This window comes from Mesoplodon bidens, assembly GCF_964165515.1.
Source record: "Mesoplodon bidens genome assembly, chromosome: 15".
NCBI classification, from domain to species: Eukaryota; Metazoa; Chordata; class Mammalia; order Artiodactyla; family Ziphiidae; genus Mesoplodon; species Mesoplodon bidens.
In genome coordinates this window covers 83718405-83788514 of record NC_138171.1, presented here as the reverse complement: position 1 = coordinate 83788514, position 70110 = coordinate 83718405, and the positions used below count along the sequence as shown (strand labels likewise).

The 70110-nt window shown below is 48.7% G+C and overlaps 3 protein-coding genes across 11 annotated transcripts; all 3 read right to left on the bottom strand.

Moving 5' to 3' along the window:
* Positions 1–9032: 9032 nt before the first annotated feature.
* ZNF853 (zinc finger protein 853) lies at positions 9033–15337 on the bottom strand. 3 transcript variants are annotated; one of them, XM_081256153.1, is made up of 3 exons: positions 14657–15337; positions 13749–13871; positions 9033–11254 (listed from the first exon to the last, which is right to left on the bottom strand). In XM_081256153.1, exons 2-3 carry the CDS (start codon positions 13831–13833, stop codon positions 9162–9164), a joined length of 2178 nt encoding a protein of 725 aa, XP_081112279.1. In that variant the 5' UTR covers positions 13834–13871; positions 14657–15337; the 3' UTR covers positions 9033–9161. The 3 variants fall into 3 exon arrangements, with proteins under 3 accessions (XP_081112279.1, XP_081112278.1, XP_081112280.1); XM_081256152.1 differs by having other exon boundaries at positions 13749–13866; XM_081256154.1 differs by lacking the exon at positions 14657–15337 and adding an exon at positions 13971–14126 and having other exon boundaries at positions 13749–13866.
* Positions 15338–30535: 15198 nt separating this feature from the next.
* INTS15 (integrator complex subunit 15) lies at positions 30536–44605 on the bottom strand. Of its 5 annotated transcripts, none has more exons than XM_081256405.1 (6): positions 44107–44605; positions 43437–43658; positions 41212–41377; positions 36085–36609; positions 35255–35294; positions 30536–31351 (listed from the first exon to the last, which is right to left on the bottom strand). In XM_081256405.1, exons 1-6 carry the CDS (start codon positions 44296–44298, stop codon positions 31150–31152), a joined length of 1347 nt encoding a protein of 448 aa, XP_081112531.1. In that variant the 5' UTR covers positions 44299–44605; the 3' UTR covers positions 30536–31149. The 5 variants fall into 5 exon arrangements, with proteins under 5 accessions (XP_081112531.1, XP_081112528.1, XP_081112529.1 ...); XM_081256402.1 differs by having other exon boundaries at positions 30536–31162; positions 44107–44431; XM_081256403.1 differs by having other exon boundaries at positions 30536–30836; positions 44107–44431.
* Positions 44606–46022: 1417 nt separating this feature from the next.
* ZDHHC4 (zDHHC palmitoyltransferase 4) lies at positions 46023–59864 on the bottom strand. Of its 3 annotated transcripts, XM_081257715.1 has the most exons (9): positions 59803–59864; positions 59151–59318; positions 58383–58506; positions 58110–58142; positions 57135–57208; positions 56460–56638; positions 54220–54345; positions 52451–52695; positions 46023–46363 (listed from the first exon to the last, which is right to left on the bottom strand). In XM_081257715.1, the coding sequence occupies exons 2-9, from the start codon at positions 59207–59209 to the stop codon at positions 46073–46075; spliced, it is 1131 nt and encodes a 376-aa protein (XP_081113841.1). In that variant the 5' UTR covers positions 59210–59318; positions 59803–59864; the 3' UTR covers positions 46023–46072. The 3 variants fall into 3 exon arrangements, with proteins under 3 accessions (XP_081113841.1, XP_081113842.1, XP_081113843.1); XM_081257716.1 differs by lacking the exon at positions 58110–58142; XM_081257717.1 differs by lacking the exon at positions 59803–59864 and having other exon boundaries at positions 59125–59313.
* Between the last annotated feature and the right edge of the window lie 10246 nt (positions 59865–70110).

Here is a 70110-nt window from a genome sequence, read left to right as displayed (position 1 = left end):
ACTGGAGCCGGTGCTGGTGCAGCAAGACTTAAACTGTAACAGACAAACTGTTAGGGCCTCAGTGCGGTGAGTCTGAGACTAAAAAATTCCGGGGGTTCCAGTCTTAGGAAGGCCTTGCACTTGTGTGAGTTTGACCTCCAGGAGGACCAAATGGAGAAGTGACATGAATGACTGGGATGTTATAAGGGAGAAGAAGTAGGAACTGGGAACACCTGTTATAAATATATATATATATATATACCCATATATATATATGTCCCATGATATAGTATAGTGCACGGCCCCGCTGAGCTCACAGCTGAACGCCAGTATCAACTACAAGTCTCGTGATGAACCCTTTTGGATGTCTCAGCCCCACGGAGCCCTCAGGTGATACAGCCCCGGCCAATATCACATGGAACAGAAGGACCACCCAGCTGAGCTGTAAGTAGCTGTAAATGTATACTGTAAACTCAGGACAATCACTAAAAAAAAAAGAAAAAATTAATTCTCTGACACCAGAGAACGAAGAAAAAGATTCAAAGAACAAAGGCAAAAAATAGAAAACAGTAACAAGTATGGTAGCTATTAATCCAACTAGATCAATAATCGCCTTAAAATAAATTAACCTCAGCTGAAAAGTGATCGGATTTAAAGAACGTTGCTAAGTAAATGATAGTACAAGTGGTAGGTCCACATGGCAAAAATGAGTGAAGTCACAAACATTGGTCCAGGGAAAAGAGGGCCACAGAAGGAGTTTAGCCAGAGGAGGGAACATCGGTGGATTGGTGTTTTGGAATTCACCATCGTGATAAATGCTGGGGAGGCTGGATTAAAAGGGGCCGGAAACTGAAGGCAGGTATTTCTGATTAAACATGGAGAGCTGACCTCATCCGTTTACAACATTTCCCTCCCAAAACATCACTAAAAGTACAGTAAAGGAGGAAAAGGACGTATAAGTCCACATGGACAAAGAGAACAGGAAGGGATCATCAGTGGTTGAGAAATTCAACACATGTTTAAATTTAGGGCAGAGATGGGAAGGAGTGTGGCCTGACCTAAAGGAGTAGCAGTGGGATGGAGACCTGGGGTTATTGCTTTTAGCAGAACTACCAGAGTGATTTTTTTTTTTTTACGATTTAATTTTACTTTAAATATTGCGTTATTTTGGAAAATGCGGCCTGCACATTTTCAACCTTACGTATTTATTGAGATTGTCTTTAGTGCCTAATAGCGATCAACGTCCCCAGAGTGATTCTTGAATATTGAAGAAATAACAATACAGAAGGGAGTTGGGATGAAACTTTTGTGCTTAATTTCAAGGCAAAACTTGGTGCACGTGAATGGGGCATGTGGTAGATAAAAGAAGCCTGAAAATTGTTTGCAACTCCTCCCATCAAGAAGTAGACTCTGTTTCCCTCCCCTTTTTCTGGGCTGGACCGGTGACTGACTTCGGTAAATAGTATGTGGCATCAGTGACACCTCACAACTTCTAAGGCTGGATCCGAAGAAGTCTTGCAGATTCCAAGCCCAGGTCCCTTGAGACCCAGCCACCCTGCTGAGAGATGGCCAGGTCACATGGAAAGGTTACGTGTAGGTGCCCCAGGGCACAGCCCCACTGAGCTTCCAGCTGAACGCCAGTATCGACTACAAGTCTCGTGATGAACCCTTTTGGATGTCTCAGCCCCACGGAGCCCTCAGGTGATACAGCCCCAGCCAATATCACATGGAACAGAAGGACCACCCAGCTGAGCCCAGGAAGCCTGCAGAACCATGAGAAATAATACAGTATCTGGTTTTGTTTGTTTGTTTGTTTGATTTTTGTGGTACGCGGGCCTCTCACTGTTGTGGCCTCTCCCGTTGCGGAGCACAGGCTCCGGACGCGCAGGCTCAGCGGCCATGGCTCACGGGCCCAGCCGCTCTGCGGCATGTGGGATCCTCCCGGACCGGGGCACGAACCCGTGTCCCCTGAGTCGGCAGGCGGACTCTCAACCACTGCGCCACCAGGGAAGCCCTACAGTGTCTAAACTTTTAAATCTTGGAATAGTAGAAAGCCTTATCTCACAGAAAATCCAACCAGAGGAAAGAGCATGTGTTGGTCTCTTGCTTTCAATGTAACAAACATATTCCAACTGTCTACTGTATGCCAGGTTCATCCGCACATATTATTTTCCCTGTTTGACACACAATAACCCAGAACAATAGACCCTCTTCCTCACATTTTAAAGGCAAGGAAAGTTGTCACAGAGTAACTAGTGGCTAGAATTCCAATCCCCAAGTCCTCACTGGAGGACCATCGCTAGTTTCTGAAAGATGGCAGGCTGACTCAAAGTCTGACTTGATCTTATTCCCTGGAGATTCTCTGTTTTACCAGAGACTTCTGGGCTTAGCCAGCCAGCCCCTTATATGGCACAAACACAGCCCAAGGCTCAGCCCAGAGAGATATTTACCTGATTGCTAAGAAGCAGAATGACACCCTGCCCTACTGTCCTTATTGCGACTAACACAACCCAGAGAGACAGGGAGGACTTCTTACCTGGTCCCTCTGTTTCACATTAGTGCTTAAAATAGGTAGAACCTTGAGTCCTAGCCTGACCCCTTAATAGAAACAACCTTCTCCCTACCTTTTGCAAACCCTTGCAGATACGATCATTATATGAAAAACTGAGGCTAATTATAGTCAGTAATTTTGGGGGTTAAACAATTTTTCCCACCGTATTTTTTTCACTTGATGAGCCAGCCTTGTAAGGTCTGGACTCCTTTACAAAATTCCCCAAGACTCCTTTTCTGAATGTTCTTGTCTCTATGTTTTCCTTTGACGTCTCCCAACACATATGAATTAGTCAGGTCTAGCTGGCTGCCAGCACAGAATGGCCAAGATGTGATATAAACCCAGAAAAGCAGAGCTCCTCCGTGACTTAGGGTTAGGGTCAGGGTTAGGGTTAGGGCTCAGGAGGGAAACTGGCAAAAGCAAGGTAGGGGAGGGTCAGGAGAGGGGAAGGCGGGGATCAGTGTTGAGCAGGAAGCCCAGGGGCAGGGCCTGGCTCATGGGCCTTCCAGGGTCCACACTTGGCTGGCTTCAGGACTCAGGAGTCATCCTGGGGACAGCAGGCACAAAGGGCAGGCCTAGGTAGTCTAAGATGCTATTGGAATGGAGAAGTCAAGTAGGGGTGGGAGAGATGCTGAGAAATTCTGGGGAGAAGTCAGAGCCTTATCGGGAGTCTGGGGCAAAGGGATGGTAATTAAGGCAGGGGGCTAGGCGAGGCCACCTGGAGTAAGGTTGTGGACAGGGAAGGAGCAGACTCGGACAGACCCTGGAACCTGCCCACATTTAGCCGTGGAGTGGAGAACCCAGCATGGGAGTCGGAAGGAGAGTGTCCCCCGAGATTGTTCATGGCTGGGCTTCCTGGTGGAGTTTTGTCCATACAAGTAAGGAGGCCTTCAATCTCAATCCTGCAGTCACCTTCAAGGATGCTGCTGGAAACCCATGGGTTCTGGGAGAGAAGATGGGGAGAGGACACCTGTGCAAACTCCCAGGACTAGAGGAAGAGGCTCTGCCCGTGGACACTCAGGGGTCTCTGCAGGTGGCCTTCCAAGTGAGCCGGGATGCACTGCAGAACTTTTGTGAATTTCCCATCTCAGCATCACACATCTCCTCCCAGTGATAAATGGAAATGCCACGTCCTGAAGATGATTGCTTAGATGTGAGATATAGATACACACACACACACACACACACACACATATATGTTTCTAACTGTTGTGAATTATATTGTTATACTGTTGGGAATTAAAATCAGATGTGTGCTCTCTATTTTTAAGTGTGGCTGGTTGGTTTTTTCCTGTGAAGCCCATCAGAGATCCGTGGTTCAACAGGGAATTCTTACAGGGGGATGTGATGAAAATGCATCACAGCGCAATCACTAACATGGCCTCAGATGTATGTGAAACCAAAGCCACAAACCATACTTAACCAGCAAACACACCAGTCCACCTACAACGGTGCAACCACTCCCGTGCAACCAAAGCACACCAACTCTTTCCCCCAGAGGACACAGAGCCCCTTTGTCCATCTTTGGGTGCCGTCATTTCCCTTCTACCTTTAATTCTCTGTAACTTAAATACTGAGCTATAAAATTAACTACTATGACTGTGTTTTATGTGAGACGGTAGAGAAATGGAAGAAGGAAAGGAAGACAATGGTTAATATGTAAATGAACATTCACATCAAAATAAGGGCAGAACGCTGAGAACTATTACAGCCCTGGTTTCTGCAGCAGGTCACATGGTTGTAACTGTATTTAGAACTGCTTTCTTGCACACCCAGTGTGCCCCCAGCAGGCCCCTGAGTGTGGCCTCCTTAACCAGAGACAGAAAAGGGGATTCTGGGAAACGTGGTTGGCTCAGCCCAGCTGACACACAGAGCTGCCCCACTGGCCTTCCATCTGTACTGCTGAAACCCAGTTCACGTTTTACATACATCTGTTTAAGAACAAAATCAGCCATTTAAGACAAATATTAAGACAATGGTAGTATAGGTGAATATAATAGATACAATATGCCAGTGTGGGAAACACTGATCCATAGGATTAAATATAAGCTTCTCGGCTTGAAAATCACGTGATTCCACAAACTGTAGCCCCTGCCCAGCCCACCCCCTCAGCCCAACACCCGTCTCCCATAGCACCTTTGTCTGGCCCTCAGGAAACCCTTGGAGTTGCTAATTCCTAACCACATCCAGAGCTTCTCCGGCTCTGATCCTTCACACACAGCGTGACTTCCGTCTGGATGCTTCCCACCCCACAGCCAGCCCCGTCCCTCCAGTCCTCACCTTGCAAACACCTTCTGGACTTCCCTGGCGGCAGCAGTTAAGACTCCAAGCTTCCACTGCAGGGGGCGTGGAATTGGTCGGGGAACTAAGATCCCACATGCTGCATGGCCAAACAACAACAACAAAAAAAAAAAACAAAAAGACACCTTCTGAGCCAGGAAGACTTCTCCCGTGAGGCCACTTGGGTCCCCGTGGCAGAGCTCGTGGCTCTGTCCCCGCGGCCCATCCCATTGTGTCTCCCTCTCCCCCGGGTTCTGAGCTCTTCAGCGATGCCTCTCAACCCCTGCCGCGGGAACAACCTTCGCCCGCCCACCAGCTTCACCTCCCCTCCTGTCTTGGCACCTGTCTGAGGTTTCCCAGGACCAGACCATGGAAGACCATTTGCGCACCAGTGGTTACTCAAGGAAATGCAGCCAGCGGAAGCTGGTGAGAGAGGGGGACGCAGCACAGGAAAGGGGAGGGAGGGGGAGGGAGGGCTCAGGCACAGACACACAGAGGGAAGGAAGCTTCCACGGCATCCCAGGCCTCCTCAGGAGGAGATGTGGTGCTGCAGCCTTGTCCTCACCTGAGGAGGGAGCTGGGCTTTCACACTCCCACACCCCTCAGGGTTAGGAGCACCGTCCCCTTCCCCTGCGGGTGCTGCTGTGGGAAGCTAGGCAGGGCGGGTTGGGGGGACCATACGTCTGTAAGGACCCGTCCAAGGAGAGGTGGGCAGAGAATCAACATCTGTCCCGGGCCCTCCTTAACCCACACAGATCCACTCACGCGTCCCATATGAATTCCACTCTGGGTGGAGAACGCTGCCCGGAGAAGGGCTGGTGGGGTCACGTACAGCCCTTGAGGCCCCAGCTGACGCTTCTCATCTTCCCCATCCTTGCCTTCAGCATATCTGCTGGTCTAGGTGGCTTGTCTGATGGGGTTAGTCAGACCTTTACCCCCAAGGAGCCAGAGCCCCTGCTTGAAAGATCTGGATACTTGTCCCCTCAGTGAATGGTTGCTCAGGGAAACGGACCCAGATCTATTTGGGGGAAGGACCAAGGAAACACTACTCTGTACGAATACTGGGAACTGTTGCATCGTAAAGTCCTTCCCCAGGGGACCGGCTTCTCCTGCGATCACTGGGCTCTGGCTCAGAACTGGCTCAGATCTAGGAACTGGGAAAGAGATTGTGACTTTCCATTGGGGAAGCTGACGTTGGCCTTCAAGGTCACCACTTTTTTTTTTTTTTAATATAAGTCAAGCAATAGCCTAGTTGGCTGTTCACCCATCTTGTCCCTGGGGACACCACTGTCTGCAACCCGTCACCATGGATCCCTTCAGGCCTGGGCCTTCTGGTCGCCATCCCAAGCTTACTGCCCATTTCAGTAACTATGTCTGCCTTGTCCTGGTAGTTAAGCATTACATCTGGCCACTGCTACTCCAAGGATGCCGCCACCCTGTTGACACAAGAGAGTCCAGCTCCGTGAAGGCACTTCTAATGTCAGCCCAGGTCTACAGACAGCAGCTCCTGCTTAGCTCCTGAGTGAAGCCAGTGCCTTCTCACCTGCACGCTGCTTATCTCCTCGGGGAGGGAAGGTCCTCTGGGCTCTCCCAGAACATAACTGAACTCAACACTCTCCCCAGGCCGTCCTGGCAACCCCAGCTCACTTAATGTGGACCATCATCACGTCCAAGCTTCCAGTGGTCGTCTCGGCAGAGCAGCAGGACCAGCTCCAGGTGCCCTTGCCAGGGCACTACCCAGGGGGCCACAGAGGTGTGTCTCAATCTCCAGGCTAATATGCCACCCACTCCCAGCCCCTCAACCTCCAGATCCACTCCTAGGTGTGCTCCCCTTGTTCCCGCTGGTAGGTATTAGCCAGGACTTGCAGGTCCTTTGGTGAATAATCCCTTCCCTCTCTTGGCAGAGCCAGCGCTGCCCCAGCCAGGCCGTGCCGGGCCTAGAACCTCATTATAGGAGGGCAAGTATTGTCTTGAAAGACATCTGCCTCAACCAGACCTCTGCATGGTCTCTGGACAAGGTAAGAGGCACAGCTGGTGTTTCCAGCAAGGGAAATCGGGTCACACCCGCTGCTCAGAGTTGAGGGGAATGGGGGGGCTTGGTGTTCTCAAGGACGTTGCCCAGACACCCCGATCCAAGCCAGAAGTTTCGCTACTCTTACATTACGCCTTGTGCCTAGTCCTTGGTAGTCGACGCTTGGTAGAAAGAACTGAGTCCCTTTACATACTGCATGGAGGACTTCTGACGGTCTCTCTGTGCCTTCAGCTGATAACTGTGGTCCCGAGCCTCTCTTTTGTGGTATGCGGGCCTCCCACTGTTGTGGCCTCTCCCATCGCGGAGCACAGGCTCCGGACACGCAGGCTCAGCGGCCATGGCTCACGGGCCCAGCCGCTCCGCGGCATGTGGGATCCTCTCAGACCAGGGCTCAAACCCGTGTCCCCTGCACCGGCAGGCGGACTCTCAACCACTGCGCCACCAGGGAAGCCCCCGAGCCTCTCTTTTACCCTCATCGTGGCTTTAATGGTGCTCAGCAAAACCAACCAGTTCCACAGTACCTATAATAACCATTTCTCACATCTCTGAAGTGCTCAAGATACCGCACGAGCTGGGGCATCCCCTCTCACCTGGTATCCTGTCCTGTCCATCAGTATAGCGGCCAGGGGTCACCACCCACAAGGGGGCCCCTGTTGCTACAATGGGCGAGTGGTCCAAGCCCAGGGTCCCCACTTTAGACTCCACTTGCTAAGACCGCCGTCAACACCGTCAGTCTTAAGGTGGGCTCCCCAGGAGCAGACCTTGAAACAAGGGTCTATGTGCGCGTGATTTATTAAGGCCATGGAGACGCCCAAACTGGCTTCCTTCGGCATCCACTCTCTGGTCCTCATCCCTCCCAGGAGGGTTTTACTGAATGAGCCCATCCCCCACCAAGGGTCTCGGGCTAGAAGGCAGGCTCTAGGGTGAGAAGCACTGGGCACGGGCCTGAATACTAAGTCCCTTGTTTCTAGAGCGCCCAGGAAAATGTGCCAGAGAAATGAAGCCCCATAAAACCCAGAGGTGAAAACACAGGCAGGACAATGTCTTTCCTCACTTTATTTTTCGTTGTTTGTTTCTCACTTACCAACACATCTGTGAAACGTAGCAGGCTCTGTTAGTGAAGGAGAAGCAGGGAGGACAGCAGGGCCACATCTAAGGAGCCACACTGGGGAGTCGAGAGCAGGAAGGGCTTGGGGGCCTGAGGTGGCAGGCGCCCCCCGCCCCTGGCATCATCCTGCCTTCCCACAAGGCATCACAATCGCTGCTGCTTTGACTGAGCCCCAGATGTTTACAAAATTGTCATAAAGAGCATTTCTGTTGCCTCCAATCCCTGTCCCTGACATTCTCCCCGACTCCTGGCGATGAGGCAGGGTCTACTCGGGCCAGCCCTCTGCACAGCCTGGCCCGGGAGAACCTGCCCCTGCGTCTCAAGGCCCCGACCCCATAGCCTCAGTCCCTGGACGGGCATCTGAGAAGGGAGGCCAGGGTGGCGCTACCCGGAGCTCTTTGGGAAGGATGGAGGGACCACCCCTTAGGACCTTGGACAGCACTCCCAGCATGCCCTGTGCTTCAGCCCCGGGCTTCTATTCAAGAGGCATTAGGGAGCGGCTGTGGGCATGGGAACACGGCAGCAAAGAGGCCTAGAGCCGGCCTGAGGCTTGCCTGGGTGGCCCTGGAGGAAAGGTTTCACCTTCGCCCAGAGTGGACTTCCTGGCATTTGCACATTGACCCAGCGGACACTCGGACCCTGTGTTTATGAACACAAACATTTTAATCAGGATTTTATCCACCCTGATGAATTTTCATTCTAGGAAGTATTTTCAAGGCAAATGCCATTGAGGACAATTTAGTGCCTTGATCAGTTTTCTACGTAGTGCAGATACATTTCCTTTTTTCCCATGAAATAATTTTCACCAGGACCAAATCCTTTTCATGTGCGTTGTACCACGTATATCGGACTCCCTGGTTAGTGTTCGAGCTCTGTCGAATGTCACCCACTATCTCGTCTTGTCATTGGAAGTTTTCCCCTGCGGCTCTCATCTCCAGTAAGTCCGATTTTCCCAGGGAGGCTTCCCCGTTTGTACTGATGTGCAACATCCGTGCTGTTTTAGCCTCGTCCACATCCTCCTGTGGAGTGTTTCTGAGGGTGAACCCGTCCGACCACTCAGTTGACCCGGGAGGATGGCAGCCTTTTCCCGGCGATATTCCAGGACGCCCCGAGACCCCGGAACTGGGTCAAGACGTCCTAGCGGGCGCGGCGCTTCCCGGGTTGGGGGCAGGGAGAGCGGCGCCCTCCCCGACCTCGGCCCCCGCCCGGGGTCACGGCGCCTTGTCCGCAGCCTGCTCGGCGCGCGGGGCCCCGCCGGCGGCCGCGCGCGCGCCGCGGAGCAGGCCCAGGCCCCGGGAGCGGCCGGCGCCGTGCAGCTGGCGCTCGTGGCGGCGGATCTGCACCTTGTGGCGGAAGCGCTCGCCGCAGTCCTCGCACACGTAAGGCCGCTCGCCCGAGTGCGTGCGGCGGTGGCGCAGCAGGTTGGACGAGACGCTGAAGCGCTTGCCGCAGTCGCCGCAGGCGTAGGGCCGCTCGCCCGTGTGCGTGCGCTGGTGCTGCACGAGCGCCGAGCTCTCGCTGAAGCGCTTGGCGCAGTACGGGCACGCGTAGGGCTTCTCGCCCGTGTGGATGCGCTGGTGCGTCACCAGATTCGAGTGCTGCGAGAAGCTCTTGCCGCACTCGCCGCAGCGGTGGGGCCGCTCGCCCGTGTGCGTGGCCTGGTGCCGCACCAGGTCCGTGCTGCGGCTGAAGCCCTTGCCGCACTCCCCGCAGATGGTCGGCCGGTCCCGGGCGCGCCGCCGCCGCCGCTGCCGGGCCGGCGTCAGGGCCGCGCTGCCCGCCGGGCCCGGGATGGCCACCACCGAGGGCGCCGACACGGCCGGCAGCACCATGAGCTCCTGCAGCACCAGGTAGCCCGGGGGCGCCACCACGACCGCGGCGGGCGTCCCCGGGCCGGCGGCACCACCGCCCCCCGCGGCGGGCACCAGCTCCAGCTGCAGCTCCGGCGGCACGGGGGTCAGCTCCAGCTGCAGCTCGGGCGGCTGGGCTCCCAGCTCCACCGGGGTCAGCTCCAGCTGCACCTCCTGCTGCTCCTCCAGCTGCTGCTGCTGCTCCAGCTGCTTCTCCAGCTGCTGCAGTTGCTCCTGCAGTTTGAGCTGCAGCTGCCGCTGTTCCTGCTGCCGCTCCAGCTCCTGCCGCTGCCGCTCCAGCTCCTGCTCCGACCCCAAGTCCACCGGCATGAGCTCCAGCTCCACCTCTTCCTCCTCCTCCTCTGGCTCCAGTGGCCGGGGCTGCAGCTGCTGCTGTTGCAACTGTTCTTGCTGCTGCTGCAGCAGCTGCTGCTGCTGTAACTGTTGCTGCTGCAGCAGCTGCTGCTGTAACTGTTCTTGCTGCTGCTGCAATAGCTGCAACTGCTCTTGCTGCTGCTGCAGCAGCTGCTGCTGTAACTGTTCTTGCTGCTGCTGCAACAGCCGCTGCTGCTGCAGCTGCTGCTGCTGCAGCTGCTGCAACTGCTCCTGCTGCTGCAGCTGTAACTGTTGCTGCTGCAGCTGCTGCTGCTGCTGTAACTGTTGCTGCTGCAGCTGTAACTGTTGCTGCTGCTGCAGCTGTAACTGTTCCTGCTGCGGTTGTAACTGTTTCTGCTGTTGCTGTAACTGTTCCTGCTGCAGTTGTAACTGTTCCTGCTGCTGCAGCTGTGACTGTTCCTGCTGTAACTGCTGTTGCAACTGCTGCTGTTGTGGTGGCAGCTGCTGTGACTGTAACTGTTCCCGCTGCTGCTGCGACACCCGCTGTTCTTGCACTTGCTGCTCCTGTGATTGTTCCTGCTGTTGCAGCCGCTGCGGCTGTGGTTTCCGCTGCTCATGTCGCACAGACTGGGGATCTTCCTGTAGTTCTTGCTGCTGTCGAGGCAGCGGCTGTTGCCCATCTTGCTGCTGCTGGAACTGTTCCTGCTGTTGCTGTGACAGCTGGTGCTCTCGCATGTGCTGCTCTTGTAACTGTTCCTGCTGTTGCATCAGCTGCAGCTGTGGTTGCAGTGGCTCCTGTTGCACAGATTGGGGTTCTTCCGGCTGTGGTCGAGGCAGCTGCTCTTGCCCGCCTTGCTGCTGCTGTTGCTGCTGCGAGTTTGGCTGATGTCCTGACACTTGGTCTCGTGGCTGCAGCTGTTGCAGCTGCTCCTGCTGTGCCTGCCACTGCAGCTCTGGCTGCTGTTCTAACTGTTGGGGTTGCAACTCCTGCTGTTCTAGCGGGGCTCCCTCAGCGGTTGCACCGGCCCCCGTCGGGGCTGAGACTGCTGGCCGTGGTGGGCTACTGCTCCTCTCCTGAGCCTCTTCCTCCTCCTGACTCTCACTCCCACCGCTGCCACCTGTAGTGGAAATGGCAGGAAGCCAGGAGAGAAAGATCTACAGGCAGCTCTCCGATCCAGACTCCCAGGATCTCCCCCCTTATCCTGCCCCATGTACAGTCACTCTACCATACACTCCTGAGCCCTCAGCAGGGACCCCAAAACACTGGACCAAGTGACAATGGCGGTATGGTAGAAACGGAAACGCCCAGAGGTGTGGAGTTGGTTTGGAAATGTGCCTCAGGGACAGATGGTCACATCACTCTGGACCCCAGCCCCCTGACCTCTCCTCTGGGCCTTCTGCCACACAGTCTCCATGCCTTAGACCTTGGCAGTGACACCGTGGGTGCCTGCGGCTCCCTAGCACCACTCCCTGAGAAGTCCTTTGGGCTTAACTGCCATCCAGTAGGAAACAGTGAACCAGCCATTCCCACGGCTAAGCCACAAGCCCATGCTGAACTCAGACCTCAGTTAAGGTCACATCTTAAATGAATGGAACTCACCTTCTCTGTACATAATAAAGAATTTCTGTAAGGCTGCCTGGAAGTGTTTCCGTGGCAGTTTCTAAAAGTCACCAAAGTGTCAGAGAGAACACGAGGTTTCCAGGTCGGAAGTCCTCAGTTCAGAAAAACTCTACCAGTTAGCAGCTGTCTAACTTCCTGCAGGTTCAGGGCCCTCCTTGTCTGTAACATAGCTTAGTGACACCCACCCCAACAGCTTAATGAGTGAAGCAGGAAGAGCCCTGACATTACCCCTAGCAGGTGCTTGAAAAATCCCTCTCCCTGTGGGTTTGGAATGGGTTTGAAAACTAACAAACAGTTTGGAAATACTGAGGATATAACTAGCTCCATCTGAAACAGTCCTTAGGCTGGAAGTGCTTCAGATTGTTATTCTGGGATGGAAAGGACCAACTCACAGCCCCAAGTCAACATGGCAACTAGCCAATTATTTAACCTCTGGGAACCTAAATTTCCCCATCTGCTAAAGCAGACAAATCCCTTTCAGGGAAATCATGAGAATTAGAGGGGATAAATGTGCAGCCCCAGCACGCTACAGGACGTAGTGTAAGCTCAGCTAAACGGGACTCATTCCATTGCTGTTTCACAAAACCCACACGCAATTTCTCACTTTGAGCATTCCTGCTGTGTTATCAGAAAATCCGAAGAGGCTTTCTCCATTCCCAAGTCTGATTTCAACATCCGTTCTTCATACAATATCATCAAAAGGAATATATTGAATTAATAAAGCCAAGGGATATCTACATGTAAATAATTCCCTTTTAGGAAACTACTTCCAATAACCTTTGCTTAGACTAATGGATCAGTGACTGCATTTTCCCTAAACACTCACATCAGGTGGGAGTACGCGGGAAGGGAGCGAAGACAGCCATGAAAACCTGTTTTCTCGGCAAATCGAAGGTCACATGGACACTCCCTTTTCCCACCACCTCTGGGGGCAGCAGGGACACATCACGCCTCTGTGTGGGTCCTCTCATATCTAGGACAGTGCTTGGCCATATGGCCACTCCCGACTTCTTATGGCATTTTAAACATTGTTAACAACAATGCTGTAGTAAATGTATACTTAAGTGTCACCCGATATGTCTGCTCTCGCGAGATTTTTGTCAGTTAAATATTTAAGCCAAGAGAGTCCTGGGAATTCCCTGGCGATACAGAGGTTAGGACTCGGAGCTTTCACTGCTGAGGGTGCGGGTTCAATCCCTGGCCAGGGAACTAAGATCTTGCAAGCTGCGCAGCACGGGCAAAAAAAAAAAAAAAAAAAAAAGCCAAAAGAGTCCTAGTTAAGTCCACACATCCCCATCCAACCCCTCCAGTTCCCTTGGTCCTTTTCATGCTCTGTTCAACCCTGCCCCAGCCCCTCACTCAGCACCCTCGAAGCCCAGAGTGGGGAGTTGAGTCCCACGAGCGTGGCCACCATGGAAAGATTCGCCCAGAGCAGGTCCCAGAGAGAGACGGGGTCTTGGAAGGTTCTGCAGGGCCACAGTTGCCTCTGAGCAAGAGGGGAGAAAGCTGGATGGAAGCAGAGGTCAAGGAAAAGTGGACGAGGTCAGAGGCCAAAGAAAAGACAAGCGGCCAATGACAAGAGGGCCCCCCTGCCGCTGAATTCAATCTGGGACCTTGAGTCTGGAGCCAGGGACAAGTGGGAGGAAAATGGAGGCTGTGTGAGTCCTGGGGAAACAGCAGAGGGTCCCAGCCAGCACTTATCCAGGTCCGGGGCAGGGACTGAGAACGTCTGCACTGCCAGGCAGCCCTCACCAGCAAGACTGCAGCCTGAGAGAGCCACCTGCTCTCAACCTGCCGATGTGTGTGGGTGCAGCCTGCCCTCCACACCCCGAAACTGCCAGGCGGGTGCCCCTCCAGACAGCAGGCTGCACACCGCCATTCAGGGCTCCCTCCCAGCTGTGGCAGGCCTGGGTTCTGTCAAAGGATCCTTGCTGGGGACCTGAGGACCACCTCCTGGTTTAGGAGGTCAGAGGCCCCCCCCCGCCACTTACCTGAGAGGGTGTCAGGCCTTGAGCCCCCATCTTCAAGACATCGAAGCTCCAGCACGAAGGTCTTGGTTGCCGGCCCTACCTCCATCCTGGCAGTCAGACGGAGATCCCAGGGAGCCAGCTGTGCTGAGGAAGGAAGGAAGCTGTTCAGATGCGTGGGAATGCTGTGAGCCCCACGCCCAGGGGCACCAACTCCTTTGACACCCCCCAGAGCTGGCAGCTCACCCCTGCTGGAAAGGAGAACCGTGTGGTCCACAGCCGGGAAAGGGATGAGCAGGGGTGGCCTAGAGGCTTGGATCCCCAGCCCGTTCGCCTGCACTTGGAGTCCTGCCTCTCCAGACTCTGTGCAGGGCCCGCATTCAGCCCCACACCCAGGGCAGTCCATGCAGCTGTGCGTCACTGAGGGACGACACTAAGGTGGCTAGGTGCACTCCCAGAAGGGACATTTGGGGAAGTCTGCAGAAAAAAGAGAGACTTGTCCATCTCACACTCCCCTAGCCCCCTTCCAAGCACTGACAAGTCTGTTCAATTCCCTGGCCTCCTGCCTCCCAGGCTGCTCTGGGGGTTCACCCCACCTTCCCAGGCCGCCAGCAGACCAGCGGTTCCAGGCCATGTGGGTCAGTCCAGGTGCCACCTCAGCTCCCAGGAAGGCAGGTTTCCAGGGTACCACGACCCACGGAACTGGCGGGCTGCCTGTCTGGCCCTGTGCCCAGGCAGTCCTGAGGTCTGGAGGGCTCCCCGCCTCTCTCCTGCATCCACCTTGGCCCCTGCAGAGGTGTGCCCATGTCCCGTCCTCCCTGCCCACCTAACAGGGTGACTCCAGGTCTCCCTAGCCCTGCAGAATCCAGTCCAAAGCCTCTTAAGAGAAGCGTCCCTAGGTTCACCCAGCTGTCCTACCCACTGGGCCTCACCTGGTACAGCATTTCCTGCTCCTCACGCAGCCTCTGCACTAGGGGAGGTGTGGTCAGCAGGGGCTGGAAGGTGAAGGCCAAAGCGTTCAGCCAGCACCTTCCTGAGGAGCCTCCATCCAGAAAGAGCCGGGAAGGCGCCAGGCCACCCGGGGGCCTTTCTGGGGACTCAGGAGGGTCTGCCGCGGTCTGGGTTGCCGAGGTCGCGCGGGGCCAAAAGAAGGGGGCAGAGCGGAGTTCAAAAGCAGAAGTTGGTGTCGGCTCCCTGGAGGGGGGGGGCTGGAGGAGGCCGAGTCCCCAGCCAGCGCGGGGCTCAGGGCCGGCCGTGCGGGACCATCGCGGGAGCCGAGGGCTACGGGTTGGCCCCGAGGGCGGCCCCGGTGGACGACCCAGCCCGAGGTCGGCGGGGCCGGGTGCTACCGGTGTCTTTTCAGCCCGGGGCAGCGCGGGCCAGGCCAGGGTCCGCCGGCGACCACAGGTGCCGGGAGCCCGCGGGCGGGCAGCCTGGGCCGGGCCCCGCGGGCGGCGGGCGCCGCGGCCGGGCCGGGGTCCCCGTTCGCTCGCCCGCCCGCCCGAGCGTGCGACCCGCCGGCCGTGCGTCCGTGCGGGCAGCGGCCGGGCCCGGGGCGGGGGCGGCGGGGGCCGGCACAGGAAGTCCCCCCGGCATCCGCATCCTGTCCCCCGCCCGCCGCCCGCGCGGCCCCGCGCCCCGGCCCCCGCTGCCGCCGCTGCCGCCGCCGCCGCCGCCGCCGCTCTAGGCAGCCGCAAGCTCGGTGGGCTTAACCCTTCCCCGCCCGGCCACTCGCCCGGCCGCATCCCTGGGTGCGCGCGTCCGCGCCGGGGTTGGCGACTGTCGCCGGGAGCCTGTGGTAGGAAGGGTGGGAGGCTCTCAGCTGGGGCCCTGCCGCCCCGTGAAGGGCAGGCACAGCCTCAGGGCGCCCCTGGCCAGGGTACAAATTGGGCATAATTAGCACTCAATTAGATGACACTCAGTTACTGAAGCCCCATCCTGGGCCACCTGAAGAGGCCTCCCCCTCCTCACCTTGGACCCCCGGTCCTGGACCCTGGAGTGGCGAGGACAGGCCTGAGGGGGCGGGGAGTGTTGCAGCCAGGACGGTGGGCGTGGGTCCCAAAGGACCAGATGGCGTCGTAGGGGCCACCCTCGGGCCACCCTGGTCAGCTCGTCCCTCTCTGCGCCCCCTGCTCGCTTCCTCTGTGCACAAGGCCCCCCCGCCCCACCCCCGCCCTCTGCCCTCCCCAGTCCCCACCCCAGCAGCACCTGGCAACGGCCTCCCTGGACGTGCCTAGCCACTTCCCGGCTGGTCAGGGGTCCCTCCATCTCAATATCCCATCCCTTTACTGCACTGTCTCTCTGATCTGGAGATGAGTTCACCCTGAAATCGGGATACTCCAGTTCTCTGAAAACCCAAAGAGCTGGCCATAGGGAGCTGCTCCTGGGTGGACTATGGGAATACCCCGCTGGAGGGGGACACGAGCCCTCATGTGGTCACAGCCCCCTCCCCTCCTTACTGTCTCCATGCTCACATAGCTGCCACACGTGTGGCCCCCTTGTTCCATTTCTGGATTCGTCCTGGCCCTTCAGGCAATGGAGTTTGGGGCTTCCCCTCTGGCCCTTGCCTGAACTGCCTGTACTCTGTCTGGCAGCTTCACCTCAGACTAGGAGCTCCAGAGGGCAGGGCCACATCTTCCTCCTCCGCAGAACAAGTGCAGTAAGAGCGTAGCTTTGGAGACAGAAAAATCTGGGTTCCCAGGGGCTTCTTCCAGCCATGGAATGAGGCCAATTACTGCCTTCCATCTGTGGGGTGGGGACTGCACCCCAGTAGCCGGGTGTCTGAGGATAAGTGAGCATCTCCCTCCTGCACAGGGCATCTGTGCACCTTCCGCTCCCCTGGGAGGGCCGAGGGCACAGCTGTCTCTGCCTTCTCCTGCCTCTTGGGAGACCTCATACCCAGAGGATCCACTCACCCCTTGAATGTTTAACCTCCCCCTCGGCTGGCTGCTTTCCAACAGCATTTACTCACTCTCATGGCTCTCTCGTCTTAAAAACATACAATCCCCTCTCTCTCCTGCCCTGGGTGCCCAAACTTCCCGGAAAGATGACCCATAGTAGTTCCATCCACATCCCCATTAGCCTGTCCCTCCTTCCCTCTCTGCAGCCTCGCCTCCACCCCATCACTCCACCCAGATAACTCCCTCATGTCACCAGGGACCTCCATGCCACTGGATCTCTCATCTCATTCCACCTCTAGGCAGCTTTGGACATCTCTCTGGTGGCTGCTGGGAGAACACCCTTGGTTCCCCCTTCCTCCCGATCTGCTGCCTTTTCAGGCTCTGCTTCCTACCACAGGCTTCTTGCTCACCTTTACATCCTGCAAACCTGCAGTAAGGTGTCTTCCCAGGTCAGCAGTTCTCTCCCTAAGAGCATCATTTCTCTGGTCCATACCTGAGCACTGGCTCAACCACAGCCATGCTTTCCCTTTCTTCCTCATTTTCCCTTTAATTTTTTTTTTTTTTTTTTGCCGCACCTTAGGGCATGCAGGATCCCCAATCAGGGATCGAACCTGTGCCCCTGAAGTGGAAGCATGGAGTCCTAACCACTGGACTGCCAGGGAATTCCCTCCCTTTGATTTTTTTTTAAATCAAGGTAACACACATACCGAGCTGTGTAAGTCAAATAGTTCTACGAAATCTGTAGCAACAAGGAAAGTATCTCCTCACTTCTGAGTCCACTCCCATTTCTTCTAGTATCTCTTGCCATATTTCTAAATAACATGCTTCTAATGCTATTACTTGATTTTTCCAGTTTAGATGGTATCTATGGACATCCCACTTTGCAAGGTGCAGATTTAACTCTTTAAACCACACAGACACATGCATACTTTCCCTCTCATCCTCCTGTTGTCCAGTCATTTGTCTGGTCTTTATCCCATTTTCCGGGATACAGCTTCAAACCCTAGTCATTTCCTCGGTGATAGGAATGCCTTTGTTATTCCTGCTGGACCCCTGGATAGCTTCAGGGTGGGTGCTAGTCATACCCCGAAGACCAACTATGTGATTCTGTAACTGGGGTTTGAGCCAGTGATATCAACCCAACCTCTGGGGAGAAGGTGGGGAGCTGGAGACTGAAATCAGTCTCATGGCCAATGATTCAGTCAATCATGCCTAAGTAATGAAACCCCAATAAAATCTCTGGACACCAGGCTCAGCTGAGCTTCCTGGTTGGTGATAATCAGAGGAGGGGGATGCATTCTGATTCCACAGAGAGAGGATACAGAGCGCTCCATATTCAAGACTCTCCCAGACCTTGGGTCCCTTCATGGCCCATGGCTGGTCCTGATTTGTATCCTTTATAATAAAACTGTAATCATAAGTATAGTGCTTTCCTGAATTCTGTGAGTTGACCTAGTGCATTATCGAACCCGAGTGGGTCATAGGAACCCCTGAATTTGCAGCCAGTTGGTCAGAAGTGTAGGTGGCCTGGGAAACTCCAAACTTGCAGTGGATATCTGAGGTCAGGGCAGTCTTGTTGGGGATCATGTCCTTAACTTGTGGAGTCTGTGCCAACTCTGGTGGTCAGTATCAGAATTGCAGTGCTTGGCTTCCCTGGTGGCGCAGTGGTTGAGAGTCCGCCTGCCGATGCAGGGGACACGGGTTCGTGCCCCGGTCTGGGAAGATCCCACATGCCGCGGAGCAGCTGGGCCCGTGAGCCATGGCTGTTGAGCCTGCGCATCCGGAGCCTGTGCTCCGCAACGGGAGAGGCCACAACAGTGAGAGGCCCATGTAACGCAAAAAAAAAAAAAAAAAGAATTGCAGTGCAGTACCACACCTCTCAACAGAATTTTATCAGTTTTGGTAAATCCATGTTTACTGTTTCCATAATTATATCTATGCAAATGTTGTTCACTGCTCAGCCTAGTGAATTATTTTTCTTAGTTTCCTTCTTATACAACTCTTGGTTCTTCCTGGAATTAATCACTCCTTCTCTCTTTCTCTCTTAAATTTCTTTGATTCATTCTTAGAATCAACAGTTAGGTCTCCTCACATCTTCCTTCAGCTCTATACATGCCTCTCAACACAACTTTCCACCTGGTGAAACTGGTCAGAAAATCTATTTGTTTCATTTTGTTTCCAGAGACATCCCTTCTGGAGCCTCCTTCCTTGGGATCCAAATTGGGCAGGTTGCCCTCAGGGATGCTGCCATCAGCCTGGGACTTTCCTTTGCCTCTCTCTCTCTCTCTCTCTCTCTCTCTCTCTCTCTCTCTCTCTCTCTCTCTCGCATCATTCTGTTTCCTCATACCACGTCTTTATCTTTCTCATTGTAGTAGAGACACTTCGTGCTCAACAACTATTCCAAGAGCTCCCCTATATTTCCAAGCCTTCCATGCAGTTAAATTGGGGTTAAATGAATAATTTGGCCAAGGGACTATGAAAGGAAGTGACATATGCTACTTCTAAGACAAAGCTCTTACGAGCTGGTGTGCTTCCTCCATCTCACTCCTCTGCTGCCGTGTGGCCTTGGAGGAGATGTGTTCCAGATGGTACAACTACAAGAGTGGAATCTCAGTCAGCCCAAGGCCCAGAAAATCCATTCAGGAAAACAGCAGAATTCTCAAGTAATTAAACATAACATTTAATACAGGAAAATGGTACAAACATGTTAAAAGGGCTTCAGTATTACAAAGAGGGAAGATGAGACCACTCAGAAATTAGTGCCCTCGGGGCTGGAGGAGCAAAGGGGAAAAACAATATTTCAGGGAGTTCTGTCATCAAGCCTGTTGTACCCACTGTTGGAACTGTGAGTCCAAAGCAATCTCATGAGCCCAGACCCACCAGCCACCGGTGAAGGCACCACCAGAAACAGGAAATGTCTTCTCTTCCATCTCTCATTAGTGCATCTCACTAGTGTAATAGAATCTAGCCCGAGGCCAAGACAAGGGAGTCTGGGAAATGTAGTTTGAAGTCTTGCAGCAGAAAAAGTATATGGCAAGTAAATTTTGGGGAACCCTCATGTGCAAAAACCTTCATTCTCATGTGACTGAATATGGATTACAGATTGGCAATTGTTTCTCAGAATTTGAAAGACACTGCTTCATTGCCTTTTGGCTTCCAGTATTGCTACTGTGGATGTCCAGGGCCATTTTGATACCTGATCCTTTGCACGTGACTGGTATTTTCCCTTTGGAACCTTGTAAATCTTTTTTTTTTTTTTAACCTGTATCCTGAAATTCCATAATGGACACTCAAGCAGCTATTTCAATCTGGAAACTCATGTTTTTTTGTTCTGAGAAATGAATTTGAGTTATTTATTTGATAGTGTCCCCCTTCTGCTTTCTTTTCTCCTTTTCCAGAATTTTGATTATTCAGATATTGGACCTTCTGGACTTCCCTGGTGGCACAGTGCTTAAGAATCCACCTACCAATGCAGGGGACATAGGTTTGAGCCCTGGTCGGGGAAGTTCCCACATGCTGCGGAGCAACTAAGCCCGTGTGCAACAGCTACTGAGCCTGCGCTTTAGAGCCCACGAGCCCCAACTACTGAGCCCATGTGCCACAACTACTGAAGCCCACGCGCCTAGAACCTGTGCTCCACAACCAGAGAAGCCACTGCAATGAGAAGCCCATGCACCATAACAAAGAGTAGCCCCCGCTGGCCGCAACTAGAGAAAGCCTGTATGCAGCAACAAAGACCCAACACAGCCAAATAAATAAATTAAATAAATAAATTTATATATAAAAAAAGATATTGGACCTTCTGTTCTAATCCTCTCAAGTCATTTTAACTCCTCTTCCATTTTTCATCACTTAAAATCAGTGCACTTTCGGGCTTCCCTGGTGGCGCAGTGGTTGAGAGTCCGCCTGCCGATGCAGGGGACACGGGTTCGTGCCCCGATCCGGGAGGATCCCACATGCCGCGGAGCGCCTGGGTCCGTGAGCCATGGCTGCTGAGCCTGCGCGTCTGGAGCCTGTACTCCGCAACGGGAGAGGCCACAGCAGTGAGAGGCCCGCGTACCGCAAAAAAAAAAAAAAAAAATCAGTGCACTTTCTAGAACCCAGATCTAGAGGATGTTCTCTTCATTTTCTTCTAAGCATTTTGTTGAATGTTTTTATTTCTGCTATCCTGTCTTCAATTTCCCAGTGCTTTCTTATTCTCAAGCTGTTGCTTTTCTCATACTTGCTGTTCTTGTTTCATGATTACAATACTTGCTCTCATCTCTCTGAGGACAGTTAACTTTGTTCCTGCTCCCTCTGTCATCTTTGTTTGCTGCAGTTCCTTTTGTTGTTTGTTTGTTTGTTTTTAATGTGTTTGTTTTGTTTCTCCTGTTGGAGGGTTTCCGGGCATGCCAGGTGACCCTGGATTGTTCAGTCATATGCGTGGAGTGAGTCACTCTGCATACAAGAGAGGGAATTGAACAACTGGAGAACTTCACCAGGGGGAGGGGTGTCCTCGAACACCTGTCAGTACTTTCTCTTAGGCCACTCAGTTTTTCTAGAAAGGACTCATTTAAGCTCTAGCCTGGAGAAGTAACTTGATCATGAGCATTCTAGGAGCCTAACAGGGAAAAGAGGATTCTCATATTACAGAAAGCAGATTTCATCAAATCCCCCTGCTTTCAAGATGAACTCTCCCTGCCTTTGGCTCTGCCTGGTGTTCCCCAAATCAGAGCCTATTTGGTCTCAGGCTTCTGCCAGGGTGGAGGAGGAGGGGTCTCTTAGCTGGATACAAAGTGGGAGGGGAGGTCTGGGGGCCCACTGGCTCCTTTTAATACTTTGTACCAATCTTCCTGATTTTAGGAAGTCTTGGATTCTGCAGGCTTTCTGGGGGTCTGGGGAGCTCAGGTGGCTGCTGCTTGGCTTCTGCCTCTGACAGCTTAGCTTTCAGCTTTCTCTACTCTGCTAAGTCAGGTCCACTAGGTCATCTGTGTTCCAGTTTCTAAAATCTGGTGGATGGGTGCTTTTGGTTTTCTCTTTCCTGAGAGAGGCAGAGACCGTGTGCAAAAGAAACAGAGAGAAGGAGAGACAGAAAGAGGAAGTTACACAGGCCTGGAGGGGGAGTGGAATGTGACAGACTTGCATCCAGATGGCAACTCTGGGGCTGCAGAAAGTTGCATCCAGCTGGGGATGATGGAGAAGGTCCAGAATATGCTCTGGGGAAGAGTGACCGATGAACGGGCAGCACTGACTGCCCAGGGTGTGTGTAAAGCGTGCATGGTGGTGACCAGTGGGCAAACATCAGGCATCGCTTCCCCAGGTCCAAACCCCCACCCTCCCATCCCCCGATGTTCACTCTCAGAGAACTGGAACTGAGGTGCTTGCCTGGTTCTGAGTTTAAAATCTGATTGGGGCTGTAGGTCAGCTGTGCTCCCACAGCAAGAGACCTGGGAGGCACATGTTCTTGGCCGCCACATCTAAACTCCGAGGAAAGACTCTGAATGGCTCAGCTCAGTTTGGCTGTCCAATCTACATTGCCCGAGGCACAGGGATCACGTGCCAGGGAGGCAGAGGGGAAAAGGAATCTAGTGGTGTGTTCAGCTACCACCTAATTTTGGTGGAAGGAGAAAATGGATTTGGTGGACAGCCAGCAATCTCAGCTCCACAAAGTTAGGAGGGAAACTGCACCTTAGGGCTTGGTAGCTCAAGCCCAGGGAACAAAGGGGCACAAGTTCTCCTTTCAAACGCCTTTGTCAAGCTACACCTATGGAGGAAAGCGTGTTTCGCCCCATTCTGTGGCTGAAAACACCAGGGCTCAGAGGATTAAATGAACTCCTCCAAGGCCACAAAGGGCGAGCTGGGGTCAGATCCTGGTCTGTGGAATTCTAAAGCCCATGCTCTTGATTACTCCACCAACTAATTCCTAGTCCAGCAGGTGACGCAAAATCCCAGGGGCTGAGGTGCAATTGGGGTCACCACGCAAATATCAGCAACTGCGTTAAACATTTCTCGACTTCATTTTCTTGATCTGATCACAGAGTTAATACTGCATGTTGCAAACACTTTAAACGTGATATTCATTCAGCGAAGATTTACAGGTTGGCTTTCATGTGCTCTCTTTACCAGCCCTAACAGAAGTGTGATGCCAAATGCAAACCATAAAAGTCATTGAAAAAAAATTTGTAGCCACATTGAGAGGAGTAAAAAGAAACAGGTGAAATTAATTTTAGTAATATGTTTTATTTAACCCAATCTATCCAAAATAGTATCATTTCAATGGGTAATTGATTTTTTTAATTATGAATGAGAACTTTTACATTCTTTTTATATATGTCTTCTGCACACACAGTGCATCTCCATTTGGGCACATTTCAAGGGCTCCTCAACTGCCACGTTGGCTACAGGTTTCCATGTTGGACAGCAAAGCCATAATTTAGAAAGTTTAGGGAATTCCCTGGCAGTCCAGTGGTTAGGACTCGGTGCTCTCACTACCAGGGCCTGGGTTGGATACCTGGTCCGGGAACTCGGATCCCACATGCTGCGTGGCACGGCCAGAAAAAAAGTTTAACTCTCCTAAAATCCCAACCTCCAGAGACAACCCCTCTTAACAGCTAAGAACACAGTTTTCCAGATGTTTCTTATAAAAATCCATAGGTATATGTATTTGTGAATTCATCAGGAATCTCTCGGTTGCTGGTAAAAGAAAATCACCCTGAACTGATTTGAGGAAAAAAAAGTTGGGAAGCATCTATTGATTCATAATTTAGAAGCCCAGGGTATAGAAACCATGTTTAGGCGTGTCAAGATCCAGGGCACAAGCGTCATCATAAGGACTTCGGGTCTCTTCATTTCTCAGCTCTGTGTTCCTCTGTGTGGTCACCCTCCATCCACGTGATTGCCCCCCTGCCTCTCCCACCCCAGCTGTGGACTTACACCCTCCCAGCTTCAAGTGAAAAGACAGATTCTCTTTCCAGTAGTTCTGGCTCAAGTCATTTTTTTTTTTAATAAAGTTATTTATTTATTTTTGGCTGTGTTGGGTCTTTGTTGCTGTGTGTGGACTTTCTCTAGTTGTGGCGAGTGGGGGCTACTCTTCGTTGTGGTGTGCGGGCTTCTCATTGTGGTGGCTTCTCTGGTTACGGAACACAGGACCTAGGCCCACAGGCTTCAGTAGTTGTGACACGTGGGCTCAGTAGTTGTGGCGCACAGGCTTAGTTGCTCTGCGGCATGTGGGATCTTCCCAGACCAGGGCTTGAACCTGTGTCCCCTGCATTGGCAGGTGGATTCTTAACCACTGCGCCACCAGGGAAATCCCTGGCTCAAGTCTTAGAATTGGGTTTCATTAAGGTTCATTGGGTTCATGGGTTCATTTTCAGGCAACCACCATGGGGGCTGCAGAGCTCAGCTAGGCCAGGCCTGGGCCAGGGATGGAGCCAGGGCCTCAGGGGTGAAGTCAGGATGCTCTCACTAGCAGGAAAAAGGGGGCAGAGTTTTGAATGGGCAGAAACAACAGAGATACATCATAACTAGAATATATTGTTATTTATTTATAAGGTGTTTACACAGTAGAGATCATAATATACATATTGACTTGCAACAACTTTTTTTTTTTTTGTGGCTTGCAGGATGTTAGTTCCCCGACCAGGTATTGAACCCCGGTCCACGACAGTGAAAGCGCCAAGTCTTAACCACTGGACCACCAGGGAACTCCCAACTTGCTCTTTAAACTAAATATACTTTGGACATCTTCCCATGTAGGACAAATACCTACCTAATTAGAAAAACTCCCTCTTAGAATCCAATTGCAAGAATATCCCTTAATTTACTTAACCGGGCCCATACTGATGACTATCTAAGCTGTTTCTCATCTTTTGCTACTGCAAACATGCTTGTACATGAAACTTAATTTAACTGTGAGAGTTCCTCTGTGAGATACAGCCCTACTTGTGGAATTGCTGGCCAAAGATATTTTATTTACTTTATTTTTTTTGGCCACACTGCACAGCATGAGGGATCTTAGTTCCCCGACCAGGGATTGAATCTGCACCTCCTGCAGTTGGAAGGGTCGAGTCTTAACCACCAGACCACCAGGGAATTCCCAAAAACAGATATATTAAATTTTGATAGATATTGCCCTGACAAAGTTGTACCAATTTAAACCATCACCAGCCAAGAATAAAAGTGCCTGTTTCCCAACCACTCTGCCACATCAAGGATACTTCCGGTTCCAAATTTCAGGAACAGTTAAAACTGGCTTAGAGAGGAAGACGCTATTATCTCATGTAACAAGAAGTGCAATGGAGGGGGTTCTAGGGTTGGTCAATTTAGTGGCCCAAGGACACCTCAGTGACCAAGAGGAGTCCCAAGAGGACTGCAAGATGCCGATGTCCTAAGAATAGAGGTGCCATACCCTCGACGACAGTGTCCAACCAACACCAAAACGGCTGTGTCCCCATTTCTGGTCCCTTTGGGCTAGAGAACTTTCCAGAAAGCCATTCTCTCAGACCTGCCCCCACCCTGGCCAGAAACACATCCCCTGCCCATGACATAACCAAATTCCGAGCAGAGGTGTGGAAGGACATGCTGGTTTAGACCAACCACAATTCATTCCAAGGGAGGGGCCCAGCTTCCACAGAGCAGGTGCCTGTCAAGTATTTGCCCCAACTGAGGTCCTTTAGGAGACAGATGGCTGGTAGATGGCTAACAACTCTGCCACATACACTTGCTAACCACACATTTTTTTTTAACAGCTGGCAATGTGATAGGCAAAAATGATCTCGCTTTAATTTGCATCTTAAAAAATTCTCAGTGATGTTGAACAGGATTTCGTAAATTGAAGAAGGCATAGGTATAATTAAAATACTGTATTTTAAAGAAACTGGAAATTTTCTTTTCTGTGTGGTTTTGCTACCGATTCGAATACCAAGTTAATTTCACCTGCTTCAGTTTGCTTTGTGTTTCTGTCTGATTTAATGACGTTAAACATTTACATGGTCCCAAAGTCAAAACTACAAAACAAGGTACATTCAGCAGCCTCGTTTCCATTCCTATCACTTCACTCTGCTGCTCCCCCTTCCCCTAAGCTACGATGTTATTAGTTTTTCCTTTATCCTTCCTTTATTTCAATTTATATTTCCCCGCCTCCTTCCTTTTGCAAAAGGTAGCATACTATACACACTTTTCTGGGCCTTGCTTTTTTCTTTTAACTTAATAAATCCTAGCAGTCACTCCCTGGCAGAATATTTTAAAAACAAAAACCAAAAAACAGTAGCATAATACACTTCCATGTGGATAAAAAAACATGTTGATAGACTCACAGGAAGTTTTTGGTCTTTTGCTATTACACGTAATGCTGCAATGAAACGACCTGTATATGTATTATTTCCTAATTCTGCCATTGGAACTAAAAGGAGGTTCCTGGGTCAAAGGGAAAACACATATATAATTTTGCTAAATATTGCCAGATTTCTTTCCAAAGGGGTTATACCATTTTGCATCCCCACCAGCTCCACTGAATTTAGTAGGTGATTCTACTTTTCATTTCTTGAAGTTCTAGCCAGCTTTTTTTTTTTTAATCTGCTAGGTAATTCACAATTTCTTTTTCCCTGGAGATAGTGTCACATTCGTCTTTCATTCCTTTAAACATGACTGTTTTAGTCCGACTCTGACAACTGTGACACTGGAAGACTTTCTGCTGGTTCCCACTCTTGGCACCGTGTTCACTTCTCATTGGTTATCAGTCGTTCTCCTTGGACAGTCATTTGCGGGCTGAGCCTAGGATGAATGACTTTCCTCCAGAGGATGTGTGTTTGCTCCTGCCAGGCACCTGGGAGGACTGCAAGTCTAGGACCCCCACGGACTGAGGTCACTGTGGGAGGTGCCCTGGGGTAACCAGTGCTGTCAACCAGGGTGAGGACCCACCCCTGTCCCTCACTTCTCAGGAACCAGACTTTCCTTTGGTTTTTCTCAGGCTCTGCTCAGCACCAGGGAAACCTTCCATGCTGTCTTCTGTTCTTACTGAAGGTACAGCCCTGGGGGTTCCAGCAAAATGGAGAGAGGGTCTCCTAGTAGACGGCCACTTTGAGCCCTTAACCCTTGAGGCCCTCAGGGCAAAAGTGTCTTAGTGCACCTTACCTGCTTTCCCTTGGCACCCGACCTGGACGTTCCTTACAACCTGCTGGCTCATCAATAGATTTTTGTATTTTATCCAGCATTTTAATTTAAAGTAAAAGCGTTGGTCTGAAAAATCTAGCCCATCACTACCAGAAATAGAAGTCTTAAAATTCCCTTAAAAATTATCTTTTAATTAGACAAGTAACATGTGAATTCATCATCCTTATAAAAACGTAAAATATGTGCAGTACTGGCTAGGACATATGCCAGACACAGGCTTCTCTTACTTATAGTAGTCAGGGGCTGATTCAAGTCTTGTCTTTCATTATGACTCAGAGTATTTTGTTTGTTTGTTTTTTATGGCTACGTTGGGTCTTCGTTGCTCTGCGCGGGCTTTCTCTAGTTGTGGTGAGCGGGGGCTACTCTTCCTTGTGGTGTGCAGGCTTCTCATTGCGGTGGCTTCCCTTGTTGTGGAGCACAGGCTCTAGGCGTGTGGGCTTCAGTAGTTTTGGCTCACGGGCTCTAGAGCGCAGGCTCAGTAGTTGTGGCGCACGGGCTTAGTTGCTCTGCGGCATGTGGGATCTTCCTGGACCAGGGCTCGAACCTGTGTCCCCTGCATTGGCAGGCAGATTCTTAACCACTGCGCCACCATGGAAGTCCCCAGACTATTTTTTTAAATTAAGAATTAAAAAAATAAAATCGAAACTTTAAAACTGTACAGAGAAGCAAAGGTCTCCTTTGGCCGTCACCCCATTTCTAGTACCCCCCCCCAGAGGTTTCCACTGTTTTCAGTTTGGTGTATACCATTTTTAAACACATTTACATACACATCCATGTATACCTGTGGGAAAGCTGTAGTATCACCTTGTCTTTTTATTTTTTACATACATGACTTTAGGCATTACACTCTTCATAATGCTATCCAAGCTTTCACTTGGCAAATATTTCTGGAGGAACTTTCCTTATCAGGAGCCCAAGGGGCAGAAACAGGAAACCTCTGGGTCAAATCTGGTTAAAGACTACGTCAAGGTCAGCCCACTTTGTATTGTGGGGTTTTGGGGGGAGGCACTTGTTATTAAAGTATAACGACATACGGAAAAGTGCACAAACCTGTGTAACCAGCCTCAACTAGTCACGACCCATCCTCCACCACCATCTTGACTTCTAACAGCAGAGACTGGTTTCCAAATGTGGTTTTTAAATTAAGAAAACGCAACATGAAAAATCGTATTTCCATCTTCCGTGAAAACTCAGAAGTCCTGGCAACATTCACTTGGCCCAAGCGACCAGGTCTGGCAACGACCAGCTCTGGGTGTTCTCTAGTTTAGCATGGAACCCAGTCCCCGCTGGGGTCTAATTCTGGAAGCTTCATCCCTTGACATCACCTGTCTGGTCCCTAGAGACGTCCAAGTTTACAGCACCTCGTCGGACAGTCCTCTATTGATGCCTATTTGAGGTGTGTCTGGATCTTCCTTATTAAAGAAATACTGCACCCAGCATTTCCATATACATGTGTATGTGTATATATACGTATATCTTTCTCTCCGAAGGAATCAAAAACATGTTCACAGAAAACCTTGTACACAAATGTTCATAGCAGCAATATTCATAAGAGCCAAAGGGTTCAAATGTCCATCAACTAATAAATGGATAAACAAAATGTGGTCCATCCATACAATGGAATATTATTTGGCCATAAAAAGTAATCAAGAACTGACACTTTACAGTATGGATGAACCCTGAACACATTATGTTAATTGAAATATGCCAGTCACAAAAGAACATATACTGTATGATTCCATTTATATGAAATGTCCAGAAAAGGCAAATCTACGAAGACAGAAAGTAGACTAGTTGTTGCCAAGTGCTACTTTCTGTAGGGGGTCAGTGACTGGTAATCATTGCAGGGCTTCTTTTTGGGATGGTGAAATGTCCTAAGACAGATAGTGGTGATGGTTGCACAACTCTGTAAATAAACTGAAAACCGCTGAATTGTACCCTTTAGTGAACTGGGTATGTGAATTATCTGCCCATAAAACCGTTACTTAGAAAACAAACAACACAGCCCTGAACACCCTTGTACATCTCTTTCTAGTATTGCTGGACCACAGAATCACCTTATCTTCTAATTTCTCCAGAGCAGCTAAACTGATTCTCTACCACAAACCGCGATCCTTCTCTCCCCACACCTTTAGCGACACTTTCTATTTTGTTGATCTGATGGGTAAGTAAAAAAATGGCATTTCACTTTTATATTTCCCTGGTTACCAGTTTTAGGATCTTTTCTTATTTATTGGTCATTTGTATTTTCTTTTCTATGAATTTTCTGTTCATGTCCTTCAGTTTTAAAATTGGAATGTCTTTGGATTAATGTGTAGTTTCTTTATACACTCTGCGTGGATACACTTTATTTCATATGTTGCCTAATATTTTCTCACATGTCAGTTTTTAATGGATGTAAAACCCTTAGCAAGTGCCTGCACATAACAACAGGAGGTCCATCGTTTTTAATTTGCTGACTTAATTGCCCACATACTGCTAAAAATACCACAAAGGAAGTCTGTGGCTCTAGTGGCTTTATTTCCTACATTTTACCCTTCTTATTTTTATTTTGGCAAAAACCACCTTGGGTCTGAGAGGAGGTAAGACTATCTAGCCCTGGACACAGATGGTGACAACCACCTTCCAAGACAGAGCCAGGTTTAGAGATCCTCTCCAACCAGGAAGCAGTGTGAGAGCTCGTTTCCCACCCTTTTCAGAAACACTTGGTACCAGAGTTGAACACGAAGAACCAGCAAGTGCTAAGTTCCACGGATGAGTCCCACCAAGAGAGATGGAAGCAGAGACTTGACTTTGCTTCCTGCCCCGACATCCGCAGATTTATACAGGCAACAGGAAACACAGGGATAATGAAATCAAACTCAAAGAAAAGGTAATTTCCTCTCTAGTTCACGGCTCTCAAAAGCAACTTAAAAGCAGGGTCCTGATAGGCTTCACTTGCAGGCTGGTTCCTACACACCGGCTGGGGCAACGGGAGCCTGGCTGAGCACTCCTGGGGCCCACGGAAGACCACGAGCTCGTGGCCCTAGGAAAGCACCCATGGTCACGGACCCCGGAGGCCACGTATGGCCGTCACAGCAAAACTGCACTACCTTGAGAGATGCCTTAAACTCCAGACACACACACACACACACACACACACACACACACACACACACACACACACACACACACACACACACACACACACACACACACACACACACACACACACACACACACACACACACACACACACACACACACACACACACACACACACACACACACACACCCCACCCCCCACCCCCCCGTTTGGTCTGGTCTTCCAGGGCACGGACTACAGCAACAGCGGGGTAACCAACAGCAAGGGTAAATTTTACCCCTTCGAGTTAATCTTGATCCTCCATGCTCACTGTTTGCTGTAACCCGCCTCTCATTCCTCACGTTCAGCCTAGGGGAGCCCAGCAATGGGGTTACTGGTTATCCTTCCTTCCTCCCCAAACCAGTAAGTGAGAACTCCGAGCAGATACCTTCCAACCACGTGCTGGAGAAAACTCCTGAGGCCTGAGTTTTGTTCCTGAAGGAAGAAAGGAGCCGTAACTGAAGCAGACAGACCCTGGGTGCCCTGCACAGGGTGGGGGGAGCGTCTGCAGCGTTTCTGCCAAAAGGAGCGCCTACAATTGTATCCAATCTTCTCACCAGGATCGCTGCGGACTGGGGAGGACATCTCCGAGGCTCACAGCTACTAAGTTTTAAAAATACAGTCCATAAAGTCTATGAAACTGTTTAGAAAAAATTTATTTGAACATATGGAAGGAAAACTTAGAGACCCCAATAAAACAGAGACGTTCCTTTCCCTACTGATGGGGGCCAGGCTCACAGGTTCCCCTGACCCGTGGGGACCAAGTGCTGGGGGAGAGCTTGCCATGCCGACGGCTCAGCCTTGCGCTCCCGGAGCCATGGGAGTGCCTTGTGTTCCTGGTGGGACACAGCCCGTCCACAAGGAGGGAAGCCAGACACGTGGACTCGCGGACGCTCCTCCTCCACCAGTGCTCCAACGGCACAGGCTCAGGGCGTGTGTCTGCAATGACACCCCAGACCACAGGCTCACGGCCCTGGCAGCTTTTAAAGATGCCCGCATCGCTCCGCAGAGGGCTGGACGTCTCCTTTCATCGATCCTATCTGGACTTTTACGAATGAGACAGGTAGGAGGCGCCTGGACGGCGACATCGCAGAACTTCCACACCGACCTGCTTCTGTGGTTCTGCAGCGAGGAAGGGCCGCCCGGCTGCCCCCCGAGCCCTCTCCTATGGATCGGTCGTCCTTTCCTGGGAAGGCTTCCTCCAACCAGGCATGGAAGGCACGGTGCCACTCAGCGGTTCGCGGGGGCCAGCCTAGCGGATGGGCCTGAACGGGAAGGTCATGCCTGAGATGAAGGTGTGCCCGGGGTGCGTGGGCAGGGCAGGGTGGGTGGCAGGGTGGGCCGGCACAGCCCCGTAGCCCAGCGGGGGTGTGTGGATGTGAGGGTAGAACCCGGGAGGGAGCGCCGCGTGTGGCGACTGTGGCACGGGGCCCGAGATCACCAGCTGGAGAAGGCTGCAAACACAAGGAGAAGGGTTAGGATGCGCTGGTGCCAACGGTGGCGTCCGCCCGACCCGTGGCGCTATGGGTGGGGGGCAGGCTAGGCTGCCGTGGTGGTCCTTGCTCCTGTGCCGGGACAGACACCAAGTTTCCAGGAAGGACGGAGGGTGGCTCGTGCCTGGGTAGCAGCAGGAGGGGGTGACCTGGAGGCAGCGGGATGTATTGACAGACTGGGGCCCGGAGAGGTGAGGGGCCGCAGTGGGAAAAGCCGGGATCCTTCCGGCAGCGACGGGGAGGGAGGGAGGGAGCCTGTAGTCCACAGAAGCTCCGGACACAGCTTGGCATCTGTGGCTTGGGGACCATGCAGGTGGGCACTGGTGTCAGCCTCACGTGTCCACACCTTCGGGGGTTGTGACGGAGGAGCCACAGCAAAAAGGACAGAGGGCCACGCTTCTCCAAGCCACTCCTAATGACCGAGTCCTAACTGAATTCCGAGCAAAGCCGCACAGAAGGTGGCTTTTCACATGACCCTGACGTCCGGAGTCCTCAGGAATGGCCCCGGCCTGGACCCAGCCCTCACCCACTTTCAGGGCCCCTTCCCGCCCCACGCCCACCCCCAGGAGCCTTAGTCCTCCCCCCACCCAACCCCCTCCCACCCTGGCCTGTGCTCTGCTCTCTGTGGCTCAGCACATCAACAGCCTCCGCCTCCAGGAAGTCTTCCCGCTCCTGAATTCAACGTCGCCTCCTATGCTAGTGCCTTCTGAGACCCCTTGAAGAGCTTCCTCTCGTCAGTCTCATCCTATCTAACGCCACCCTCCCCTCTCAGCACGATCGGCAGAGCGTCCTAACTTTCTCTCCACCTCTGGCTTGTCCGGACTCAGCCTGAAATAACCAACTCCCCCAGTTACGCCCCTTCAGGACAGAGGGCCCCTCCCCAGCCCTGCCCTCCTCCCGGATCCCCTGGCCTCTGTGCTTTGCTCTCCCAGCCTCACCCAGGGCCGTGGCTCCGGCTGGGTCCTGTCTCTCGAGTGTCTACACTGTCCCTCCACATCACCAAACCCCGTCTGCCAGGTCCCGTTCATGCCCACCACTTGCTCCTCAGCTTCCCGGTCCCACGAGGCCGCACCTTCCCTGCATGCTGTCCTGCTTGGCCCAGTGAAAGCCCACCCCGCTGGACCACTTCACCCTTGGGCGACTGACTACGGTCGGCTGCTTCCTGGAGCTCTGAGATGAAGCGGGGGGCGGGCCTAGGTCTTTGGCAGAGTGACCCTCACGCTCTCCCACCCACCAAGTACAAAGTCTGCTACCCTGGGCCCCCAGGAGGGGCCCAGGCAGTAAACCCAGGTGTGAAGAAAGCTGGTGCCTTTCAGTGGCTTGAAGCTCTTCTGACTCTTTTCACTACGTTTTAATAACTACTACGGTTTAATAACTCTGGGTAAGAAATTCAAGGAAAATAAGCAAACAAATAAGTAAGTCTGGGCTTTCCTGGTGGCGCAGTGGTTGGGAGTCCACCTGCCGGTGCAGGGGACACGGGTTCGTGCCCTGGTCTGGGAAGATCCCACATGCCGCGGAGCAGCTGGGCCCGTGAGCCATGGCCGCTGAGCCTGTGCGTCCGGAGCCTGTGCTCCGCAACGGGAGAGGCCACAACAGTGAGAGGCCCGCTACCGCAAAAAAAAAAAAAAAAAAAAAAGTAAGTCTAAGGAGGGAATACTGTGGAGGCAAAATGTAGGTCATATGCTCATTTGAACCTGCACACCCTGCCAGAGGGAGAAGGGGTTTCAGGAAGTTTCTGGTCTAGTCCAGAAGACAATTAACACAAAAGGAACAATCAGAAATCAAAGAGGTAGTCCAAGCGACTGTGGGCCACTCTTTCCCCATGTCAGTGTCAGGCTGCCCCCGGGGGACTGGGGCCCAGGGCTGTACCTCGAGGTAGCAGCTACAGGCCCCGGTGGGGGGTGTCCCTCCGGGCTGTTAGAAGTTCCAGAGGATTCCCACGGGGACCCCTAGTTATAACACTGGGATGATAAACGATTCATACCCTATCACGATTTTAATGCCCTGAAAACATTAAACGTTAAATAAAAGCTGTGCGCAAAGAAGGAAAAGGTTACAAAGGGATTAGTGCAAGGAGCTGAAGAGGTGCCACTTGCACTGACGATGTCCTCAGACGCAGGAGACCTTCTTGGAGGGAAGAAAGGAAAGAAGGAAGGGACGGAGACAGGGAGACAAAGGCGCAGTGTGGGCTCCCGAGGGCGAGGTGGCCTCTGGACAAGCGGTCCACCCTGCTGATGTCACGTCTCAAGGTGGACCATTCGGTTGCTCCAGAAACCCCCGTTTAACCACCCAGAGGCCTGCCTGGAGCTGCCTGCCGCTTGGAGCCCGACGCCAAGCTCCCGGCCCTCTGGCTGCAGCTCCCCTCCTGTCAGCCCAGGAAGTAGCATCTGGCCCATCTTCTGGCCTCAGATTAAGCCTCTGCTCAGCCTGCCACACCTGCCCCACTCCCGGGCCCCGGCAGGGCTGGTGGGTCAGGCCCTGGGCGGCTGGGAGCACACACAGTGCCGAGGGGCCCGGTGGGCTTGCTCACCCTCTGTCCGCACTGCCCGCCAGCGCCGGCCCTGGAGCCCCACTATCCACCTTAGAAACCAGTGCGACCCTCTGCAGAAAGAACTCGGCTCTCTTCATTCCTGTAAACCCTGCCCAGGTGCACACAGCAGGGAGCAGGGCAGTTCTGCCTTCAACTATAAACTATAGTTTCAACTATAAAATCTCCTCGCACGGTGGCCACAATGACTGTTTTTAGTGGACACATAATGTTCCATCCTTCTGATGTATCACTACTAACTTACTAAGTATCCCCATGCTGTGGGATGGTTAGCTTGTTTCTGACTTTTGCTACTGAGAAGACTGCCTTTGCATGAAACATTTTTGTGCACATAGCTTTTTGCTTCTTAGCTTCAGTGAAATTAATTCGATTAAGAGAAACTCGTTACACAAATAACAGTAAAAGTTACAGCAGCTAACACTTCTTAGGTTATTTACATATCAAGTACCATTCTACGTGTTTTCTATGTTTTTACTCAATTAATCCTCACAAAACTCCTATGACGGGAGCAGGGCGGGGGAGGCAGGGGGACCCGAGGCAGGTACTATTGTTTTCTTGATTTTATAGAGAAAACAGAGGTAGTGGGCACTTGCCCAGGGTCTTACAGATAGGAAGTAGTAGGGGTGGAATTCTCACCAGAAGCTGCTATGACCACACAGTTCCTGCTTTTCACCATTACCACTGCTTCCCTCAAATTAGGACAATAACCACCACTTACGGAGAGACGCCCGTGTGCCGTGGACAAAGAACTTTGCAAACACCACCTCATTTAAACCTCACTACGAGCCTGTGAGGCAGGTGAATTACAGTCCCCATTTTACAAGGGGGGAAACCAAGGCAAAAGAGTCAGCCCCGGCGTCACAGCAAAGCACAGACACAACCCCGCTCAGGACCCCGTCTGTGCCACCCGAGACCACGGCGCTGGCCTAACCGACACAGTATTTCCCTAAGGGCTGTGCAATCGATGTCGCCAACAGTGTGCCACATCACCACGACCCACACGCACGCTGACGTGGTGAGCAGTACAGGCCCCCCGAGTTTGCTCCGCTTCTTCCGTGACACCCAGAGGGACGGCCGCGTTTCCTACCTCGTTGACGGACCCCCTGCTTGAGCCTCCTCTCCGGTGCCAATGCTATCACATGCACGCCCCCGCGGACTGTCCGGTTCTGGGGGGCCCCTCACTCACGGACGCTCTAGACCCTGCAGACCAGCTCTCCCCAGGAAGCCAGGACAAGGGGTCTGCCCTGCTTTGCACCCCACCACTCCCGCACCCACCCCCGCACCCACCCAGCTAGAAGTCTTGGGAGGGTACCTACTTATTATGGGGCAGCCGGGAGCACAGGGTTCTCAGGTCATCTGAAATGAAGGAGACACAGAATTAAGGGACGGCCTGAAGATGACGAGGTGAGAGGTTTGCTTTTGTTCAAGGATGCTAGCAAGACAGTAACAGTCCCTCATGCTCAGCTTCCTAGCATCATTTAGAAGCGGGGCGTTTTCTTCAATTTTTGCCTTAACACACACCCTCAACAGAAGACGTCACTTTGGAAAGGGGGCAGCTCTACTGGCAATTTGTCAGATGGCTGGGAAAAGGCCCAGAGACAACAGATCAGACGCCCAAGGCTAAGAGCGAGATAAGAGGGAAACCCGTCTCCAGGGACTCCTGCATGGGCCTCAGGCAACGTCTGTGAGTCAGCAGTCAACAAGCAAACAGAAGGGTGTCATGAGCATCAGATCATTCTTCTGGGCGAGTTCGAGCACTGAAATGCAGAACTAAGGAGCCCTCTGAACAGGTGATGGGAATGCTTCCTGCACTTAAACAGGTGCATTTCATTGTATGTAAATTATGCCGCAATGGAAAAGAACTGCAGAAAAAGAAAAGATTCCCTAAGAGGAAGGAGATTAAGCCATTATTATCTGTGCTCTGGAGGCATCCCCAGGCCTGGGCAAAACAGCCAGGAGACACCCAGATGCCACGCCACAGGATTCTACCTGGGCGCATCCTGCAACTTCCGCTCACCTACCCTGCGTTCACTGAGAGGAAAGAAGTCCTAAAAGCGGAACACAGTCCTTGTCCAGGAGCCCCTATTTTCCTTCCGACGGGTGGTGGTGACCCGCCCCAGGGAGGCCTGGCCAGGCAATCACCCACCTCTCGTGCATAGCAGGGCTCCAGAGGCCATGGCCACCTGCAGAGCCTGTGCCAGCCGGTCCAGGGAGAGCTCAATCTCCTGAGAGGCGTTGAGGGGGTTCAGTTCATCCGCCAATCTGTTGATCTCCTCCACCAGCGGGACCATGTGGTCAAACAGGATGAGCCCCAGGCGGCCGTACAGGTTCTTCTCAGTCAAGTGCACCTGGAGCATCATGAGGACCTGCAGGACGCTGAGGTGGAGCTTTGAGTACAAGAGGTGGGAATCTCTGTCCATCCCCCCCGAGTCCTTGGTGACTTTGGCAGTGACGTGGCCATTAGCTAAGGGGGGCTTCTTCTTCCGTTTATAAGCCAGAGGGGCCTTCACACACCAGCGGATCAATCCAGTGAGCGGGGTGAGCTCTAAAAATCCTATGGGGAGATTGGCTGCGATTGGAGTATTTAAAAAAGTGATGAGAATCAACCTCGGGTCCTCAAAAATCCAGTTGACAATCATCTCAAGCAAGTCCAGCGGTGGGATGAGATCGTCTGCAACACAAAGTCAGAAGGGTCTTCAGCCCCACGGACAGGAGACAGGGAAAGACAGACCTTCAAGCTCACAGTACTCATCACCCCACATCCAGGCGACACACCTCTGTCCTCACCTACCCTCTGGCTCCTTTCCTGGAACGTCCCCTCCGAGAGGGCTGGGCTCTCATCCGACTTAGGAAAGCCTGGCCATGGTTGGACTCAACACATTAAGCCAACAATTCCCTAGAACTCCATTATGCCTTGTGATCCTATGTGTCAATTTAAATAAAAGTCCACTATCAATGTCCAGAACTACCTCCACCACACTTCATCCCTTCCCTTGTGAGTAGGTTTCATCCCTGTGTTTGGTGTCCCCTCAGTGGTACGGTGACAGCTACGGTGGCCTTCAGGGAGCAGCTCAGAGTCCAGACAATGATCTGTCAGCTGCCAGGAGCCATCCCAGCCTCAAACCTGGAACCTCTAAGCGAGGCCTGGCCTCCTCTGATTCCTGAGATCTAGTACATTCTATGGCAAGACAGAGAACAGTAACTTTAAAAACAAAAGTTGACATTTATTCTGAGTTTATGACGTGCCAGGCACCGGGCTAAGTCCTAACACAGATGAACTCACTTAATCCTCAAACAAACCAACTATTATATAGAGAATGAGGAAACTGAGGCACAGAGATGTTAAATCATTTTCTCCAGACTCATTAAAACTAGGTGGTGGGGGCTTCCCTGGTGGTGCAGTGGTTGAGAGTCCGCCTGCCGATGCAGGGGACATGGGTTCGTGCCCCAGTCCGGGAAGATCCCACATGCCACGGAGCGGCTGGGCCCGTGAGCCATGGCTGCTGAGCCTGCGCGTCCGGAGCCTGTGCTCCGCAACGGGAGAGGCCACAACAGTGAGAGGCCCGAGTATCGCAAAAAAAAAAACAAAAAAAAACTACGTGGTGGGCCCAGACCTGACCCCAGGGGGCCCAGCTCTTACCACTAGGCTACACCGCTCGTCCTGGGGTCAGCGGATACTGCCCTTAGGCTGTCTGTGTGCGTGGGAGCGGGTCCCCAGCCTCCCGCCTCTGGGGCTGTGCACACCTCAGCTCATGAAGAAGCTGGGGATGACGGAGCCCCTTCCAGGCTGCTGAGGTCCAGGGCCAAGCATGAGAAGAGAGAGTCAGGGGCAGAGGGAGCCCGGTGTTGGTGTGAAGCCTCCAACTGCTCTTCCTCGGGAGACACCGGCCTTTCCCCTGGGACTGTCTACTGCTTGGGGGCTGACCCACGCCCTTCCCTTCTGCTACGAAATGACGGTGACAAGAGGGAGTTGTCATCTATGACCTTTACTTGGCAAAATCAACAGTGGTGACCCTGTGTCTGGCCCCTTGACTCCCCGAAACGTTTCTGTCTGGGACACGCCAGTCTCAGGCCCACTCCTCCAGCAACCCAGCCCTTTCCCCGCCCCACACACGTCTAGCTGGGGCATCTCCGGAGCCTGAAGGCGGCATATGCACACATGCTGTGTACACGTGCGCTCGGTGAGTACACGTGAGCGTGTACTTGCGCGAATAATCTCCACAACCTTTGTGTGCAGAGACCCAAGTTCCCTGTGACACTGGGGCAAGAGGGTGTTCTGTTCAGTTAGGTGAGCCCCTTTCGTTTCTCAGCTTTGGAGGCACAGACGCCCGTGAGCCACAGCACCAAGAGCAGCGGCAAGCACCCTGCTGCCAGCGGACTCAGGCCCACCCTCTGGGTCACCACCATGGAGCCAGGGATTTCCGTATCTCCAACCTCATCCAATTGTACATATAAATGCATAGCTCTTTCTGTGTCAATCCTACCTCGACAGAGTGGTTTAAAGAAAAGACTGACATGTCAGACTGGCAAATTGACTTAAGAGAAAAATACCACGTCTCATGTCCATCCTAGAATGTTAGTGGTATTTTCTGAACGTTATTTCCTTCTCCACATGTTCACGAATCCATTCCCAACGTTAAGGCCAACTTCTGTCCTTGCTGCCCTGGAATAACCGATGACTTGAAAGAGAAACTACAATGCTGCAAATCTTTCCTATGGGAACACAAAAGACCTAAATACGTTCCTAGCTATTAAGGGCTCTTGAGAAGCCTCTTAAGAGAGCGCCAGGGAAGACTCCACTCCAGCAGCGGGGCGCCCACAAGCCCTGCCACCCACCCCAGCGAGCGGCATGCAGCGACGAAAGCAAAGTATGCAATTACACGCGGGTATGATACGCACTTAAACGTTCATGGTAGGTCCATGCGAACTTTCTCAAGAGAACTAAAAAGTCTAACGGCAAGGAAAAGAGTTACAAATAAAAGGAGAATCATATACAATCAGGGTGCTGGCAGGAGACCAATGCTGGACTGAACAAAAGTGGAGAATGCTGCTAAGGCTTTCCAGCAGCTGGGTTAGCTATTAAACCAGGAGAAGAAAGGTTACCTGCCAGCCCTCTGGGCGGCCAGAGCTGAGGGCAGAGGAGGAACCTGAACTAGAACAGAGGGCTTCGGGTCTGCCTCTGCAGAGAAAGCTGCTCACGAGGGCGAGGCCTGTACCTTCCCCAAATGCAAAGCGAGGGCAGCAGCCCTAGCCAGGGGCCGCAAGGGCTGTGGGGGTCATTCAAGGACACAGATGTAGAAGGACTCAGGGCTTGTCAATCCACGTTCCTTGGAACCCACTCCTGGGGGAGGAAAGTGGGCAGCAGGGCCCAGGGGGTGGGGTCTGAGACCCCTGCCACAATTCAACCAGAGCTGGTCGACTTCTCTTGGTTTTCTTTATTGGGGGTCCAGAGGGCTCTGCTGCTGGACAGGGACGACGGACGTGGGCTTCTCCCAGCTGAAGTCAAATGCCATCTAATGGCGTCCCTGAGGCCCTCTCCTAGTACCTTGCTAAGGAAGTCTCAGAACATCACCCACAGTCCAACAGACACGCTTGCCTCCCAGCACAGGAAGGACACATCACGGCCTGGGTAATATTGTTGCCACAAATGTTTAACTTGAACCTTTCATAAGGAAACAGACAAAACTAAATTGAGGGCTTCCCTGGTGGCACAGTGGTCGGGAGTCTGCCTGCCGATGCAGGGGACGCGGGTTCGTGCCCCGGTCTGGGGGGATCCCACATGCCGCAGAGCGCCTGGGCCCCTGAGCCATGGGTGAGCCATGGCCGCTGGGCCTGCGCGTCTGGAGCCTGTGCTCTGCGGTGGGAGAGGCCGCAGTGGTGAGAGGCCCGCGTACCGCAAAAAAAAAAAAAAAAAAAAAAAAAAAAACTAAATTGAGGGACATTTTGCAAAACAACAGGGCTGAGCTCTCAAAAAATGTCAGTATCAGAGATTTTTTTAAAGGCTGGGAACTGTTTTATTTTATTTTTTTTAAACATCTTTATTGGAGTATAATTGCTTTACAGTGGTGTGTTAGTTCCTGCTGTATAACAAAGTCAATCAGCTATACATGTACATATATCCCCATATCTCCTCACTCTTGCATCTCCCTCCCACCTTCCCTATCCCACCCCTCTAGGTGGTCACAAAGCACCGAGCTGATCTCCCTGTGCTATGCGGCTGCTTCCCACTAGCTCTCTATTTTACATTTGGTAGTGCCTATACGTCCGTGCCACTCTCTCACTTCGTCCCAGCTTACCCTTCCCCCTCCCTGTGTCCTCAATTCCATTCTCTACGTCTGTGTGGGAACTATTTTAAAAGGACCAAAGTGACATAACAACTATGTATGAGCCTTGACTGGATCCTGAATTCTCCTGGTCCCTCAAAAGGGGGGAAAAAGGCTATAAAAGACATTATTCAGATGATCAAGGAAATCTGAACAACAGCTATATATGAGATCAAAGTATTCTGTCAGTATTTAATTTCTTACATGTGATAATGATATCATGTTTGTGTAAGGGAATGTTCTTGTTCTTAGATACACATTTAAGTACTTGGTACCTGACACTGGCAACAAACTCAAGGGTTCAGGAAAAAAATACTTGTGAGTGTGTATGTGGAGAGAAGGGGAAAGAAAGAGAGAGCAAAAGGAAAAGAGAAAAAAAAGAATATATGGCAAATGTTAATAACTGGTGAACCTCGGTGAGAGATACACAAACCTTTGTTGTAATATTCTTGCAGCTTTCCTGAAGTTTTGCAATTTTTCAAAATAAAAAGTCGGGAATAAAAAAGCAAGTCATGGGGACTTCCCCGGTGGCCCACTGGTTAGGATGCTGTGCTTCCAATGCAGGGACCACGGGTTCAGTCCCTGCTTGGGGAACTAAGACCACACATGCTGAGTGGTGTGTTCCCCAACCGCCCCCCCCCCAAAAAAAAGCAGGTCATGTCTGGGGAGAAAGCTACATCTGTCCCAGACACCAGACCCTTGCTTATTAGCTGTCTGCCACCTGGACCATTCTGAGTCAGGCAAATGGGACTCGCTAAGGAAAGTTCCTTGTTAGCAAATTCCAGAGGTACAGGTGGCCCATCCCTTTAGCTTTCAGCCTGAAATAAAATACACATTTCAGAGAGAGAAAAAAAAGAAAAAAAGGCCATCCGCTGGCTGGGTGTTCAGTGCAAATACAACTAGCAATCGGCCGAAGCCTCTTTAATGGTAACCATCTGCTTAAAGTTTACCTGACGACAGGTCATACAGCGCGGTGACTGAGGTTATGAACTGGCAGCAGAAGCGAGGGCTGGCACTGAATATCTGCTTCAGCGTCTGAACGGATCCCGGCACCAGACAGCAATAGTCATCCACGAGGGCCCTGGCTAACCGCACACAGTAGACCACAGGCGTCCGCTGGAAAGAAGCCACAGTCCATGTAACTACAGGTGTCGTGAGCCAGGAGACTAGCAACTATGTACACATGGTGAAAATCAGAACTGGCAGAACCCCTTCCAAGAGGGGAAGACGACGTTAACAGCTTACTTTGAAGCAGAGGTTGGCAAATGAAAGCCCACAGACCAAATCCACCCTGCCACCTCTTTTTGTAAATAAAGTTTTATTGAAACACAGCCCTGCTCACGTGTTTGCTACTGTCTCAGGCTGCTCCTGCACTACAAGGGCACAGCTGAGTAGGGGTGACAGAGATTATATGACCCGAGGGACTTCCCTGTGGTGGTCCAGTGGTTAAGACTCCACGCTCCCAGTACAGGGGGCCCGGGTTCGATCCCTGGTCAGGGAACTAGATCCTGCATGCCACAACTAAAGATCCCGCACGTGGCGAAAAAGATCCCGCATGCGGCGACAAAGATCCCGCATGCAGCAACTAAGACCCGGAGCAGCCAAATAAATAAATATTAAAAAAAAAAAGAGAGAGAGAGATTATATGACCCAAAAAGCCTAAAATGTTTACTATCTTGCCCTTTACATGAAAGGCCTGCCGACCTTTGAAGTTTACTTCAGAAAAAATCATTCCTGACTTCAAGTGAGGAAACGACAATTTTTGTAACCCTACAGGTGAGACTCCAAAGGTAAAAATTAACAGTTGGTACCACTTTGATGTGACTTAGGAGAGTCTGTGAACTATCACATGATTTAGAGCAGTACTTTCTCAAATTTTCCTACAATCCTTTCCTATTACGAACTCCATTAATACTTTTGAACCCTACATCACCACCCTCCCGTCTTTTTCCTTCCCAGTCAGATGCCCATCTGTAGCCACATTTAACCGTTGTTCGGGATGCTACAGTTTCAGGGCTACAACACGGCCTGCAGGGCAAACTGCAAGGAGGCATCAGGCCAGATTGTTCATTCACGCACCAAACCAGCCATCTCCACCCTTTCCTCTGGAGGAAGCTGCAGCCCTACACCCCAGTGTGGCAAACCCTGACCCAAGCCACAAGACCCTTTCCTGTTGTTAACATCTGCTTTCACTTTGCCAAAATGCCAGCGCAACAGCACCATGAGAGATAAATGGAAAATTATATGATGAATTTCAAGATGCTAAACTTGACTTCATCAGGTTGTCAAGGGATAGAGATAATCTTGACATTAAATACAACACACAAGATTTATTCAGGTGTCCCAGAAATCAGAATGGTGGCCATTAAGGTATAGATTCCCTTGAGATTTACCTGTGTATCACAAAGAACAAAATATATTTTTACTAGCCAAATTTTAAAGATAAATAAGATCACAGGAAAAACATTTAAATAAATTGAAAAAAGCCCAAATGATGTCAAGTCTTTGGGAATGAAGCAGGTTTGAAAAACTGAATGTAGTGAATTTTGTTAGATTAGCTGAGGATCATGTTAATCAAAAATTTGAGTTAATAATTACTGTAAGTGGATTATGAATTTTTCAACAACTCTGAGTAACAAAAGAGCAAAACAGATCTTCCAAAAAACTATCTAACACGAAGTCTACTACGAAAATATTTTTTTTTTTTAAAGCTATTTAAAAACACTATAGAAGGCTCCTATGTCCATATCCATTAGAAGAGCCGTCAGCTTTGAAATGGCACCCTGGAACAACTCCCATGTTTACTGATCTAACTGTATAAAAAACAAGCAAACATTGTCACAGTTTGACACATAGTGACCTTTAAAAAAAAAAGAATCCAATCTTTGAGACTGCATGCATAGCTGTTTTCAAAATCCTACCTTATTGTTTTCAACTAAGAAAAATGATTTTTCACTTATTCTGAAGATGGAGCCTTCATTCACCGTTACAAACTACTGTTTTCCCAAGAATGGTGATCACCTGTATATATAGGTGTGGGCTATCAGCATACAGGGCAGAAACATCAAGGAGATAACATGTGGAAAATACCTCTCCAGAAATCCAATTAAATTAAACTTCCTGACACAAAACACCTCTTCAGAGACTCTCAGAGACGCTATCTCTAGAGACGTACCTGGAGCCAGGAGGCTGCACACTCCAACACTGGGATTCGACACACAGCCACTGCCATGGAGACCAGCTTTCCCAACAAGCTCATTCGGCTGTCATCGGCTTTGTTCCCTTGGGGGCTGAAAAGGGATGAGAAAATAATCTGCCGGACAGAGTCCTTGGTTTGCTCCTGGAAATAACTGCACATGATTTCAAGGAGTTGGAGCTCCTGAAGTGAATTCAATCTCTGTAAAACAAATCCAGGAGAAGCGATGAGAAATTCAGCCTATTAATTTCACACAGTGAGAAAACAGAAAACACTGGTTACACCAGGGAACTTTTCACCTCCCTAAAGCCCGGGTCCCACGGAGTAGAACTCTCTACTGTTAATCTCAAGAAATACCATTCTACGTCATTATGCATCACCCTAGGGGGCTCAGGAGGACCTACAGCGGTTTGAGATTCTCGGTAACAGGACTTTAAAGTCTCTTCCTTTATTTAACACCATTGAGACATGGTTGTCACAAGCCCCGCAAAACGGGCATTTTGGCTGCTGCTGAAGGAGCAAGGCCAAGGGCGAGGAGGGAGACCCCGATCCGAAGAGCGTTTGGGGTCTGGCCGACGCTTGTCACCGAGAAGGAAAAAGGAACCGGAGTTTACTTATCGGGGACGCGGCAGCCGGACGCCCGGCGCACCTTGGGCTGCGCGCCGCGCTCCTTGGGCACCTGGAACACGAACTCCTCGAGCAGCTCCACAGGGCCCTTGTCCACGATGGGCAGCGGCGCGCTCTGCAACTGGCTGCTGAAGTAGATGTCCAGGTGGTACAGCACCTCCTTGGCGGCGCTGAGCGCGTCGCGGCGCAGGAGCGAGTGGCGGATGTCGCTCATGGTGCCACCTCTGCGGCCGGGGCGCCGGGAGCGTGGCGGGACTTCCGCCCCGGGCCCCGCGGACGCGCCCGCCGCTGCCGAGACAAAGAGGCCGCGAGTCGGCCTCCGCCCGCCGACCCTGGGTCTGGGCCGCGGCGCCCGCCCGCTCCCCGCTCCCCGTTCGGGCCCGCTCAGGGGGCCACCGCCGCCGCCGGCGACCAGCGGGCGCCCCGGGTGTGCGACTCCGGCACCACCAAGATCCCTGGGAACCCGATGCCGCGGAGTCGAAAGGCGGCGGATGCCGAGCGCGGCAACGGCGGCCCGCAAGGGCCAAGCGCAGGCGGTGGCGAGGGCCCGCCCCTTGAGGGCGCCCCCTGGCGGCTTGGCCCGCGGGAGCGGCAGGGCCCCGCCCCTGAACCCCGCCCCTGGGCCCCGCGACCGCCGAGCGGCCGAGCTGGGGGCCACATACACCAGAGAACGCACTCTAGGTCTTGTGCGCGCCCCCCAGCCCCGCAAGGCCCGCCCGGATCTCCCCTTGCTTTCTCTGCGCGGCGTTCAAAGCCTACACATGTGATTTCATGGAGCTTTTCCAAGGATAGGGTTGTGGTGCAGGGCCGTGGCTCAGGCCCCAGCCGTTCATCTTTAACGTTGTATCTAGTCTGAACTCGGGGCTGCGACGACAAATGATGCCTGCCTACCTGCGAGTCCCTATTCCCCAGCCCCCTCCAGATGGGCCCCGCCTAGCCTGGGAGGGCCATAGGAATCAGGTCTCCTGCGCCTGACCTCTAAGACCTCAAAACCTCAAAACCCTCAGCACTTTCTGTGAATCTCTTTTTCTGCATTCATCTCTCTGCAATGAATGAACAGCGGGGTTAGCCTGGGATTTTAAAAACGGCAGAAATGACTTGAATGTGGCCACAAGAGGCCAGTGGAGGGCAGGCCAGAGGCCACAGGAATGAGCCTTCTGTAAAAGGTCCATACTGGCCTGAGGGTGGGCCTAGGAGAGGATGCTGGGTGTGGTCAAGGAGAGGAAAAAAGCCAAGGCCTTTCCCAGGGAAAGATGGAAAGGACATTAAAGAGGGTGCAGCTGGGGCAACTTCAAGTCACGGAGACCCTCCTGCATATCAGGGGACACAGCCATAAGGCCCCTCCTGTCCAGGAGCCCAGTGGGAGACCAAGGTCAACTGGAACCTCTGGGAATTCACCTTTGAGCCCCATGGCACCAGGACTTCAGAGATGCTCCACTCCAGCCGGCTGAATGAACAGAGGATGAGCAAGGGGTATTTCTGCCCCAGGGTTTATTAGCATGGCACCTGGCAAGGCTTAGGCACTCAGTAAACACTAGTTTTCCCCTCCCTTCCTTAGCTACTGAGAACCAATTCATAAACACAGAGGAAACCGGGAAAAAAGAAATAAACCAATGCTTAGAAAGTAAGTATCCAGGACTCCCCTGGTGGTGCAGTGGTTAAGAATCTGCCTGCCAGTGCAGGGGACATGGGTTCGAGCCCTGGTCCGGGATGATCCCACATGCCACGGAGCAACTAAGCCCGTGCGCCACAAGTACTGAGCCTGCACTCTAGAGCCCACGAGCCGCAACTACTGAAGCCCGCGCGCCTAGAGCCCGTGCTCCGCAATAAATAAAGCCACCACTCGACGCAACTAGAGAAAGCCCACGTGCAGTAACGAAGACCCAACGCAACCAAATAAATAAATAAAAACTTTTAAAAAAAGAAAGTATCCATGTGTATAAATAAACATATACTATATTTAAAAGGCAGTAACACTCTTCCCATTCTTATTTCTTCTTTCTCTCATAATGTGCAACAGCAGGTAGAAAGATCTCACGAAGGTTGCTCCAAAGCCCACGGGAGTGAATGTTCCGGTAAACCTGGGGCTCTGCTGATGGGGGCCAGGCCACGTGGGGGCAATGCTGGCACCAGGCTCGGGCACCTCTGTACCACTCGTTAGTGGTCTGGTTGGTAGCGGCCAGGTACAGACAGAAGCACAGGTAGCTCCCCAGGAGGAAGCTCAGCACCACAACAAAGCCCAACAGGAAGACAATCCTCGGGAAGGTCAGGAACAGGTACTGGGGGCAAAGAAGAAGCAGCACGTTAGGCAGCTGGGCTGTGACACAAGTCGGGGTCAGGAACTACCGGCCATGGTCACATCCATATACACTTCAGAACTGCCTTCCCAGCTCCCCCACCTCCATATACATCTGACCCACTGAACACAAAATCAGAACCAAAAACAGCACTGACAAACAACCCAGGAAGAATTTCATATGGGATAAATTAAGTGTGTGCATTGAAGGAAAAGGGGAAGGACACTCAGGAGATGATGCCAGTTAGCTCTTCAGAAAATAAACAGAGAAATGAATGTAGATCTCAGTTCATGCATCAACATAAAGTCCAGACGGACAGAAGAGATCAATCTCTCTCTGAAAACAATACGACCACAGAAATACATGTACAAGGGTATTCACTGTAGCACTGATTTTAACAGCCCCTCTTCCCAAAAGAAACAAGTTAAATGTCCATCCAGGAGGAAGAGTAAAACTCTGGGATAGTCATACTATGGAACAACAAGGAGCCTTTAAATCAGGTCAGTGTGTATGTACTAATTTGGAAAAGATGTTGGTAATATATTGCCCAACAAGAAAGACAAAATGCAAAAATCACAACGGAATCCTATTTGTGCAAAAACAAAACTAACTCGATGAAAGTGTATGGCCATATAAATAAACATAGCAAAAAAGCCTGAAATGGACACCAAACTATAAAAGTGGTTGTCTCTGGAGAATGAAACTGTTGGGAGGGGAGGGGAATAATTCCCAGTTTATATTTTATTTTTGTCCAAGATGTTTTAAATTTTCTTCTCCCCACCCCCCGGCTTTATAGAGATATAATTGACATGTAACATTATGAAAGTTTAAGGTGCATGTAATATACAACATGATTATATATATTATACAATGAAATGATTACAGTAACGTTAGTTAACACATCTGTCACCTCACAGTTACAATTTGTGTGTGTGTGTGTTGAGAACCTTTATGAGCTACTCTCCTGGCAACTTTCAAATGTACAATACAGTATTGTTCATTACAGTCACCATGCTGTACATTACATTCCCAGGACGTATTCATCTTTCAACTGGAATAACTACCTTCACTTATTTCCCCCACCTCCCCCCACCCCTAAAAGTTCTGGACTACTTGAATTTCTATAAGTTCGTTTTTATGATAGACAAAGAATTCTGAAAGAGTTCAATATTTTTGAAAGTTAGCAGAAAAGAAGTAGATACTTATCAAAACTCCATCAAAACTCCCGACGGTCGAGACTTGCTAACTGAAGTTACAAAGAAAAGAGACAGATTCGATGAGGAAGAATGTCTAAAGCTTTTTAAACAACAAAAAGTGAGACACACAAACAGAAAACAAATATAACAAGAATGAACTATCATGATTATCCAAAGACCTCAAATCAAAAGTTATTCTAATATCAAATAGGTAAACAATTAAAGGGCAGAATTCACACAAAAAGATATACAAATGACTGACAGACAAGGAAAGTAATCAAACGTAATGAAAGAAATGTAATTTGTAAAAAAGGGTAAACCATATCCTAGCAAACTAGAAGCACTTCCCATCCCAGGCATCATCAATGCCTGGTCTGATGCAGTGAAAGGAACACTTACACACTGCTCTAACCACAGGTTTTAAAAAGCAATTTGACAACATATATAAATATCGAAAGACTTATAAATGTTGTCAATCGTTGACCCAGTATTTATGTTGCTGGAAATCTATCCTAAAGGAAGTCCTAAATACAAAAACAAAACCATATACACAAGATTACCCATTGCAAAGGGGAAAATGCACTTCACGAGTGGAGGGAACTGGTGGTCACCTCCTTAAACCAATGAATCAACCTGGGCTTCACTGCTCCTATGTCACCTGATGGGATGCACTATGAAATACACATCCCTACCTAGGAAGCATTTTGGCCAAAAATATTTAACTTGAATCTAATCAAGGCTCTAGAACTAACTTCCAGTTTACACTAATATAAAGAAGAGAGAAAAATTACATGACAATTAGGAAAAGAAAAATCTAGAACATGGGACATTTTAAAAGATAACTAGACTACTAAATGTCAATTTAATGAAAAAAAAGCAGGGGCATTATTTTAGAATAAAAGGACATAATATTCAAATGTAATGCATAACTATAAAATGGAATCTGGTTCAAGGAAATAAAAGAGCTATAAAAGATATATCTGAAACAATGGGGAGATCTGAATATGGACTAGAGAGTATATAGATTTATTATTACTTTTCTTACATGGGATAATAGAATTGTAGATACGTATGAGAATGTTGACATTCTGAAAAAATGCATGCTCAGATATTTAGGGGTGAAGCAACATCGTCTCCAACTTATTTCTAATAATACAGAGAAATATATACACATGCATAGAAAGAGAACAGATTAAAATGTTAACAATTTTAAAATCTAGGTGGAAGGTATATAGGTAGTCACTCTGTTATTCTTTTAACTTTTCAGTATGATTACAAATTTACATAATTGGGAAAAAACTTGAGAATAAAACTACTCAAGGTTAAAACAACAAGGAGGTATCATGACATACCTTTGAGAACAGCTGAAGTGAAAATCAGTGATAATGATAAACCCGGCAAAGATGCAGAGAAAACACTTACTCCCCCGTCTCTGGGGAGGAGAATGTAGAAAGGTACAAGCACTCTGCAAAACAGCATGGTTCTCCTTTTCAAAACTAAAAATGGGGCTTCCCTGCTGGCGCAGTGGTTGAGAGTCCGCCTGCCAATGCAGGGGACACGGGTTCGTGCCCTGGTCTGGGAAGATCCCAAATGCCGTGGAGCGGCTGGGCCCGTGAGCCATGGCCGCTGGGCCTGTGCGTCCGGAGCCTGTGCTCCGCAACGGGAGAGGCCACAACAGTGAGAGGCCCGCGTACCGCAAAAAAAAAAAACAAAAAAAACAAAAAAAACTTAGAACGGACTTACCATACAACCCAACAATCACACTGAAGACTTCTTTTCACACAGCAGCTTCTAAACCAATGTTCACAGCAGCCTCATTAGTGATAGCCAAACACTGGAAATTACCCAAATGTCATTCAAAGGTTAACTCATTAAACAAACTGTGATCCATTCTCACCATGGAAAACTAAACGGCAGTAAGAATGAATGAACTACTGATATGTGCAACCACTAGGATGAATCTCAAGGAAACTGTGCTGAGTGAAAAAAACCAATCACAAAATGCTACTGTAGGATTCCATGTATGTAACAATAAATAACATAATAACAGAGATAGAAAACAGATGAGTGGTGGCCGGGCATTAGGGATGTGGGGAGGAGGATGTGGGTATCAGGGATAACACAGGGAGCCTGTGGTGATGGACAGAAGAGCACCTTAGTTGTGGTGGCAATTACGCACAGCTACACATGTGACAAACTGCACAGAGCTACACACACAACACAAACGAACACATATATAACTGGCACGGTGGACTGTGCCAATGTCAATTTCTTGCTTTTGTACTGTGCTTGCATAGGGATTCTGGCATGGGGAGAGGAGCTTAGGGGTGCACAGGAGTCCTGTGACCTCCTGTAAATCTATCATTATTGTAAAATAAGAGTTAAAAAAAAAGATGCAGGCTTTAGGACTACGTGTGTATTTTATCATATTAACACACTATCCTTCAATTCCTATTTTCTAAGTGCTTTTATTATAATGGGTATTGAATTTTTTGACAGGCTTTTCAGCATCTAGAGAAATAATCATATCATTGTTCCTAATACTTAATAATGCTGTATAAGATACTAATCAATTTCCCAATATTGAACCAACCTTGCATTCATTTAATACGTCCCACTTGCTCATTTTATTTTCTTTGAAACAAAAGGAAAAAAACACTCAAGGAGAATTAGGCAGTTACCTAAAAAAAGACTGCTCATAAGCCATTTCCAATAAATGAAATAGAAATCTTTTAGCAATCAAATGAGTTTTTAAAGAATGGCTTTGACTTTTACATTATGGTAAATGAACGGGCAAAGAATAGTCTTTTCAATAAATGATGTTGGGGGACTACCCTGGTGGCACAGTGGTTCACAGTCTGCCTGCCCATGCAGGGGACACGGGTTTGAGCCCTGGTCTGGGAAGATCCCACATGCCGTGGAGCAACTAAGCCCGTGCACCACAGCTACTGAGCCCGTGCACCTAGAGCCCATGCTCTGCAACGAGAAGCCACCGTAATTAGAAGCCCGTGTACCGCAACAAGGAGTAGCCCTCGCTTGCTGCAAATAGAGAAAGCCCACGTGCAGCAACGAAGACCCAACGCAGCCAAAAATATAAATGAATGAATGAGTGTATGAATGATGCTGGAACAACTGGATATCCACAAACTAAAGAATAAAGTTGGGGCTTCCCTGGTGGCGCAGTGGTTGAGAGTGTGCTCCGCAACAGGAGAGGCCACAACAGTGAGAGGCCCGAGTACCACAAAAAAAAAAAAAAAAAAAAAAAAAGAAAAGACTAAAGTTGGAACCTTACCAAACACAATATATAAAAATTAACTTTGGGGCCTCCCTGGTGGCGCAGTGGTTGAGAGTCCGCCTGCCGATGCAGGGGATACGGGTTCGTGCCCCGGTCTGGGAGGATCCCATATGCCGCGGAGCGGCTGGGCCCGTGAGCCATGGCCGCTGGGCCTGCGCGTCCGGAGCCTGTGCTCCGCAGCGGGAGAGGCCACAACAGTGAGAGGCCCGCATACCGCAAAAAGAAAAAAAAAAAAAAAAAAATTAACTTGGGCTTCCCTGGTGGGTGGCACAGTGGCTGAGAGTCCGCCTGCTGATGCAGGGGATGTGGGTTCGTGCCCCAGTCCGGGAGGATCCCACATGCTGTGGAGCGGCTGGGCCCGTGAGCCGTGGCTGCTGGGCCTGCGCGTCTGGAGCCTGTGCTCCGCAGCGGGAGAGGCCACAACAGTGAGAGGTCCGCATACAGCAAAAAAAAAAAAAAAAAAAAAAAAACCTCAAAATGATCAAAGACCTAAATGTAAGAGCTAAAATTATAAAATACTTTAAAGAATACTTAAGTGTAAATCTTCATGATCTTAGATTAAGCAATGATTTCTTAGCTATGACACTACAGCCAAAGCAACGAAAGAAAAAAAATTAATTGAACATCAAAATTTAAAACTTCTGTGCTTCAAAGAAAACTATCAAAAAAGTGAAAAGACAACCAATGGAATGGAAGAAAATATTTGCACATCATGTATCTGATAAGAGTCAAGTGTCCAGAATATAAAAAAGAACTCTTGCAACACAAGAATAAAAGACAACCCAAATAAAAATGAGCTGCTTCTTCCTTAAACTTTCTTCTCCAAAGAAGATATACTAATGGCCAATAAGCACATGAAAAGATACTCAATATCATTAGTCATTAGGGTAAATGCAAATCAAACCACAGTAAGATATCACTTCATACCCACTATATGGCTATAATAAAAAAAAGATAATAACAAGTATTGTTAAGAATGTGGAGAAATTAGAACCTTCATAGATTGCTGGTGGGAATGTAAATGATGCAAATGTTTTGGAAATCAGTCTGGTGGTTCCTCAAATGATTACAACAGAATGTTATTTAGCCATAAAAAGGAATGAAGCACTGATTCATGCTACAACATGAATAAGCTTTGAACATATTATGCTAAGTGAAAGAAACCAGCTCAAAAGGCTACATATAGTATGATTCCATTTATGTGAAATGACCAGAAAAGGCAAACCCATAAAGACAGAAAGTAAACTGGTGGCTGCCTGGGTCTGGGGAAAAAGGGAATGGGGAGTGACTGCTAATAGATATGAGTTTTTTTGGCAAATGATGAGATGTTCTGAAATTAGATTGTGGTGATGGTTACGTGGTTCTGTGAATATATTAAAACCACTGAACTGTATACTTTAAAAGGGTGAATTTTATGGTGTGTGAATTATATACTGATTTTTTAAAATTATATATCAATTTTTTAAAAAAAGGAATGCCTTCATGTTTTGACTCAGAAAACAAATGCCCTTTTTCCAATTTTGAAACCTGAAGTCAGAAACATACAGCCCACAACATAATTACCTGAATATTAATTACCTGAATAACAAAGACAGTGTCAACCACCTGCAAGTGTCCAAAGTCATTGACGTAAGTCTCCAGGTACAAGTCCGACATCATCACCAGCTGGACTAGAAACACGGTGCTCACCACAGCCATGGTGGCAGCCGAGGCCGTCAACGTCAAGAGGTAGAAGAGGAAGTACCTGATGTTCCAGGCCCCGATGCAGTTGTTCACCCACACACAGTGATGGTCAAAGCGGTGCACACAGCGGTTACACACACCTGCACAGAAATGGGGGAGCCACGACCCTGCGTTGATCCTTGGTCACGACACCGTGCACTCCTACTGAGAGTTCCACACACTGACACGAGCAGTGTGAGCTGGTAGTGTCAATGGCAGCTGCTGCCACCAAGCTTTCAGAACCGAAGGGGACAATACAGTAGCCACATGTGAGCAATGAGCACTTGAAATGTGGCTACAAGAGAAACTTCAAAGAATACTTTGTTGATATTGATAAATTCACAGCTGTTTTTCAATTATGCATTGCTCCTTTGAGATCAATGTGAATAATGCTGAGATGACAAAATAGTGAACTTATTAACTTGGACAGACATAATTTTGGAACTGATGCTTTTGCTTTAAAGGCAAATCAATTCTTCTGATAAAGACAAACCATTATGTCAATATAGATATGGATATTAAAGAAAAATGCTGGTTTGTTTATTTATTTATTTATTTAGGCTGCGTTGGGTCTTCGTTGCTGCGCACGGGCTTTCTCTAGCAGTGGTGAGTGGGGGCTACTCTTCATTGCGGTGCGCGGGCTTCTCTTGCTATGGCTTCTCTTGTTGCAGAGCATGGGCTCTAGGTGCGTGGGCTTCAGTAGTTGTGGCACACAGGCTCAGCAGTTGTGGCTCGCAGGCCCTAGAGCACAGGCTCAGTAGTTGTGGCACATGGGCTTAGCTGCTCTGCGGTGTGTGGGATATTTCTGGACCAGGGCTCGAGCCCGTATCCCCTGCATTGGCAGGCGGATTCTTAACCACTGTGCCACCAGGGAAGTCCCCAAAAAAATGATGTTTTGATACTGATTCAGTCATTGAAAAACTTTTAAGAATGTCTAGAATAGCTTCGGTATGTGAATCAGCTCTTCCAACTATACATTTTATGAAATCTAAATACAGATCAAGAATTTCCAATAAAAATTTAGTATCTATTGATTGAGATGTACTGTAAATGTAAAACACAAACAGAATTGCAAGGAACTAGTATGAAAAGAGAATATAAAAAAATCCATGAATGATATTTTTATACTGATTACATGTTAAAATGGTATTTTAGATATCTTAGTGACATATAATTAAAATAAATTTTTCCCATTTCTTTTTACTTTCGCAACATGCCTACTAGAAAATTTTAAATCACATCGGTGGCTCACATTATATTTTTGTTAGACAGCACTAATCTAGAAATCTTGGCCACTGCCCAGAAGAGTAGGCTCTGCCAGGACTGAAGTCTGCAAACACAACATCCTACAGAAACATCTCTTGAGCAGCAAGCACTGCCATGTGGCAAAGGAAGGGCTGTTTTGCCCAGAGCTGAAGGTTACCCACTACAGGAGAACGAACACAAGACCTCACCTCTACGCATCTCAAAGAAACCACTATCTAACTATCCCCTACCAGCAGAGGCCGCCTCATGTCTGGAGGTCAAATGGCCCTGCTTCTAGATTTATGTAACATTCCCTTACAGATGAAGCCCACTTGTCCACTGTGCGAGGGCAGAGCTGGAGGGGCCAGAACCAGACTTACTGCAGTGCTTGGATCGCGCTGGTTTCCTTAAATCACAAGTAGAACACCTCACGTTCTTTGGGAACATCCCTTCATCAAATTCATAAACTTGAAGAAAGAGTAATTCATTTGCTTTTGTTATGGTACCTGAAAAAAGGAGGGACAAGTGTCAGTTTCGAGCAATACAGTGGACCAGATGTTCACGCAATCTGTCCTGGCAAAGCACAACTAAAACTGCTGTATTTAATATTCCAAATAATTTATTTTTTAAATTAACAGCTTTGAGGTATAGTTCATAAACCCAATTCACCCATTTAAAGTGTATCATCCAATGGTTTTTTAAAAAATTAATTAACTTATTTATTATTTATTTTTGGCTGCACTGGGTCTTCATTGCTGCGCGCAGGCTTTCTCCAGTTGTGGTGAGCAGGGGCTACTCTTCGTTGAGGTGCCCAGGCTTCTCATTGCGGTGGCTTCTCTTGTAGCAGAGCACGGGCTCTAGGTGCGCGGGCTTCAGTAGTTGTGGTGCACGGGCTCAGTAGTTGTGGCACGCGGGCTCAGTAGTTGCGGCGTGCGGGCTCAGTAGTTGTGGTGCACGGGCTCAGTAGTTGTGGCATGCGGGCTCAGTAGTTGTGGCATGTGGGCTCAGTAGTTGTGGCTTGCGGGCTCTAGAGCACAGGCTCAGTAGTTGTGGCGCACAGGCTTAGTCTCTCCACGGCATGTGGGGTCTTCCCGGACCACGGCTCAAACCCATGTCCCCTGCATTGGCAGGCGGGTTCTTAACCACTGCGCCCACAGGGAAGCCCCCATTCAGTGGTTTTTATAGTCACAGAGTTGTACAACCACCACTACAATCAACTTTAGAACATTTTCATCACCCCAAAAAGAAATCCTTTCAGCAGTCATTCTCCATTTCTCTAATCCCACAACCCCTGGCAACCACTAATCTATTTTCTGTCTCTATGGATTTGCCTTTTTTGGATACTTCATATAAATGGAATCATACAATATGTGGTCTTTTGTATCTGGCTTCTTCCATTGAGCATAATGCTTCCAAGGTTCACCCATGTTATAGGATGTATAAGTACTTCATTCCTCCTTATGGCTGAATAACATTCCATCGAATAGGTATATCGCATTTTATTTATCTGTTCATTAATTAATGGACATTTGGTCCTTCAAGGATAGAAAAGATTAAAATAAGTGGATGGGGACTTCCCTGGTGGTGCAGTGGTTAAGAATCCACCTGCCAATGCAGGAGACACGGGTTCGAGCCCTGGTGGGGGAAGATCCCACATGCTGCGGAGTAACTAAGCCCGTGCGCCACAACTACTGAGCCATGCACAGCTAGAGCCTGTGCTCTGCCACAAGAGAAGCCACCACAATGAGAAGCCTGTGCACCACAGCGAAGACTGGCCCCCGCTCGCCGCAACTAGAGAAAGCCCGCGCGCAGCGATGAAAACTCAACGCAGCCAAAAATTTTAAATAAATAAATAAATAAATAAATAAATTTAATTTATTAAAATAAGTGGATGGGAAAAAAAATACCTAGCAAGTATATATCTAAAAACAGTGTAATAATAAATATGAGTATCAGACAAAGGAGACTTGAGAGCCAGGAGTATTACTAGTAACAAAGGGGCTCACTGTACTTTGAAAAAAGATTCAAGAGATAATACTAATTCTAAACTTGGATACATCTAATATGAGTATATATAACTACTGTACACACACACACACATATAATAGCTTCAAAATACGTGAAGGAAAAAATCTGCCAAATCTACCAACAGAATGAGATCACATACCGCTCTCAGTAATCAAACAAAAATATAAGCATGAATATAAAAAATCTGAACATAATTAACACCTTGATCTAATGGACTTATATGGTTGCCTGTGCCCAAGAACTAGAAAATATAATACTCTTTTCAAGAACACGTGGATCATTTACAGAAACTGACCACATGCCTGGGCATAATGCAAATATCAGTAACAACTTTAAAAGAAACAGTTTCATATAGACTGCAAGCTCTGTATATAACACAGTTAAGTGGTAATGTTTAAATAGTTCTAAATAATCTGTGGGACAAAGAAGAAAAAAATAAACCTAGAAAACATTCAAAACTGAAAGATCATGCGAACCCTACATACCCAATTTGTTGCAAAGCCCTTGGAGGGATCACTGCTTGTTTGCAGCATGGTCAGTGAGACAGACAGTTGATCTGTCACCATTTTCTACACTAAGAGCCTCAACTTACCAGGGTTTGTTTCACAACTTAGGGCAAAAAAAACCAGGTTTACAATCAGCAGCAGATAAGGCAGAAGAAGGTAATTCAAGGAGAACTCCAGCTCTTGACAGAGGCCAAATATTTCCCAGGTGTATTCAGTATAAACCATTCCTTCCAAGATGAGATGCAGGATAACAAAGGTGTGGTTTCTGAAAGGACACAGGTACATGACTTGTTCACAGGGGCTTCTCTGTGAAAAAATCACCACACTACAGAAGGTGAACCAACGGACAACCACTTCCTTTGGGTTTGAGACAACGGTAAGACTTACATTAGAAATCATGTGAAACATTTCACCTAGTGCCTACCACGTAGTAAGTACTCAATAAATGTTATCTATTATCATCATCACCTTTGTTGGGAACTGAGGTCTCAGTATCAGTACATATTTCTTTTTACAGAAATGCATGTCAATACTTTCCCGTTCTTTAAGTACTGATACTTAAAATTTGATATGTCAAAACCCCAGAGATAAAAGGCAGATTATCTGTCAGTCGAGGTTCTAAGCCCAGGACTCGATCCCTCCAGCATCCCTCCCTGTATCATGCTGGAAACAAACAAGGAACCTCCTAGAGCTAGAGGACAGCAACAGTTAACAATCGAAACAGAAAAGAAGATAATACTTAAACTCTGAAATATAAATACCGTGTATGGAAGAGGTAATGAAGCCATCTTAGCATGGCTCTCCGAAGGCATTCTGGAATTATATACGAAATTATCTGAAACAAAAGAAAAGAGGGAGGTTCAGTTTCATTTCTCTTTCTCCCCACTCCTAAACAAATTAGATGCTTCACTTTCAGCCAGCAATATTGGGGATATTACGGCATGTTTCTGCATGTGAGCAGAGAAGAGATTTAAGTGAGAATAAAGAGGAGGGCTTCCCTCAGCTGGCCTTCCTATGATGTCAACTCCTCCATTTCCATCCTGACCCCAAACAAGGCACTAAGTCGGGGTCTTCAGGCAAAGAGAGGTGAGCAGAGGGGCTGGATCAGGTAATGCTGATGTGAACTGTTAATGTAGCCTTTCCCTGCCTTGGGTTCAATCCTAGGTTCCAGAGTCCACCTCCAGATCACAGAGCATTAGCCCAGGTCCCCCCACCAGGCCAACCCCTTCCCAAGGCCACTCTCCCCAATTCTAATCACTTTGATCCCTGGAGGAGTGTGGGCAGCCCGATGTTCAGCTTTCTACTCACACTACCCCCAGTTTCACCCATCAGGTCCCTCCAGGCAGACACTGCTCACACCCATGCCCAATTACAGGCATCAACTCTAGAGAAAAACAGTCAACCTTGAGAATGCTATCTTCTCTTAAAGCATCATCAAAAGATTACTTTCGGGACTTCCCTGGTGGTCCAGTGGTAAAGAATCCACCTTCCAATGCAGGGGATGCAGGTTCAATACCTGATCGGGGAACTAACATCCCACATGCCCACGTGCCACAACTATTGAGCACACGAGCCTCAACGAGAGAGCCTGCGTGCTGCAAACTACATAGCCCACATGCTCTGGAGCTCGCGTACCACGACTAGTCAGAGAAAACCCACGCACCACAACTAGAGAGAAGTCTGAGCGCCGCAACTAGAGAGAAACCCAAGCACTGGAATGAAGAGATCCCGCATACCTCAACAAAGATCCTGTGTGCTGCAACTAAGACCTGACACAGTCCAAAAAAAAGGAAAATAAATAAATTAAATAATTTTTTTAAAAAAGATTACTTTCAACAGTAACAAAAACAGAGAGAGAGACTTTCGAATATTCCGCAAGTGCCATAAATGAAAGAACAAGTGAACGAACGAATAAAAAATGGCATCTCTTTTTTGTTCTGGCAGAAAACTGGTGAGCCTTTTAGACTGGTGGTATTCAAAATCCCGTGGTCTCCAACCATCACTGTTACCTGTGCTCCTCTGCTGACCAGGCCTTTCAAGCAATGGGTTTTCGAGCAGATGCAGATCGTAACACCACCAATCAGCACAAAAGCCAAGTAGAACAAGAAGAGAACCAGAAAGTCCATCCTGGGGCTACAAAGGAACAGAAGGAGTGTGACTATTACTGAGGGATATAGTCCAACACATATGCTCAGACATCAATTCCCTAAGTGACTCCAAGCAGAATTCTTCATCCTTCAAGCGCAAATTGCCTCTCAGTGGGGCTTCCCATCTGGTCACCCTTCAAAAGTTTCCTAATCAAACCACTGTGGTCTGCCTTGTGGCATCTCCTGCCTGCAAATCCCAAAATAAGTGGGGAAGAATATGCAACATGCACCCCCTTCCCTCCCACAACGATAAATCTGTCTTTTACTCCCCTGAATATAAATATTCACAATGACATTGATATGAATGTACCCAAAAGAATCTGCTGACATTGCCCTTGGAACAAGCATCCACCAGAGGCAGTCAGGGGCCCCCAGCCAGGATCAGGCAATGCTGTCCTATGAAGATCCCTCCAGGACAGTGACCACAACAATCAGGGATCATCCAGGGGAACCAGAGTCAACACACAGGCCTGTATTAAGGAACTGGAAATGGCTACTATTGGCCTTGGCAGATATGGTTCTGGGCAGAACTTTCAATTAAGATAACCAAACTAGAAACTCCTGACGAGATAAGACAGAGGAAACAAAGAGCAGCAATTCTCACGAGGTAATTCAGGGTCCCCAGCCTACATATTTCTTTTGTTTGGATAGTTTTCAGCCGGCAGCTCTGGCGTTCCTCCTCCGAACATTCACGGAGAATCCAAACGGCATCTCCTCGTGTTCAGCGCCGTGCGCCTGGCACAACAGGTGGCACCCAAAGCTGCAGGAGTCATGGCTCCTCTAGGAAGCTGGATCTGGCTGCAGAGACATCAATTCAACCCTCACATAATATGACAGGCTACGAGTCAGGGGCGGAATACATCGTGTAAAAGAATTTGGAAGTCAAGGGATGTTGAGACCCCGCAGGGTGAACGGGGCTGTAAGATTTGTAGACAAAAAGCTCATTGGGAAGAAATAACCCGGGAGCCTTGGATCTCGGTGTTTATCCCTATACCTGAGGAGCCCGCGCTGGGGACCTGACAGAAGAGCATTCCCGAGGCTACTCTCCGTCCGAAGATCCCAGCGGGTGGGCCTGGCCGGAGCTTTCCCCGGGAGCCGAAACCGGGGTTGGGGGGATGGAGGGTGCAGAAAGATCGGAGGGGACACTGGGGGTGTCTGTGCGCCGGGAGGGGTGGAGGTGGGGCTGCAGCTCCATACACAAGGGGGAAGGGCGGGTCAGACAGGGAGACGAAGGGCCCTTTGCCAGCCCGGGTGTCTAAGAGCCCAACGGAAGCGGACTTACCGCCGAGACCTGTCTACCGCCAGCAGCACCCGGGCCGCGCCTTTACGGCGCTTCCCCAGACTTCCGGCGGAGCCGTGACGTCATCACGAGACGCCGTCGGCCAGGCCGACTTCCGACGGAAGTGCGTGCGGACAGCCGGTGGGCCGGGGTTGCCGCTTGTGTTCTGCACCCTCGGAGTAATCTTTCGCTTCCCGCCTTGGCTCCTCCAGAATGTGGTCAAGTCTGACGGCTGGGAGGTCCAACTTTATAGAGCCGTTGCCAGAAATCTTACAAAGAGACTGTCCCAGGCCTGGTGCGGGCGAGGACGCCGCTGTTGTGAAGCGGACCGAGCCGCCCACCGGCCTGTGTAGAGCCCAGTCATGGCTCGGCTCCCAGCCGAGCAGGGACCCCGGGCACCCCAGGGCAGGCACACCTAGGGGCTCATACCCTGTGTCTTAGTGGTGGACAGAGTTCGCTTTGCTTTCTGCCAGTCACACCGTTGGGACCTGTCTGAACCGTTCCAGTGTCTTTGCTCCAGCTGTCTCAGAACGCCTCTGAACATCCTGCCCCTGGGAGCATGACGATTGTTTGACTCCAAACCTAGAGGATAAGAAGGAAGGCTGTTTAATGATAGTTGAACCTGGAGTGAGAAAAGCTGCTTCCAAACATAGCATTGACAAGTCCCCTGTGGGGTGTCCCTTTTACCCTGAACGCCTCTGAATCCGCTGAGACCAGTCTATTCTCGATGCCTCTGAAAACCTGTCTGTAACTGAGCCAGGCCTATCCTCCTTTTGAGGGGAAATGTCTGTGATCTCCAAACACTGGCATTAAAGCGCTTCTCTTTTCCGGCCTTTCCTACCTACCCAGCTTACAGCTTCAATTCTTTTTTTTTTTTTTTCCTTTTTAAAAAACTTACCAAGCTGGGCACTTTCTGGTACATTGTGTGAAAGGCCTTCACGAACTTGTGGACACAGAGTTGAAAAACAAAACCCCCAAATCAGAAAATGTGATACCACCAGGGAGGACTGTGGTTATGGATGGAGCCTCATCACGTATGCAGAGTGGCTGGACTTCATCAGTGTCTCCAGCTGACTCCTCACCCTGCTGGTTAATTCTGAGCCGGTGGTTAAGTATTTTGATTAGCTTTCCTCACTCATAAATGCCGAATTTTAGTTTTAACCCCATTCATTTTTTTCTCTGGATAGTTTCATTTGAGCCTAACTTTAAATCTTCGTTTGATTACCTGTGGTATTTTGCGCTGGACTGCTTTTCTTTCATTTCTTAAAATTTATGCAAGTGATACAATCTTGTGTTCTCCTTGTAAAAGAGTCAAACTATACAAAACAAAACCAGAAACCTCCCTTGACCATCACCCCTCCCAAATCTCAGTCCCTTGGCAGGATTAATCACTTGTTTAGTGTGTATCTTCCACAACTCTTTTATACATTTTTACATATATACTTATTAAACAAATATGTATTGAGTACACAGTATATGCCAGGCACTGTTTTAGGCACTGGGAACATAGCAATAAAACAGAAAAACCCCTGAACTTCATAGTTTACATTCTAGATTGTACATACACATTTATAATTTTTTGTTTACTGAAATAGCATTATCTTATACATAATGGCTCTACATCTTGCTTTCTTTTTATTTTCCCCAAAATATGTCTTGGTGATCCTTCCACACCAATACGTATATATTTGCTATATCGTATTTACCTCATTATGTGCAAATCATTGTTTAGCTGAGCCATAACTCATCTGCCAGGGTCCCAAACTCTAGTGCCTACAGGGGATATGCAGGTAACAAATCAGTAAAGTGACAAAGTGGAGCAGGTGTGTTTTGTTCGAAGCAGAAGTAGCTATTTACGCAGACCAAAGGATTGTTAACTTGAATTCCAGTGTTTTAAGAGTATTTGAAAACCTGGATTTTTATGACATAAATCAAATTTTTTAATGTTGGCAACTAATTCAAGATTTTAAAACACTATTCAGGCTAAGCACAACATACCTTCAGGACAAATCTAGCCTAAGGGCCACCAGTTTGCGACCTTTAATGGTCCTATTACTAAACATTTAGGTTAATTTCACATTTTGCTATTACAAACTGTACTGAAGTGAAAATACCTTCATGAACTTCATTACACACAAGTAGGTGTATTTCTCTAGGACAGCTACAGGAAGTAGAATTTCCGGGCCACAGAATATATAGGCATTTTTAATTTTAATAAATACTAAATTGCCCTTGCACTACAAATGTCTGAGAGAGCCTGTTTCTTAACAACATTTGATAGATCGGCTTCTGCATTTTTTTTTTTTTTGGCCCTGCCATGAGACTTGTGGGATCTTAGTTCCCTGACCAGGGGTAGAACCCCAGGCCACAGCACTCTGGACCACCAGGGAATTCCCAGATCAGCTCCTTTACTATGTACATTCTGATGGGCTAAATGGCATTTTATTTATTTGCTCACCACACACTTATGTAGCACCTACTGGGTTCCAGGTACCGTTCTATTTAGTTTAATATTTTAAAATATTTATCATTTAATCTTTATAGTAACTCTATGAGATAAGTACTATTATTAATATAATACCACTTTTATAGATAAGGAAATGGAGGCATAGAGAAGTTAAATAATTTTCCTTCAGGTCATAGAGTTAAAAAGTATTAGAGCCATGATTCAAACTCAGGCCATTGGGCTAAAGAATCAGTGTGCTTAATTGCTGTGCTGGGCTGTCTTCACTACAGCTGGCTGGTTTCTAGTGATGTTGAACATCTTGTGTGTTTATTGGCCAATTGTCTATCCTCTATTGTGAACTGCTTACAATTATCCTTTGCCACTTTTATTTGTTTACCATTTTTATGTATTTGTTAGGGAACAGGCTAAGGTGCTTCTCTTAGTTCAGGCTCCCTAAGAGCGAACCCCAAGACAAGGATTTGGTGTAAGTAGTTTGTTTGGGGAGAGATTCCCAAGGAACATGGTGAGGGATTGGGGGAGTGAGAGAAAGGAGAGGAAAGCCAGGAAAGCAGATGTTGATGAGTAGAGGGGGGCATGTAGGGCTCAGTCCCACTGGGATCATCTGAGAGGCTCCACAGAACACGCCTCAGAATTGTCCCATGGAGGAGCAGCTACTCCTGGGACAGTAACTCCCTAGTCCTTCTAGCCTGCCCACACATAGGCCAGCCCAGCCCCACCTACAGAGGACACCTCAGGCAGACACTCAGGAAGCCATCCATCTCCACGGAGGGCTGTGGGGATACAGGCAGGGCACCTACAGTGTCTGCTCTGCTGTTATAACAGAGAGACCCCAAAACACAATGGTTTTATTAGGAAAGAAGTTTATTTCTTTCGCATGCGATAGTCCAGAGGTAGGTGGACAGTCCAGGCGTGGTAGGCAGTTCCGCTCCAGGAGATCCATGCGATCACACAAAGACCCAGATCCTTCCTATCTTGTTGCTCCACCACTCGGTAAAAATTTCCAAACCTTCTCTGATTACAACACCCCTCAGGGACTTAGAACTTTTTTCACAGAGCATCTCAGCCAAAAGAAATATCTAATAATCCCATCTATTAAATAATTATCTCTGAACAACTTCATAAGTATTTGTGTCCAAACAACTTAGTGCCCCTTGCACACTGCACAGTTTATCAAACTTTAAAATCAGGTTGAAAACCACCATTCTCATTCCTGCTCCACATTCCAGCAGCACTTGCTTTCTAAATCCATCTTCACAAAGATGAGACGTCAGGAATTTCTCCATCTAACGGCTGAAAATGTGAACTAGCTCAAGCTAGCATTTCATGTACAACACAGATGTTACTTTGTTTTCTCAAATTTTTAAGATATCCCATAGCATCCCCATGAGTTTGCTGTGGCACCCCACCCCCGCCCCTGGCACTTTGGGCACAGTATGGAGCCACAGCACTAGGGTGTTGCCCTTACGGCAAGGTCATTACCTTCCAGCCCCTGAGTAGCGGAAAGAAGGAAATGAAAGGCTGTTCACTTTCAAGAATGGAACTTTCCAGTTGCACTTAGTCTTTCCTGCTCAGATCCAATTGGCCAGAACTTAGTCACATGGCCGTACCTGGCTGCAAGGGGAGCTGGGAAATGTAGTCTCTGGCTGTACTGCTGTGTGTCTAGCTAACACTTGGAAGGTTGTTACTTCTAAAAGGAAGAAATAGAAATTATTCTCTATCTTATTCTGGATATTAATCCTTTGTCTGTGATATAAATTCCAAATATTTTCTCCTACAGATCACATCTCTGTTAACTTTGTTTATGGTGTCTTTGTCATACAGAGATTTTAAATTCTGAAGTACACACATTTATCAGCCTTTTCTTTTGTGGCTTTTGGGTTTTGTTTTGTTTTATTTTGTTTTGTTTTGGCCGCGCCCTGCAGTGGAAGCGTGGAGTCTTAACCACTGGGCCACCAGGGAAGTACCAAGGGGCTTTTGTTTTTGTATCGTATTCAGCAAGGTATTCTTTATTTCTTTTTTAACTTTTAGGTGTACAGCAAAGCGATTCAGTTATACGTATACATGTAGCTATTCTTTTTCAAATTCTTTTCCCATTTAGGTTGTTACATAATATTGAGCAGAGTTCCCTGTGCTATACAGTAGGTCCTTGTTGGTTATCCATTTTAAATATAGCAGTGTGTACATGTTAATCCCAAACTCCCAAAGCAAGGTATTCTCCATATTACATATACCAAAAATAAAAAGCACACACACTCATACACACAAATATATTCTCCAGTGTTTTCTTCTAGTTGATTTAAACTTTTATCTCGAATTCATCTGGAGTTTCTTCCCCTGATGGCTGAGATCATTTCAGAAGGGAAAGGAAACATTTAAAGTGTGTAGCCAAGGCATTATGTATCTATATATCTTTCTCCATTTACAATGGAGTTACCTTCCAATAAACCCATTGTAAGTTGAACATATCGTTAAGTTGAAAATGCATTTAGTACACCTAACGTACCAAACATCATAGCTTAGACTATCCTACCTTAAACGTGCTCAGAACACTTAACGTTAACCTACGGTTGAGCAAAATCATCTAACACAAAGCCTATTTTATAATAGTATTGAATATCTCATGTAGTTTATTTAATGCTGTAGTGAAAGTGAAAAACAGAATGGTTGTATGGGCACAGTATGGTTGTAAGCATATCTGTTGTTCACCCTCATGATTGTGTGGCTGATTGGGAGCTGCAGCTCACTGCCACTGTCCAGCATCACAAGAGAGTGTTGTACCACATATCGCTAGCCCAGGAAAAGATCAAAATTCAAAATTCGAAGTATGATTTCTCTTGCACCATCATAAGTCGAACCATTTTAAGTCAGGACTGTTTGTATCAAATTCTCAACTGCCTTACAACTCACCTTCCTGCTTTTCATGGCAATCTTCTGCACACGTTCCACATGAAACAGTGAACACTGGTGTTTCCTACCCAACATGTAAGCCACACACCTCCATGCATGCTCTTTGGGTACGACTGAACTACCCCCACCTCTAGGAGTGGGTCTTAATTGGTCTCAGCCAATCAGGATAATCTTATCCTCCTTATCACAGTAATTTTTCAAAACAAAAACCGATGTCTGGAATGCATGACCAGCCTCTGGGATGCAAGTGAACCAATTAGAATGAAGCTAGGATTCCTTTCCAGTGGTGTCTCCTCTCCCTTAGATTGACTAAAGATATTAAGGAGGAAGCCTGTAGCTTCACTTCCCTTAACTTGTAACTATGACGAAAGCCAGCCTGAGGATAAAGCCTACATACTGGAGAGGGCAGACCCAAGAGAGGTGCAGAGAAATGAAGTCAGAGCCCTGATCAAACTGTGCCTGAAGCCCACCCCACATCTGGACCTCCTAGTTAGATGTCCCCTTTATTTTTTTAGACTATGTTGAGTTACATTTTCTGTAACTTGCAGTCGAAGACATCCTAATCCTAACAGAAACAGGTAGTCGCTCAGCTCTTTTTCCCCTACCTCATATTTTCTCTTTAAACTCATTTAAAATTTTATAGAAATGGAGAAATAAACAGCAAAGAAAAAGACTGTATTTTACTATCATAACTGCTACTTTATTATTGTGTGTTTCTATAAACATGAAAATGTGAACTTTATCTTCGTTTAAAAGGTTTACATAGCTGTAACCGTAGTGTTTAGACAATTTTTTAATTTTGTTTTTTAAATTTAGTTTATCATAAATTCTTTCACTCTATCTAGATAATTTTAATTATTATTCAGGGATATAACATAATGAACTTAATCTTATCATTGGACATTTGTATTATTTCCTACTTTTCAGTATTATAGTTTTGCAAGTATTCATATTCATAGCTTTTATTTTTATTCAGTTGAATTACTTTCTCAGGACAAATATCTCAGTGGTCAGTCAGTTCCTGAAACTCATGTATTTCTGGCATTTTATTTTTTCCCTCTGTTCTTCAAAACCTCCAAGCATGAACCTTGACACTTCTATTTTTATAAATAGCAGAGGAGAATACACGCTACTTAAGCCTAAATCCAAAATTTTAATTCAAGTGTGATAGGAAGGATTGTATCACCCATGAAACATGTAGCAAAGTATCCCTCTTTGGAGCATTCCTAGGCCCTCCTGTCAACCCCTGAAACTGGACCTGTGGTATCAGTTTTTTACCTGCTACAAGATCGGTTGACAGGATCAACCACATTTTATACTGCCATCTCTTGTCCCCAAGGGAATGACTGAAGCAATGCTTTGGAAGGGGGATACGGGACTTAATAGCTACCCTTGCAAAGACAAATATAGCACATGATGCTTGTTTACAAACAGTGATTTATTGGTCAGGAGGAATTTTACAATGGAGAAAAAAAGAAAAAAATATATAAAGGAACATGACCAGAGTATTTTTGTTGGAGGACAAGCATTGGGTCTGTATTTGCTTACTATTGTATCCGTGTCAACTATTTTAGTGCCTCGTTCATAGTAGATGCTCAGTAAAAATGTGTTGAATGAATGAAAGAAAAAGGATGAATTCTATCCAAAGGAAAATCTATATCCTGGAGAGCAACCAAAACAAAAATTCTTCTGGCCAGTAGGTGGGGCCATAGAGTGTCACCATTAACCAGCTTGAAGCATTACATAGGTGTGGCCAACTTAATACTTTCCAATGGGCCTTTGCTTCCTTGATTGCTGCCCCTTAAGGTAACTGTGTTCAGCTCTCAGTTCAAAGGGGTTGTCAGAGCAGAATCTCCATTTCCCGATCACTTCTGGTCTTAAGCCGGTGCCCTGTTCAGCTCTCCTCACCCCAAATGCTGTGTCACTCTGGGCACCAATACTGCAGTCCACTGTCAACTGTGGTATCTCTCAAACGAGGGAATAAGAATAGCTATACTAAAAAATTATCCTTTGTTTATCTGAAATTCAAATTAACTGGGAGTCTCGTATTTGTATTTCCTAAATCTGGAGAGCCTATCTCCAGCTACCTATCTTAATGCCTCTCAACAGAGATTCTCATTTTCTACCCCAGTTGAGACCAAGAATTAGTTTTGCAGTTGGAATCTGGTCATCCCCTGGTTAGCAGCACTGAGCAAAAGGAGAGTCCAGCCCTGGACATTGAGCTGGGGCTGAGCTGTCTCTGGCTGACCCTGAGACATTTTCAGAAAAGAGAAGCCACCTGACAACCCAAAGAAAAGGCAGACAAGCCAGAGATTACAGGCTGACTGATGGAGGATGGTCCCTCCCTTCATATAAAGTATACAGTTTGTTCTTCACTTGTTTGGTTTGTATGTTACACAGAAAGAGGCCAGAGAAAGACAAGGGACAATGTTGTGAATACTGTCTCAGAGTAGTGGGGAAGAAATGAGGGGCACTTCTTGGTCAGGGTCCCAGAGTCATGACTTCCTTGTTAATGCTCTTGACACCAAGCAAATCAGGACTGACACTGGGCTCTGTGAAGGGTAGACATGAGTGTCATCCCAGGAGGAAATTCAGAATGAAAATATTGGGTGGAAAGTCATGTAGGGGTTAAGAAGATGCGCGCAGGGGCTTCCCTGGTGGCGCAGTGGTTAAGAATCTGCCTGCCAATGCAGGGGACACGGGTTTGAGCCCTGGTCTGGGAAGATCCCACATGTCGTGGAGCAACTAAGCCCGTGCGCCACAACTACTGAGCCTGAGCGTCTGGAGCCTGTGCTCTGCAACAGGAGAGGCCATGACAGTGAGAGGCCCACGCACCGCGATGAAGAGTGGCCGCCGCTCGCGGCAACTGGAGAAAGCCCTCACACAGAAACGAAGACCCAACACAGCCAAAAATAAATAAATAAATTTATTTAAAGAAAAAAAAAGAAGATGAGCACAGGAATCAGGCTTCCTGGGCTCCAGTCCAAGATCCACCTCATCTAGCTGTATGGTTTTTACTTAACCTCTGTGAGTCTGTTTCCTCATCAGTCAAGTAAGAATAAGAGACTCTACCTCAAAGCGTTGTTGGGAGGCTTAAATGAGATAATGCATGTAAAGCACATTCAGTCAACACTGGCCCCTCCTACAGATGTTAACAAATGTGATCAATACAGGAGAACAAAGTGGGAAGTATTTCTGACCTCTGAAGAGGTTTGGGGTATCAGGGTTCTTTATGTTGCAAGTAACAGTAAGCCCAACTCAAATGGGATTAAACAACAAAGGAGATTTCTCGGCCTCTGTCACTGGAATATCCAGAGATGGTGCAGGCTTCAGGAATGGTTTGAATCAGCAGCTCAGTGACATCATCAAGGACAGAGGTTCTTTTTGTCCCTCACTCTGTCACCCGAGTATCAGCTTCATCCTCAGACCAGCTTTCCTTCTGGTGGTGGGATAGCTGCCAGCCACAGCTGGGGCTTCATTCTTCCACATTCACTTCCAATGAGGGGAGAGTGGGGATGTTTACCCTGGTGTTCCAAGTAGGAGTGCTGAGATTCACCCTGGCTGGCTTGAAGCAGAGGCTCACTCGTGCACCTTGAAGGGCTGGGAAAATGGGCTGTGCCTTTTGGAGAGTTAAACAAGGCCCCCTGCTGAAGCTGCAGGGGAGATCAATTTCTTGCAAATCACATGAGCTGCTCAGGCGAGAGGAAGAATCCAGACAGACTTGGGTAATACTAGAAAGGGCATGGATGCTGGGTAGGCACTCAATAAGTGGGTATCTAATAAGTTGTATCTGGAATGATGGGCACAATAAGTAAAAAATGTTCCCCCAATTAAGAGTGAGCCCAGGATGAAAGAAGTTGCCACAGTGAAAACGTGGGATGAGTGGGGCGTGGCAGGAGCTCCTGGTGGACGCCCTTCGTCTCCCAGACTCAAAGGCAAATATATTAATAAAATTCCTTCCTGGCAAGCCGTCTCCTGGTGTAAGTTCAAGAAAATGTGTATTCAGAGGAAGAGGGAGGAGATTCTAGCCACAAAGCTGCAATCTCACAGTTCTGCAAGGTCACCGAGAACGGATGCAATTCCTTAGGAGGAGCAAGAGGCGTAAAGAGAGAAGTGGCAGAGGCTCTCCAGCATCACGGGGTGGCAGGAAAAGAGGGGCTGGCAGAGACATTAGGAAGAAGCAAATTAAAAGAGCAATGAGATGCCACTGTATACCTACTAGGGCTAAAATCCAAAATAACCTTTACAGTACCAATTGCCTATAAGGATGTGACACAACAGGAACTCTCATTCACTGATGGTGGAATGCAAAAGGGTACAGTCACTTTGGAGACAGTTTGACAAAGCTAAAGTCTGTCTTACCATATGATACAGCAATCGTTTGTATTTATGTACAACTCCTAGATATTTACCCAACTGATTTATGTCTACACAAAAACCTGTATGTGAATGTTTATAGTGGATTTACTAATAATAGCCCCAAACTGGAAGCAACCAAGATGTCCTTCATAGGTGAATGGATGGTGATCCATCCAAACAATGAAATGATGTACAAACTTGAAGAGGAATGAGCTATCAAGACACAAAAACATGGATGAATCTTAAATGCATATTACTAAATCAAAAAAGCCAGTCTACAAAGGCTGTTTGATTCCATTTATATGACAGTTTGAAAAAGGCAAAACTAAAGAGACAGTAAAGAGATCAGTGGTTGCCAGTGGACTAAGGGAGCAGGATTGATCAAGCACAGGGGATATTTTAGGGCAGTGAAACTCCTATATGCTATAGTAATGGTGGACACATGACATTGATCATGTGTCAAAATCCATGGAAAGTTATAGCACAAAGAGTGAACCTTAATGTATGCAAATTTAAAAAATAATTTAGGAAGTTAGGGCATCCCAAGATGAAATACAGAATGCGACCCCCCCCAAAAT

Coding starts and splice junctions, on each gene's coding strand:
- ZNF853 (XM_081256152.1), bottom strand. Junction 11,255..13,748: donor AAGGCCTGACACCCTCTCAG/GTAAGTGGCGGG, acceptor TTTCCACTACAG/GTGGCAGCGGTGGGAGTGAG.
- INTS15 (XM_081256405.1), bottom strand. CDS start 44,298: ATGAGCGACATCCGCCACTCGCTCCTGCGCCGCGACGCGCTCAGCGCC. Junction 43,659..44,106: donor AGCGCGGCGCGCAGCCCAAG/GTGCGCCGGGCG, acceptor TTTGTTTTACAG/AGATTGAATTCACTTCAGGA. Junction 31,352..35,254: donor TCCCGGCTGCCCCATAATAA/GTAGGTACCCTC, acceptor TTGTGTTTGCAG/CCTTCTCCAGCTGGTGATCT.
- ZDHHC4 (XM_081257715.1), bottom strand. CDS start 59,209: ATGTTCGGAGGAGGAACGCCAGAGCTGCCGGCTGAAAACTATCCAAAC. Junction 57,209..58,109: donor CACACAGGATCTTTGTTGAG/GTATGCGGGATC, acceptor CTTTTGTTTCAG/ATAATTTCGTATATAATTCC. Junction 46,364..52,450: donor ACACTGTCTTTGTTATTCAG/GTAATTAATATT, acceptor CTTTGCCCCCAG/TACCTGTTCCTGACCTTCCC.